Source organism: Schistocerca americana, chromosome X, assembly GCF_021461395.2.
Source record: "Schistocerca americana isolate TAMUIC-IGC-003095 chromosome X, iqSchAmer2.1, whole genome shotgun sequence".
NCBI classification, from domain to species: Eukaryota; Metazoa; Arthropoda; class Insecta; order Orthoptera; family Acrididae; genus Schistocerca; species Schistocerca americana.
The window spans coordinates 270,522,249-270,594,337 of record NC_060130.1 but is presented as its reverse complement, the minus strand read 5'-3'; the positions used below and the strand labels follow the sequence as shown (position 1 = coordinate 270,594,337).

Below are 72,089 nucleotides of genomic sequence, written 5' to 3'. Positions count from 1 at the left end.
TCAAAAAGAAGACCCCGTAGTAGATGGGATAAACGTTATGGAAAAGGAAGCAAGAAGGAAGAGCAAATGTTGGTTTATTTGCCCTCAACATTGAGAATACTGCAAACATTTAGTCAGTTTCATGAGCGGGAGTTTCTTCCCAGTTACCAAGATAATCTTAGCCGACCGTTGTGGCCGAGCGGTTCTAGGCACTTCAGTTCGGAACCGCGCTCTGCCACGGTCGCAGGTTCGAATCCTGCCTCGGGCATGGAGGTGTATGATGTCCTTAGTTTAGTTAGGTTTAAGTGGTTCTAAGTCTAGGGGACTGATGACCTCAAATGTCAAGTCCCATAGTGCTCAGAGCCATTTGAACCAAGATAATCTTAGATAATCGCCTGTAGATACGTGAGAGATGAACAGAAGAAACAAAAGACATTCAAACGCCCTTGGAAGTCGCTTCAAAGACTCCAATGACGCAACTAATAAGGTGTAGGATCTCTGTCAACTAATACTTCATCGGTAAGCACGCGACGCATGCGCTACCTAGTATTTTCCAAATCACCGCGCATAAAAACGGGACTCTTCCGGGGCTCATATCTCGGTTTCTGTTGGGGATAAAGAGGCAGAGTCAAGTGTTTTGGGTAGTCATTTGGCTTATCCTGCAGTACAGTACCAATATTTCGATATCACACATTTCCTCCAGCTTAGGTAACTGGATCAAATCGGATTGCTCCTTTTGCATTATATGTGATCTATGGTGCACCTTAAGAGACTTGTGGAGCCACGTTATTTCATGCGCGATTCCTTCCAAAACAACAAAGAAAGGATTTTTAACCATTTTTTTTCAAACCGAAACGGAGCTGCGGATTCCAAGACGACTATGTACAGTAAATCGCTGAGATTTCTAAAATATATTTTCTAAGATCCCGATCTTGAACAACCTTGAAAATTTTCATGGTATCTTTACCGTCTCCGTGACACTGAGGTTCAAAGTTACCACACTTCTACACGCAAAATATGCACCTAAAACCTGGTATGAGGAGAAATGTAAATAATAAATAACCGCAGAAAACTGCTCAAACTTTAACGGTATATTCTCCAGGCGTTTATCTAGAAGCATCATCTTTACGTTTCAAAAATCTTTATTAACTCATGACCGGTTCCTTGGAAAATCTCAAAAAAGCGTTTTTTGCCATTTTTACGCACCAAAACCGTGCCGTGAATTTCAGGACGACTGTGTACAGCAAACTGCTGGAATTCGTACGATATATTCCTTAAGTTCCCGATCGAAAAAAACCTTGAAAATTTTATTGATATCTTTCTCGTTTCCAATATACAGAGGTTCAAAGTTACCTTACGTTAACACGTAAAATACGCACGTAAATCCGGTATGACACCAAAATGTAACTTATAAAGTGACGTATCACGGGGAAATATGCTGTTAAGTGTCTCAGTTATCATTGTAAGGGTTCTGGAGGTAGTACTGAAGCACATGCAAAATTTTTGTGCACATAAAATTCGGTTTAAAAGGTGCAAAATTAGTTTTGCGTGTTCTTCAATTTCAAATAAGTAAACTATCAAAATTTTACTGACCCATAAAGTTCTTTTCATATGAGTGACATGCCCTGCTGTGGCACGGAAAAGAAGTGAGCCAGCGGAAAAATGCTCCTGTCGGAGCACAGGAAAGGCTAATACGCTCCTGTTCAAAAGATTTGACTTAAAAGTCGGCTACCAGCTGCTTAAGTCTACCTTCCTCGACAACTTTAAGACTTTTCCCAAAAATTTTCCCATGCGAATGTATTCGCGCTTTTTCTTAAGCTGATAGAGAAGCAAAGAGTAACAGTGGGAAGGAGACGGAAAAGTAATAAATACTGGAAGGTAGTTGACCTGGTTGTGGTATAGAAAGAGTGAAGGAGACAATGACACTGTGAGAGAAAGACAGGAAGACAGTGGCTATGGAACATAATTGACAACGACAGGATAGTGCTAGGAAAAAATTGAAGGAAACACTATCAATGGGAGAGCTATAAAGAGAAAGAGAATGTGTAAGTGGGTGAGAGCCAGTGATAATGAGAGACAGAGTCTATGACACTGACAATGGGGAATCAAAGATAGTGACTGTGGGAAGAGACAGCAGCAGAGGGAAGGAATGGATGAGGTAGTAGCAGTAAGAGAGAGCAAGAGGGAAACAGTGATAGGAGAGGAGACTGTATTAGTAGGACAGAACAAGGGAGACTATGACTATGAGACAGGGGACAGTGACAGTTAGAGAGACAGAAAGCGATAATGACTATGAGTTGGGCTGAATGAGTGAGGGAGAATGTCCAAGTGGGAGTTAATAGATACGGGAGACTTACAAAAATGGTTCAAATGGCTCTGAGCACTATGGGACTCAACATCTTAGGTCATAAGTCTCCTAGAACTACTTAAACCTAACTAACCTAAGGACATCACACACACCCATGCCCGAGGCAGGATTCGAACCTGCGACCGCAGCAGTCCCGCGGTTCCGGACTGCAGCGCCAGAACCGCTAGACCACCGCGGCCGGCGGAGCCTTACAACGATGGACTATTGGGTGTGAGCGAGTTACAGGTAGGGGAGCTTGTGGAGTGAGAGGTGAGCTCCTTGTTAAAAAGAGCGCGAATATGGTCGCAACACAAAACTTTTGGGACAGTTTTTAAAATTACTGAGGAAGGCATAATGAGGCATCTGGTACCCCTCCTTTCAGTCACAGTATAACATGAGCATATTCACGTTTTTCGTGCTGTGATAGGAGTAATGTTCTTCATTTATTCAGAGAGAATTTTACTGAGGATCCGTAGCTGATAATATTTCGGCAAAGTTCACTGCTTCAGTCGCTTTATACATATATTATTCTGCTCACGTAGTATGGTTCGAAGACTGTTTACTTCAAGCACTTGATAATGAGGCTTAGTCCTTGAAACTAGTTGTTAGTAAATAAAAAAGAAGTTGAGTATATCTGTAGACGAGTTATTGCTTGTAATACGTAACGTCTCCGAGGATAGAGCTTGGCACAAGTAGCTCCCGTGAAATCCAACTAACGGGACTCCCGACTTCGGAGACCACTACTACTATGACCTATTAGAACTCATTCAATTCTCTCCGTTGTGTCATTCTTACGGAAGCCCCGTCTATGATAATGACGCAGTATCTGTGTGCTTGCTCACCCTCGAATACCAATGACGTACCAAAGAGAGAGGTCAGTAGGGTATCCGGAGATGTGCAGTCACTTAGTGTAACTTAGTGTCCGCATAGGGGAAAGTGCCGAATATTATATGCCCTCTCTAAAGGACGAATGTAATGTGTAAAAGTAGAGTTATCGCCGAAAATGATGCACATGAAACATGCCCGTCAAGCCCTTGGTCCAGAATAATGAAATAAGCAACCACAAACCAACGTCTTACTATATGAGCGTCCAGCTTAAAGCGATATTAAGCCTGCCATCCTAATTTGATAAGCCCTTATACACTGACTAAAATGACGGGTAATAATTCTGTGACAGATTCGGTCTTTTTAAACTAATACATACGACTGCCCTTTCAGTCTGACCAGCTGCAGTCTTTCTTTAGAAGTACTCGCTGAAACTAAAAAAGACGATTCTGGTTTGACAGACAGACACGTACAAGACAATGTCTACAATACCAGGCTATGATTTGACTTTAGTTTTATTAGCAAATGTAAATAGTCTGGACGGTGCTAAGTGTTCTGTATGCCTGAGGTGAACCAAGCAGACTGTGAAAGCTAGAGTATCACAGCCTTCTGTCCTACAAAAGTCTACGATGAATATATATTTCTTATTGTCTAGGTGACATGTGAGAACCATTCCTCTCGGAGCTGAGCATTTGAATCATGTCACGTCGTGTTCTCATTCATCCAAAGTATTCAATGATATTTGTTGGAAACTGCATTCTTTGTTTCATATTTCAAGATGAGAAAGTACAAAATAATTAGTTCAAAATATTGTAGTAAATATTTACAAGTTATTCGAGGACATTCTGTAAATTATGAAACAGAAATTGTGGGATTTCCGAGGTCATCGTGTTGCACAGTTAATGTTTTAACGCAATTTGCAAAATGTTTGTTTAAATTTACAAACTGTTGCGTTCATAGCAAGTATTGTTGTTACACTACTGGGCATTAAAATTGCTACACCGAGAAGAAATGCAGATGATAAACGGGTATTCATTGGACAAATATATTATACTAGAACTGACATGTGATTACATTTTCACGCTATTTGGGTGCATAGATCCTGAGAAATCAGTACCCAGAACAACCACTTCTGGCCGTAATAACGGCCTTGATACGTCTGGGCATTGAGTCAAACAGAGATTGGATGGCGTGTTCAGGTACAGCTGCCCATACAGCTTCAACACGATACCACAGTTCATCAAGAGTAGTGACTGGCGTATTGTGACGAGCCAGTTGCTCGGCCACCATAGACCAGACGCTTTCAATTGGTGAGCGATCTGGAGAATGTGCTGGCCAGGGCAGCAATCATGGATCGAGACCTGGCTGCACGATCCGTTACAGCCATGCGTATAAGATGCCTGTCATCGCGACTGCTAGTGATACGAGGCCGTTGGCCTCCAGCACGGCGTTCCGTATTACCCTCCTGAACCCACCGATTCCATATTGTGCTAACAGTCATTGGATCTCGTCCAACGCGAGCAGCATTGTCGCCATACGATAACCGCAAACATGTCCGAAAGAACAGATACCATCTTAGTAAAATATATATAGTTAAGACTCACCGGCCACTTGACCATCTTCTTCTTCTGTGCGAATGCACAAACAGTGCCCGAACTCTTACGGGAATCGGCTACGCTCCGCGAGTAATGATTATAATGGACGGGGGCACTACGAATGTAGTGCGGGACAGTACGCTGAGAATGTGGTTTTCGCGGGAGGCGTGCCAGAGATAAATCCCTGCAGTCGCGCTATCCTATGTGTCCTCAGTGGCTCAGATGGATAGAGCGTCTGCCATATAGGCAGGAGATCCCGGGTGCGAGTCCTGGTCGTGGCACACATTTTCATCTGTCCCCGTTGACGTATGTCAACGCCTGTAAGCAGCGAAGGGTGTTTATTTCACTGTAATCTCATTCTAACGAGCTGCTTGGTCACCGATGGTATCTGTTCTTTCGGACATGTCCGAAAGAACAGATACCATCTTAGTAAAATATATATGATTATGTTTTACAGACGCTAAAACGGGCCCTGGTTGACGAAAAACTCAAGGCAATTAAAGTTAACGAATTATTTTAGCCATTCAAAAAGAAGTGAACTGTGAAAATAATGAACTCTTAGCTTATTAAATATTTGTGACATAATGAGAAACGCGTGTTATATAGTGAAGCTGTGTATTACAACACGGTATATCTTTCAACACATGCATATTATTCATGACCAGATGGAAAGTGTCCCTGTGAGAAATTTCCGTTAGATACCTCAGGCAACAGCAGCACCTGTAAATACATAATAACATACGACAAATGGTATTAAGATGCAGTCAGCAGTCTCCACATGCGTTTTGAAGTAACGATCCTGACAAGAAGATGAAACGAAAATGTGAACACACATACGCAGTCGCCAAATTTAGTTTGTTCTAAAAGTATCACCATATGTGAGACCATTTAGTCAAAGTATAATCACAAATTTTTAAAATTACCTACAGTAACACGGTAAAATGGCAATTACATGAATATGATCTCATATGTTCTGAAAGTAGGTATTTTTTATTTTCAGAATATCCCTTTACGTGTTTACTTCAAAGAAAACTATTTAGCGTTGTGCCTCACTGACAAATCAAAGAACACTTATTTAGCTTTGTGTCTCACAGACAAATCAAAGATTTCTTTATTATTTCGTTACACATATCTTGGAAATTTAGCCTATTTTGTAATGTAAAGCAAATTTGTTACTTCAGAAAATAGAAAATGAAGCGCACCTGATCACTGAGTTATGTTTACTTTTCTTACTTTTTTTTGTATCTCATTTCCTTTTTTACATAACGTAACGACGTACCAAAGCTTGTATTATTCCTATACATGAAAATGTTTCCGACTGACGTCTTTTAATTTTTCATAAAGATACAGTTCCACACTCACCCTGCTGTAGAATGGAAGTTTCATTAGAAATATTCATATTGCAATATATCTTTTGTATATTACCTGAAATGTTTAACTGTATGTCCCACTGGAATATACAACTAACGCAGTTTGAGTTATCACCTGTCCGCACAATTGTGAAATTATGCATAATATTTCTCAAATTTCCCGTTCGTGCATATATAGTGTTATCAACAGCGTGCGTTTTGAATACCTTATAAGGTCGTTACATGTGTTTCAGACAAATATTTCGCGCAAGATTCTCCGTTACTCACATTATTCAGAGAAAAGTGATATAGTGGAATCTTCATGCAATGTAACTTATGAAGGTAACTAAAGCATTTCACCACTGAAACTAAAAATTACGTTTTGCGACTGACTGTACTTAATATTATTTTCCGTTGAGATTTAACGATGACGCTTTGAACGAAACGGGGTTAATACTACCTTAGCACACTCTCATGGACTTGTGTGCTTTTGGGAAAACTACGGGAATGTACGAACCATGGCAGCTTATTTCGTATCCCATCTAACTCAACCTGAATGCAGTTCAGATGTTTAACTGCTCATTAATTTTCTTGTTCGACCACTCTTGCCGGCCAAGTGGCCGAGCGATTCTAGGCGCTTCACCCTGGAACCGCGCGACCGCTTCGGTCGCAGGTTCGAATCCTGCCTCGGGCATGGATGTGTGTGATGTCCTTAGGTTGGTTAGGTTTAACTAGTTCTAAGTTCTAGGGGACTGATGACCTCAGAAATTAAGTCCCATAGTGCTCAGAGCCATTTGAACCTTCGACCAGTCTTCAAACACACAAATCCGTAAACTGGTCCTATGATTTACTAATCTGTTTAATTTTGATGTCCTTAATCGTACTATTTCGATTTTCATGCCTAATCTGAAACACTATTATCTTGTTTTTAAAATTCATCTGCACTGTATCTGTACTCCGCAACCCACGTTACGACGCATGGCGGAGGTACCACTGTCACTCCCCCCATTTCCCGTTCAAGTCGCGAATGGTGCGTCGTGAAGTATTGTTGGCAAGCATCTGTATGGGCTCGAATCTCTCCAATTTTGCGTCCATGGTCGTTTCACGAGACACCTGTAGGAGGAAGCAAAATGTTGGTTAGTTCTTCTAGTAACATACGCTATCGGAATTTTAACAGTAAGCCACACCATGACTGTCAACGTCTCCCTTGTAGGGTCTGCTACCAGATTTGAATAAGCAACTCCATGACGTTTCACGCTAAGCAAACGAACCCGCGACGAAACGCGGTGCCCTTCTTTGGATCCTCTAATTTTATGGACTCCTACAAGATAATGGTGTCGTACTGAAGAGCAACACTCCAATATTGGTCTTATTAGCATTTTATAATAACTTCCTTCGTGGGTGGATTACACTTTTCGAGGATTCTTTCAATGAAGTTTAGTCTGGCATCCGCCTTTTCTGCAATTATTTTTCTGTGTTGATTCCGCTCTGAACCTCGCTGTTGCATATTCCCATATATCTGATGAATGTGGCTATTTCCAGTGATCGTTCGGCAACGGTGTAATCGAACAATATGCTAACAGTACACTGCCATGAGCAAAGAGTGTTAGTTGTTTTTCGTTAATCCTTATTCCCCCAGAGTTTTCTCGGGTTGGAGTATCAGAGCTGATGAGAATGGTTTCGGTGATAAAGAACTTTCTCCACTTTCCCTTCTTTCAGTTCTCAATTTTCTGGCATCCTGATATGTCTAATAGAAGCTGTATCATTGTCACATATGTTATGCAGAAATCTTTGATCTAGAAACCTAATCTCGTTTTGTTGTTGTCTTCTGTCTGGAGATTGGTTTAAGGAAGCTCCCCGTGCAGTTCTATCCTATGCCAGCCGCTTCATCTCTCCATAACTACCGCAACCTACGTCTATTTGAACCCGCTTATGGTATTTCAGTCATGGTCTCTCTCTCTACAATTTTTATCAGTCACACTTCCTTCCAATACCAGACTAACAATCCTTCATGCTTCAAGATAAGCCCTATCAGTTTTTTTCGTTTAGTCAAGTTTATCTTCTTTTCTTCAAGTTTTGGCATTAATTTCCTTTTTCTCCAATTCGATTCACTACCCCCTTGTTTTTTATTCGTTCTACACAGCTAATACTAGGCATCCATCTATAGCATCAGATTTCGAAAGCTTCTATTCTTTTCGTTTCTGAACTGATTATCGTCCACGTTTCACTAACATACAAGGCTACAATCAAGGGAGAGACGTTCAGAAAATGTTTTTCGAACATTTAAGTTTATATAAAATTTTAAGAGATTCCTCTTTTCAGAAAGCTTTTCTTGCTATTGCTAGTCTGCATTTTATGTCATCTCTTCCTGCTATCACTTACTTTTCTGCTTAAATAAAAAAAGTCACCTGGTACTTTTAGTGTCTCAATTCCTAATCTAATTCCCTCAGCATCGCCAGATTTAGTTCGGGTACATTCTGTTACCCTTGTTTTCTTTCAACGAGGTTCATCTGATAATCTCTTTTCCAGACATTACCCATTCCTTTTAATTGATTTTTCAAGTCATTTGTCGCCTCCGACAGGTTTCCAGTGACATCGGCAAAAAGCAAAGTATTTATTTCTTCTCCCTAAAATTTAATTCGCTTTCGAAAATTCTCTTTGGTTTCCTTTACAGCTTGCTCATTGTAGAAACTGAATAATATTGAGGATAGGCTACAGACCTGTCCTCCTCCTTTTTCAACTCTAGCGTTTCTCTAGTGTACTTACATTCTTACGACTCCAGTGTGCATTCTGTACAAATTGTAAATAACATTTTGCTCTCTCTATGCTGTCCCTGATACATTCAAAACCTCAAAGAGATAATCCAGTCACGACCGTCAAAAGTTTTCTCTAATCTACAAATGTTATAAACGTAGGTTTAGCTTTCTTCGACCTATCTTCTAAGGTAATTCGTAAGCTCAGTATCGTCGCAAGTGCTCCTATATTTTTTGGAAACTAGACGTTATCACCCTCGTAATCGTGTTCTACCAGTTTTTCCATTGTTCTATAAATAATTAGTATCAGTATTTTGCAGCCATGACGAATAAAACTGGCGGTTTTATGATATTCACACCTGTTAGTACCTATCTTCTTTGGATTTGAAATTATTACTTTCTCCCTGAAGTGTGAAGGTAATTCACGTGGGGCACGTTCCCTACACACCAGGTGGAATGATTTTGTCATGGCTCGCCGTCCCAGGGATCTCAATAACTCTGAGGAAGGGCTAAGTTTCGACATAGGTCTTCCAGTGCTCTATCAAATTCTTCTCGGTTCGCCTACGCCCTTTTCTGTTCTATAACATTATCCTCAAGTTTGTTCCCCTTATATAGATCAGCTATGTATTCCTTCCGCCTTTCACCTTTCCTTTCTTTGCTCAGTACTAGCTTGCCATCTGAGCTCTTGAAACTGATACGCTGCTTTTCTTTTCTCCAAAGGTCTCTCATTTTCCTGTTGGCGGCATCTATCTTCCCCTAGTTATTCATTGAGGTGACAAAAGTGATGGGATAGCGATATGCACATATTGAGATGGCGGTAGCATGAAGTAGAGAAGGGAATGCTTTGCGAAGTTGTCATTTATACTTGGGTGACTCATGTGAAAAGGTTTAGGACAAGATTATGGTCGCGCGATGGGAAGTAACAGACACTGAACGCGGGACTGTAGTTGGAGCTATACAGACAGGACATCCCATTTCGGAAATCGGTAGTGAATTCAATATTCCGAGATCCACAATGCCAAGAGTGTGCCGAGAATATCAGATTTCTGGTATTACCTCTCACCAAGGACAATGCACATGTCGGGCATGAATCCCATCGATCATTTGTGGGGCATAATCGAGAGATCAGTTCGTGCACAGAATCCTGCACAGGCAACACTTCCGCAGTTATGCACGGCTGCAGGGGCAGCATGGCTCAATATTTCTACAGGAGACGCCCAATGACTTGTTGAGTCCATGTCAGGTCGAGAACAAATTACGAGAATTAACTTTAAAAAAATTACATATACTCATATTTACACCAATGATGAACGATAGCCGGCCGTTGTGGTTGTGCGGTTCTAGGCACTTCAATCTGGAACCGCGCTGCTGCTACGGTCGCAGGTTGGATTCCTGCTTCGGGCATGGATGTGTGTGATGTCCTTAGGTTAGTTAGGTTTAAGTAGTTATAAGTCTAGGGAGCTGATAAACTCAGATGTTAAGTCTCGTAGTGCTTAGAACCAGTTGATGCACGATAATTACATATAATTGACAACAAAGGAATATGTAGGTTTATGAACAAATTTCTGTAAAATAATTATAATCTTCCTAGTGTTATGTACGTTAAAACGTGGACATTATATATATGTGCTTTACAACAACTTCTCGAAAATAATGTGCTTCTAAAATAGTGAATCTATTTTATGAGCATCATATGCAGCCATAGGAGAAATGACGTACAGGACATGATATAGATTAAAGAATCATTCATAAAGTAAGTTATAATGTCCTTACGTCAAACTCACAAGTGTCACTAATATATCCAATGTATAACGCTTCCGTTTTAGATACTTAAAAGTGGCCTAAGGCCGACGTGAAACAAAGAGAATGACAGCTGAAGACACCGCGAGATCGTTCAAAAATGGTTCAAATGGCTCTGAGCACTATGGGACTCAACTACTGAGGTCATTAGTCCTCTAGAACTTAGAACTAGTTAAACCTAACTAACCTAAGGACATCACAAACATCCATGCCCGAGGCGATATCGTTCGAAAAATTCATCGTAGCTGCAGACCCTATAGTACTGAAAATTATATAACGTTTCAGATCGTTTTGTGCTAAATCTGTTGAGGACGACATCAGTCATCGAAATATTTTGCAGAAAAACTGAACTGACAGCCTGAATGGGCATTTGCAAATACATCTCGTAAAAGTCAGCACACCTTAAAATACCCACCGATCAAGATGATACGGTGATTAAGACGTTGCATTCGCATTTGGGAGGATGGTGGTTCAATTATTCGTTCGGCCATACAGATTTTTGTTTTTGTTTCCTCAAATACAGGAAGACAGATACTGGGATGGTTTCTTTCAAAAAAACACGGCAAGTTTCCTATCCTATCCTTACCCAGTTAAAGCTTGTGTTCTAAGGACACCGTCGTCGACTGGGCGGTAAACTCTAATCTTCCTCGCTCCCTTCCTTCCTTCCTTCCAATGACCTCATCGTCTACGAGACATTAATCCCTAACTTCTCTTCCAAATTCATTTTTTTTACCGTTGAAGTTAAATATGATGTAAGGCCACATTTAAAACCTTACAAACAAGTCCAAGCCGTTAGCCGAATCCACGACCTCAAATTTACGGGACAGTGACTCTGCGAAATGCAGGAAGGCCTGCAGATCATCATTGCTAGGTGCAAAGACTGACCGCTAGGACTAATGTAATTCGGTACGAGTAAATACAAGGAAAGTTCTGATGTTTTTTATGAAGTATCGGTGACAGAACAGGAGTCGCACAGAACTGTCAGATACATAGGCATGTCCTAGCCGAGTGACTTAATGTGGAATGAAAAGACTAACCTAGCTGTAAGAAAAGCAGATGACCATAATTAGGTACACTGATAGAATCCTAAGTAAGTACAGTTCATTTACAAAAAAAGGCGTTTACAAAACTCTTGCTGAACCAATGACTCAATGCAGTTGCTATTCTGAAACCAATAATCGATTAATCGGGAAGAGAGAGAGAGAGAGAGAGAGAGAGAAGATCCACAGAAAAGTTGTGTGACTGGCTGTTGGGTTACGTTTTCAGTTCAGTTTGCTAACGGAATGCTTGGAATAAAGTGTATCGACAGCCGTTCTTCCTGCATACCATGTAAACGAAGAAAAGTGCAACTTTTTCACAATTTAAAAGGTGTCGGAACGAGTCTCGAATCCAATCCAGACCATTGCCTTTTGAGGGTAATGCTCATGGTCACTCTGACATCCAGGCACGACTCATAACTCATTGTTCCAGTATCTTTCTCCTGCTCTTCACACTGGCAGCGGGGGGGGGGGGGGGGGGGGGGCTACTGTTACGTGCTTTGTGGTGGACTAACGGACTAACATTCTACATCTACATCTACATTGATACTCCGCAAGCCACCCAACGGTGTGTGGCGGAGGGCACTTTACGTGCCACTGTCAGTACCTCCCTTTCCTGTTCCAGTCGCGTATGGTTCGCGGGAAGAACGACTGTCTGAAAGCCTCCGTGCGCGCTCTAATCTCTCTAATTTTACATTCGTGATCTCCTCGGGAGGTATAAGTAGGGGGAAGCAATATATTCGATACCTCACCCAGAAACGCACCCTCTCGAAACCTGGACAGCAAGCTACACCGCGATGCAGAGCGCCTCTCTTGCAGAGTCTGCCACTTGAGTTTATTAAACATCTCCGTAACTCTATCACGGTTACCAAATAACCCGGTGACGAAACGCGCCGCTCTTCTTTGGATCTTTTCTATCTCCTCCGTCAACCCGACCTGGTACGGATCCCACACTGATGAGCAATACTCAAGTATAGGTCGAACGAGTGTTTTGTAAGCCACCTCCTTTGTTGATGGACTACATTTTCTAAGCACTCTCCCAATGAATCTCAACCTGGTACCCGCCTTACCAACAATTAATTTTATATGATCATTCCACTTCAAATCGTTCCGTACGCATACTCCCAGATATTTTACAGAAGTAACTGCTACCAGTGTTTGTTCCGCTATCATATAATCATACAATAAAGGATCCTTCTTTCTATGTATTCGCAATACATTACATTTGTCTATGTTAAGGGTCAGTTGCCACTCCCTGCACCAAGTGCCTATCCGCTGCAGATCTTCCTGTATTTCGCTACAATTTTCTAATGCAGCAACTTCTCTGTATACTACAGCATCATCCGCGAAAAGCCGCATGGAACTTCCGACACTATCTACTAAGTCATTTATATATATTGCGAAAAGCAATGGTCCCATAACACTCCCCTGTGGCACGCCAGAGGTTACTTTAACGTCTGTAGACGTCTCTCCATTGATAACAACATGCTGTGTTCTGTTTGCTAAAAACTCTTCAATCCAGCCACACAGCTGGTCTGATATTCCGTAGGCTCTTACTTTGTTTATCAGGCGACAGTGCGGAACTGTATCGAACGCCTTCCGGAAGTCAAGAAAAATAGCATCTACCTGGGAGCCTGTATCTAATATTTTCTGGGTCTCATGAACAAATAAGGCGAGTTCCTGGGAGAATGGATATCATGGAGAACCATTGGATATTAGTTATTTCCTGAATTAATATTTCATTGTGTAGTTGAGTATAAGTTGTTGTGAAGCTTCCAGAAAGGCTAAAGCTGTGTAAGATACTGGGGCATGGATCACAACCCTCGTCCTTCGTGGGTATACTGCGGAGGAGCATATGAATATTTGCGAATTTGGGAGAGAGATACTGGCAAAATGAACTTTTAGGCGGGTCTTAAGGCCTGGCTGTGTACCGCACTCAGAGAACTTCCTACGAATGACAAGGGTTCAAGGTTCGAATTCGGATAAGGTACACAATTTTCATCTGATAGTAAGTTTCGTCTGGTATAATGACGTATTATGACTTTCTGCTTTTCTGGAGGAAAACAGTGTTTTCTCAGTGAATCAGCACAGATTGAAGAAAAACCGCTAGTTGAAACAATACATGCTTGATTCATACGCGAAACCCTGCAAACAGTATATGTAGGTGAACGGGTAAATCGCATCTCCCTGTTTTTCCGAAAGGCCTTCCACACTGGATCATATCATCGAATACAAACCAAGGCAAGATCGTACTGAGTATTTTCGAAAAAATGTGTCTAAGTGTAGGAATATTTGGCTGACAGAACCCAATATGTTACTGGACGGCAAGTGTTGCGCAGAAACAGAAGTAACATCGTGTGTGTAACGAGAAAGAGAGTTATAGAACCTTAAATATTTTCAATATACGTAAACAGTTTATCCGACTAGATCGGCGGTACTATAAAATTCTAGGATGGCGATGCTGCTGTGTACATGAAAATATTTTCGTTGGACGATCATAAGAAATTACAGAAATATTTGGATAAAACTTCCAATTACTCAAATGGATGACGACTCTCCTTAAATGTGGACAAGTGTAAGATAATGCCTACAACAAAGAGAAACAACCCAATAGCATCTGGTTACAAGATTAGTGGTGAACATTTTCAGCACGCCACGTTCTACGAAGAGCGTTCAGTAGATAATGCAACACAATTTTTTTCTGAAAGTAGATTGGTTTTATTCAGGATTCAAATACACCATATTATTCCTCACTCTTTTGGCTAAAAAACCATATTTTTCAATATACTCTCCGTACATTGCGATGGCCTTACACCACGTTACTGGAAGGGCCTGTATGCCCGCATGATACCTCTCTACTCGACGTCGAAGTCAACGCTTGTTGCGTCAATAACCTCCCCATCATCCATGTACTGCTTCCAGCTGACTGCATCCATCATTGGGCCACACAGATGGAAGTCGGAAGCTGCGAGATCCACGCTGTAGGGTTGATGAAGAAGAAGAGTCCAATGAATTTCTGTGAGCTGCTCTTGGGTGCGCAGACTTGTGTAAGGGCTTGCGTTGTCATGGAGAAAGAGAAGTTCGTTTGCAATTTTGTGGCGACGAACTCGCTGAATTTGCTGAGGATAGCACAACACATCACAGACTTGAACGTTGCACGATGAGGGTGGATATCAAACAGAATAAACCCTTCAGAGTCGCCAAGACATTACTGGCTAAGGGTGCGGCTTTGAATTTTTTCTTTAGAAGAGAGGTGATGTTGGCCACACTCTGAATTGCTGTTTTGTTTCTGATTCGAAGTGATGTTTCATCGCCTGTGAGAATGTTCGACAAAAAATTGCCAAGAAAGCCTCTTAAAGCTTAAGCAATTACACACAGATGGTGCTCCGTTGCTCCTTATGGCCTTCTCTTAGGCGGTGAGGAACCCTCGGGCACACACCTTACAGTACCCTAACTGGTGGACGAGTGTGTCAACACTACCAACAGAGATGTCCAGTTGAGCAGCGAGGTGTTTAATAGTGATCCATCGATCACCACGAATGAAAGTGTCCGCACGTTCCCACACTGCAGGAGTCACAACTGTGTGCGGCCGGCCAGCACGCTCGGGATCGGAAAGTTTTGCACGACCTCGTTACGATAATGATAGACCCCGCGCCCTACGACTCACCATGCTTTCATTCACTGACAGGTCTCAGTAAATTCCGCAAGTGCCTATGAATATCTGAGGTGCTCTGGTTTTCCGCCAAAAGAAACTCAGTCACAGCTCTCTGCTTGGAACGTACCTCCGCTACAAATTCAATTTTGAAGGCTACATAGACCGCCGCTACCAATCGGATCTTCATTAAACTGTAAGGGCTGAAGCGAGAAAATCCCAAGATGTCCCACAACAAATTCCGCACTTTTCAACCGAAAATGGCCGAAAGAAAAATGAGCTGCATTACTCATTGTACGCCCCTCGTACAAGTAATTAGTGGTAATACTAAGGAGTGATATGAATTGGGTAGATCACGTAAGACCAGTATTAGGCAAGGCGGATGGAAAACGTACATTTGGTTGAAGGCATCTGGGAAAATGCAGTGCAGTGTAGTTGGAATTTTTTGTACAGTGGTAGCGGGGAGTGCCAAGAACAACGTACTAGAAACCCTGACTGGTGAGTAGTAAGAATCGGGGTGGGTGTGCATTTGAAGGTATCTTTCGTGCGTGGTTCTTGAATAACTCGAAAACTGTGGCCTGCATCGAAGACTTACCCCAGTGAAAAATTTAACTATATTAAATTACATACAAAAATAGCCTACCAATTTTTTTCTGCTGGACTAATAGTTTGTGCATCGGGAGCGAGAGAATGTGAAATTTTCACGCGTGGTTTTTGAACGCCACCAACAGGATTGCCACGAAAGTAAAATACGAGAGATCGGGGAACTAACAGAGGCATATAGACAGTACCTCACTCAATACATAAACAGAATAAGAAAGAAAACCTCCCAACCCCCCCCCCCCTCCGGCTTACCAGCTGGCTCTGTTCAGTGTGGCTTGCGGAGGATATATGTACACTACTGGCCATTAAAACTGCTACGCCAAGAAGAAATGAAGATGATAAACGGGTATTCATTGGACAAATATATTATACTAGAACTGACATGTGATTACATTTTCACGTAATTTGGGTGCATAGATCCTGAAAAATCAGTACCCAGAACAACCACCTTTGGCCCTAATAACGGCCTTGATACGCTTGGGCATTGAGTCAGACAGAGCATGGATGGCGTGTACAGGTACAGCTGCCCATGCAGCTTCAACACGATACCACAGTTCATCAAGAGTAGTGACTGGCGTATTGTGACAAGCCAGTTGCCCGGCCACCATTGACCAGACGTTTTCAGTTGGCGAGAGATCTGGAGAATGTGCTGGCCAAGGCAGCAGTCGAACATTTTCTGTATCCAGAAAGGCCCGTACAGGACCTCCAACATGTGGTCGTGCATTATCAAGCTGAAATGCAAGGTTTCGCAGGGATCGAATGAAGGATAGAACCACGGGTCGTAACACATCTGAAATGTAACGTCGACTGTTCAAAGTGCCGTCAATGCGAACAAGAGGTGACCGAGACGTGTAACCAATGGAACCCCTGATACGCCAGTATGGCGATGACGAATACACGCTTTCGATGTGCGATCACCGCGATGTCGCCAGACAAAGATGCGACCATCATGATGCTGTAAACAGAAGCTGGATTCATCCGAAAAAATGACGTTTTGCCATTCGTGCACCCAGGATCGTCGTCGAGTACACCATCGCAGGCGCTCCTGCCTGTGATGCAGCGTCTAGGGTAACTGCAGTCATGGTTTCCGAGCTGATAGTCCATGCTGCTGCAAACATCGTCGAACTGTTAGTGCAGTTGGTTGTTGTCTTGCAAACGTCCCTGTCTGTTGACTCAGGGATCGAGACGTGTCTGCACGATCAGTTACAGCCATGCGGATAAGATGCCTGTCATCTCGACTGGTAGTGATACGAGGCCGTTGGGATCCAGCACGGCGTTCCGTATTACCCTCCTGAACCCACCGATTCCATATTCTGCTAAATGTCATTGGATCTCGTCCAACGCGAGCAGCAATGTCGCGATACGATAAACCGCAATCGCAATAGGCTACAATCCGACCATTATCAAAGTCGAAAACGTGATGGTACGCATTTCTCCTCCTTACACGAGGCATCACAACAACGTTTCACCAGGCAACGCCGGTCAACTGCTGTTTGTGTATGAGAAATCGGTTGGAAACTTTCCTCACGTCAGCACGTTGTAGTTGTCGCCACCGGCGCCAACCTTGTGTGAATGCTCTGAAAAGCTAATCATTTGCATATCACAGCATCTTCTTCCTGTCGGTCTGTCTGTCCTGTCTGTAGCACGTCATCTTCGTGGTGTAGCAATTTTAATGCCCAGTAGTGTATAAGCAAAATGAAATAGGGTCTAATGATGAGACGTACGGTCCGTGACCGGGAAGGGAGAAAAATGATATTGGTGCATTGCGTAATCGTGCTCCCCGCCCATCTCACCTCCACCCCTCGAACACCGTATGACGATCTGCGCAGTCTAGATATAGATGTAGGTGAGCACCCGCAATGGGCGACAGTGGAGAATGAAGGAAATTTGCGGATTAAGTGGAAGTCAGAAAGTTGTGCAGTGCAGTGACGTGTGGCGCAGAGGAAGAATTTGAGCGCGTTTTGCGATGCAGTTGGCACGGCGGCGGTGACCGTTGACCCAGCGGCGCGGCGCGGCTCCCACGGTCCGCGCGCTCAGTATTCGGCGCGCCTTCCGCGCGCTGCAGCCCTGCACATACTAACGCCGCGCACCAACACTACGCCCCCAAACTCACAGCTCGCGCTCCCGCTTCCAGGTCTCCGCCTTCCTCAGCCCCCCACTACTATTCAAACAGAACGCACGCATCTCCGCGCACGTAATGCGTCCGTCTATATCCTGGAACGTGCATTGTAGCCCTGCAACGGAACTCGTCGTTCTGAGTCTAGCGGCTGAGAGGCGTTTCTTCTTATACGTACCTGTCAGTCCAGTACACTAACGACGAAATAGTAGGAAAACTGCATCGTACTTCTTAATACACTACTGGCCATTAAAATTGCTACACCACGAAGATGTGCTACAGACGCGAAATTTAACCGACAGGAAGAAAATACTGTGATATGCAAATGATTAGCTTTTCAGAGCATTCACACAAGGTTGGCGCCGGTGGCGACACCTACAACGTGCTGACATGAGGAAAGTTTCCAGCCGATTTCTCATACACAAACAGCAGTTGACCGGCGTTGCCTGGTGAAACGTTGTTGTGATGCCTCGTGTAAGGATGAGAAATGTGTACCATCGCGTTTCGAACTTTGATGAAGGTTGGATTGTAGCGTATCGTGATTGCGGTTTATCGTATCGCGACATTGCTGCTCGAGTTTGTCGAGATCCAATGACTGTTAGCATAATATGGAATCGGTGGGTTCAGGAGGGTAATACGGAACGCCGTGCTGGATCCCAACGGCCTCGTATCACTAGCAGTCGAGATGACAGGCATCTTATCCGCATGGCTCTAACGGATCGTGCAGCCACGTCTCGATCCTGGAGTCAACAGATGGGGACGTTTGCAAGACAACAACCATCTGCACGAACAGTTCGACGACGTTTGCAGCAGCATGGACTATCAGCTCGGAGACCATGGCTGCGGTTACCCTTGACGCTGCATCACTGACAGGAGCGCCAGCGATGTTGTACTCAACGACGAACCTGGGTGCACGAATGGTAAAACCTCATTTTTTCGAGTGAATCCAGGTTCTGTTTACAACATCATGATGGTCGCATCCGTGTTTGGCGACATCGCGGTGAACCCACATTGGAAGCGTGTTTTCGTCATCGCCATACTGGCGTATCACCCTGCGTGATGGTATGGGGTGCCATTGGTTACACGTCTCGGTCACCTCTTGTTCGCATTGACGGCACTTTGAACAGTGGATGTTACATTTCAGATGTGTTACGACCCGTGGCTCTACCCTTCATTCGATCCCTGCGAAACCCTACATTTCAGCAGGATAATGCACGACCACATGTTGCAGGTCCTGTCCGGGCCTTTCTGAATACAGACAGTGTTCGACTGCTGCCCTGTCCAGCACATTCTCCAGATCTCTCACCAACTGAACGCGTCTGGTCAATGGTGGCCGAGCAACTGGCCCGTCACAATACGCCAATCACTACTCGTGATGAACTGTGGTATCGTGTTGAAGCTGGATGGGCAGCTGTACCTGCACACGCCGTCCAAGCTCTGTTTGACTCAATGCCCAGGCGTATCAAGGCCGCTATTACGGCCACAGGTGGTTGTTCTGGGTTATGATTTCTCGGCATCTATGCACCCAAATTGCGTGAAAATGTTATCACCTGTCTGTTCTAGTATAATACATTTGTCCAATAAATACCCGTTTATCATCTGCATGTCTTCTTGGTGTAGCAATTTTAATGGCTAGTAGTGTGATATAAACAAATCCATACCATATTTATTCTCCAATACCTGGCCTCGGCTCTCAGTAAATATGTTCTTCCTCGACTGGAACATACGCAACGTGCGAGTGCAGGTTGTCACACATGGACGACGACATATGGAAGTCTGAGTCTGCCCGTAATCCGTGCTCGGATGGCCGGAGTGGTTAAGTCAACCAGTCGCGTAAGTCGGGAAATGGTTCGAGTCCCGATCTGACCAAAATTTTCACTGTCGTCGTTCCAATAAACGGCTGAAAGTGTTTCATATTCGCAACTGTGAACACGTTTCCTGTATTCCAAGTATACAACTCTGTGGGCGTGTGTAACTTTTCCTTTCTTCTCCTTGTAAGTGCAGTCTCGGAACAATGATACACAGAAGAATAAGTCTGTGAATCCTCTAAAGAAATTAATGCAAAATGCACAATAATTTTTTTATATTATCTGCCGCCGTCGTTCAAAATTCACATGTAATTGGTGTGATTCCATTTCTACACAATGCTGCTCTTCAAAATATTCTGCATGATAAATCGTTCAAGTGCGCCTCCGTTGAACATGTTGAACTTACTCCATAATCCTCCTTCAGCAAAGACATAAGTGTACTGTTGATTCCTCTTCTTCACAGGCGCCTCCGTTGAACATGTTGAACATATTCCATAATTTCCATTCAGCCAAGACATAGGTGTACTGTTGAATCTTCTTCTTCACAGTCCTCGTATGCCTCATTTGTGTCATAAAATCGTTGTACCCGATGACTCTTTATAATTTAACAGAAAGTTTTAAAGAATTAGATTTAAAATTCTTCGGAATAGATGTTTTTACTATTTAAGAACTACTGAAGTAAAAATATCCTTAGGAGACGACCATTGATTACGTGAGCTCAAAATGGAGGGGAGGGATCTGGCAAAATCGTACCAAATCTCATATAAGGAGAGGGTAGTGGATGAAAATCTCACATAAATTTTCCAGTTAACGTAATATACATGTCTATAATTGATAACATTTTGTTTTACATAATTAATCCCAAGTACAGACAATATTGAAGTGCCCATCAGTCTTTATGGCCTCCCTGAACTGAACAGAAAGCTTTACATGTGTGCATACCCCGGATTACACCATCTGAAACAAGTGCCACACAAGTGTTCTCCACCGCAGCGGTTCAAATCAATGCAACGCGCATGATGCTGACGTTATAGTATTCGACATGAATTGATGTCAAACTTTTACAATGCTTATGTTAAGTGGCAAGTATACAAGTCGGAAACTATGTGCGAGCAAGAAGTTAATCGTTTGTGGAAGGAAGCTAAGCTGAAGTTCACCGGCACGAATTCTTTTAGTGATCATAAAAATCAAGAGATTGAAAAGTCACGTAATCATATTGTTGAAAGGGACGTATAATCTGCAATGTAAGTGAAGGATCAGTGACATTTAATCGTGGAAACCTTTCATCCGTCTCTCCCTCTTCTGTCTGTCTGATTGTCTGTCCGTCTAAATACCACTGAGTGTTGGCATGTTTAAAATACGGTGTTTATAATCACGTGTTAAAACGCTGTTTAATATGCTTTATAAATAAATGATGGTTTTATTAAAGTGTTTTAATCGACGTTTAAAATATTTTTTAAAGTCATTTTTCGTATTTTTCCCATACTACGGATTAAACTTTGCATGGGGGGAGAGGGGCGGGGGATCCGACACATCGGACCAAACCTCACCAAGGGGAGAGGAGGCTCCAAATTTTAATGAAAACCCCTCACGTCCCCTTGCTTGCAAAACACAGTCGAGAATTTTTACCTTAAATGCCTTCCCCTCCTACTACATCCATTCCTCCCCACCCCACTCCTGCCTATAGAGGTAACTTTTGTATATTTGCCATCTTTTGGTCAAATCTTTAACAAGGTGAAGACAAGGCTCCCCAGGAATTACACAATGGATTTTTGCCGAATTTTCATAGCCATACTGAGAGTGTTAAGCGGACTAATGGAGTATCAAACTGACCAGCATCTGGTCTAGTTTTGCAAAAAGGTTCAATTGCTTGAAAGAAATCGGGGGTAATTAAGAACAACTTACTTAGTAATTTGAGGGAAAATTGAAATATCTCACGAACAGCTGCTGCTAGCTCTGTAAATTAAATGTCTTAAAGCTATTGTGTATTAAATGTTATTTTGGTGAATAAATTGCGGAATTCTTTATTTGTTGAAAAAATGAAATAAATTTCTATCTCTTGAGCTACGTACTCTTATTAATAATACGAGTAGAATACCGATCTATATTTCAATATTTTATATTTCATACTTTCTGAACAAACCTTGAAAATAAAAAAATTAAAAAAAGATCAAATGTTTTATGAAATGATTCTTCTAAAAGTAAGAAATAAAATAGATTATGGGAAACGTCTGATTTGTCTCATTTGTTGTATATGATTTCGAGATGTTTCAAAGGCGTGTTATATATTTCTCTAATCTATTTTAATTCTTATTTTTACACAAGTTATTTCACAATCTAGTTTATCTTTTTTTTTCGAGTATTTATATTGTCTCATTTGTAGGTACGAAGGTGGTCCCTTACAGCTGAAATTGGTAATCAACTATATTTCATCACAACTTGAACGAGAAACCTGAATACTGTGGCGAGGGGGACCACACAGGAGCCCAATTTCCTGCACACCTGATTTGATGCCAGGAAGTTTATTTTGAATCGTTTTCTGAATTTTGTGCTGTATCTTTTTGTAAAGGCTTCTTTAAGATTCAGGAGAATCTCATGGGTCCCGGAAGTTATTGGAAAATGTGCTTTTCACTCTTCAAAGCACTCACTGTAACTGCGTATCTGACTGTGGTTTCTTATCCTTAAGTCGTAGAAAAGTGCGACGTCATTGCATGAACTACATTTGTGTTTCCGGATCAAGAACAGACCCCCAAATTTCTTATTCAATCACTACATCGAATAAAAATTTCTATGTTTTGAACGCTCATAGCGACTCGCTGCAAACATCCGCACATTTTCCCTTCAAGTCTGGTGTCTACTTCCGGGGTACGCATTTCACACAGTTTATGATACACCAACCTTTACACCGTCTTATGTGTACTATTGTGACCACAGGTAAGCTGATTAGCAACCGCACAGTGGGGCATTCAAATGGTTCAAATGGCTTTGAGCACTATGGGACTTAACATCTAAGGTCATCAGTCCCCTAGAACTCAGAACTACTTAAACCTAACTAACCTAAGAACATCACACACATCCATGTCCGAGGCAGGATTCGAACCTGCGACCGTAGCGGTCGCACAGTTCCAGACTGTCGCGCCTAGAACCGCTCGGCCACACCGGCCGGCACTGAAAGAAGGAAGGAGCATTAACATTAGAGGCAGAACACAAACTCTATCGGTACAAGAATGAGAATGAAATCGACAATGTCTATTTGGAAGGAAACACAGATTTATAGAACTTTACCTTAATAAATTCAGGGACACCGAGAAAATTCTTAATATCTGTGGCATACATTTCCGTAACGATCCATATTAGTTATCAAAGAAGCAATGGCCACTTTGCAACGCTTTCCGTACATCTTTTGTGTATCAGTGTCAAATTAATAGTGACGTATGGACGTTACATGTGCCATAAGGCTACAGAAAATGCTTCATCTTTCCTTACAAACGATGATTTTACAGGCATTTTCATAGCCTCTTTGTGGTCACATTAATCAACAGTTTTACACGTTCGTGGCTTTCAGGTGTCTCCTGGTTCACCACGACCAGGAAGTGTGTATTAAATATATCAACTTGGAATAATTTTCTGAAAGAAACGATGTCGCAGGAAAGTGCTTCGAAGCAAAAAGGTAGTAGATCTGCCACCAGTATATTTAGGTTTAGTAATTTTATTGTTGTACATGTAGTAGCTCAGATAAGCAAGACGCTAAATAATTTGCACCGTCTTGCCATCGGTAAACTGTGATATCGTTGAAAATTTGTACCATTCCCTTTCCGTTTTGCGACTTTACTGGTTGCCAACAAGCCATTAACCTGATTTAAAGTATATGCAGCGAATTTGTAATGCATTTAACAGGGAAAAGAAACAAAAAAAAAGAATATTAGCGTAGAGCTGCTATTGAGTTCATTGTGATCATACTGAAATGGACAGGAACGCTAAAGAAAACTGATGAAAGTCTTGTTAAAAAATCATTGCAATTCACATCTAGTTGTGGCGTCAACGCCAGACACCACACTTGCTAGGTGGTACCTTTAAATCGGCCGCGGTCCATTAGTACATGTCGGACCCGCGTGTCGCCACTGTCAGTGATCGCAGACCGAGCGCCACCACACGGCAGGTCTCGAGAGACTTACCAGCACTCGCCCCAGTTGTACGGACGACTTAGCTAGCGATGCAACACTGACGAAGCCTCGTTTATTTGCAGAGAAGATAGTTAGAATAGCCTTCAGCTAAGTCAATGGCTATGACCTAGCAAGGCGCGATAGCAATTGATAGTTATCGTATGAAGCATGTCTCATCAAGAACGATGTATACAAATGATGGATTAAAGTTAAGTATTGCAGCTACGTACTTTTCTTTATAGCATTCATTACGTATCCTGTTTCAGACCTCACGCCATCCTGCGTGAGCTTATAGCGTGCATTTCGGCCTTCCGTAGCTATATAACACTAGTTACTTAAGAAAAATCATGGAAAACCAAAATCAGGGTGTCTGACCTAGACTGAGACGCCACCTCTCCTGAACACGAGCCCATAGTCGTAATAATACGACACTTCCCCTGGTTTACACAGAACAGCATACTAATGGGAATGAAGAGCAAAACCATTGGGATTCTATAAAACTCTAGTTTCTTATTTACCTCGATAGCACTATAGGAACAAGGTCTTGATTTTCCCATTTCCTTAACGTCTGACTTCTATAATTCGCTGTATTTGTGCTGAAAGATTGTGACAACTATATGTTAAGCTTAGTAAGGTACCACAACCATTAGCACCATTTTTATCTCGTAAGTTCGATGCTATGTGCGTAAGTAACCACATCCCCACATAAAAATCGTTTATCGTTCCTCCAAATGATGGTAGGTAGTCTCCTTAACTGAGCATTTTATTCTGGTGTTTACCATACCAGAAAACCTTATTTCACCATTATTCAAACAGGCTGCTTTTATTAAAGAACTGCATAACTTTCTTTATAATATGCTACTGAAAAGTTGATCCCAGCATAACATTGGATAAAGATGTTCAGTCTGAATTCGCGGACAGAGCAGCACTGCAACTAACTGTGAAGCACATCGAGAATGTGAACCACGCATGTGGAATCGTAGAATTGTTCCAACAATCTTTTCCCGAAATCTCCACTCCCTATCTGTATGACAAGCTGAGAAAGTTCATTTCAGTATTGTCGTTATTAGAGGCTACACTGTCTAGCTTACGATAGACCACTAATTTTGAAGAATTAGTTTTCCTAAATCCTAATTTTGAGTACAGAACTCGTATTTCACCTAATATTTATCATTCAGTATGGGAGTCAGTTCAATCAAGGGAATTCCTGAAGATAGAGAGTATTTACGTGAAATCTATTTCTCGCTGCCTAGACGAAATACGTTAGTGTCATTTACGACTTTACTTGTCTTACACTTGCTTCCGAAATGCCAGTGCCAGTCTACTCCTGCACTTCTCACCACGTAGTCTGAATTTCTGTTAAGTGCTGACTGTGCGCTAACGGGCAGATTTCCAGGGTGATCTGGCATAACCCCTTTCATAAAGTTATTAAGGTAACTTTTCAAAATATCGTACACAACAAATGAATAGGGCTAGACATTCAATTTTACAGAATACAAGATCATTCATTCTACATCTTTTTCTTGAGACATGTAACTGAGGTACTTTATTAGAAACTGTTGATTCCTTGATTCTCAGATTATAATCACAATTCAGAAATCTCCGTGCGATAGTTTCAACTGTTTGAAATGCATATGAAACTGCAATTCATCAGTAAGGTCTCTTCTACGTGAAGGTTAATTTGAAGAACGTTGTGCTGTATTAGCATTTATCTATTGGAGGCGATATGTTTTTTCCTTCCTCCAACCTTTGAAATGGCTTACACACCCAGTTACAGGGGGTCTTATAGTGTAAGGACAACTCAGAAAATTGATAAATTTGTCATTAAGAAATTATTTCCAGTAAGAAACAAGCGTAAATAACGGGTCAGCTGATGAATGAACCCCGGACCTTTGGTTTCGATGTCTGACACTTAACCGATTAAGCAGTCGAAGAGCGTAGCTGTAGGAATACATTTGGAGCATCTTTTTAAAGTGTAGTACAAAGCGCTACTTTCAGACAGGAGTCTCAGCCTTCATTCTTATCGAGTAGGTTTAGTCCTACAATTGCCGGCCACTGTGGTCGAGTGGTTCTAGGCGCTTCAGTCGGGACCCGCGCGGCTGCTACGGTTGCAGGTTCGAATCCTGCCTCGGATATGGATGTGTTGTGATGTCCTTACGTTAGTTAGGTTTAGGTAGTTTTGAATCTATGGGACTGATGACCTCAGATGTTAAGTCCCATAGTGCTTATAGCCATCTGAATCACTTAGTCCTACAATTCTGCAAATTTCGTATTGAAGAAGGAAATAAGTATGACAAGCAATGGTTGAAATAAGTTCTCGTAGGCAGAATGGTAAGAACGCTGCGGTCTGACGGAAAAACGATAATTATTGCGTGTAGCTCTTTTCACGGACACACTACTGTTCTGACACGACTCGCATTCTGTCAACGAGAACTTACTGGGCTCCATATTTATGTATATTTGTATGTGATTCAAATTATCCCAAGACGGGTTAAGAAACGTCGTGCAAACACAGCAATGCCAACACACAGGTAATGCAGGTTACGTCCGCAGACTGAATAAAACAGACAGACCAGAATGAACTGTTTTGTGGAGTTGGCTGGATTCCAGCATTTCCAAAAACGGCCGTGCAAATCCTCTGTGAGGAGTGTATAGGAAGCTTGTAGGTTTCTTTAAAATACCCATTTTAATTATTTCTGATTTTTGGGGGACTGGAAATTTGGTGGATGGTCTACAGCTCATTAATTAACTCGCTGAACGTACAGTATGGGGGTAAAGATCTTCGGGTGCTGAAGACTTTGTTCTAGCAAGTCGGTAGTCTTTCTAGCACCAGCCTCGCCGAGGGAATACGCATCTATTGCTAGCAACATAACTGTTCGAACCAATGAAAAATATAAATACATAAAACTGCAACCAGTCAGTTTTTGAATAGTTTATTATTCCATGAACCGGTTTTCGTACCTTTTCAGGTTTATCTTCGGATGGTTTTCTGGAAGTTGTACAGCGCATGCTGGATGCTGGCAAAGTTTCACTTTCACAGTGTAAATGTATAAGATTGTGTAAAAGTGTGTGAAGTGATGTACCAACTGGCCATCAAAATGGAAGCATACAGGTGGACACTAACGGAAAAAGAGCCAGCCATACAGTCGCAAGCCAGCACCCAGCTTTATGCTAAAAATAGTGATGTAACTTCCAGAAAACCATCTGAAGATGAACCTGAAAAGGTTCGAAAACGGTTTATGGAATAATAAACTTGACAAAAAAGTGACTGGTTGCAGTTTTATGTATTTATATTCAATTAACAGTCACGAGTTCTAAAATATCCGTAATGGATGAGCTTAATCCAATGAAAAATATGGTTCCGCGACCAGTAAGGGACAGGAAACTACCTGTCGAATTGAGAAGAGCTAGCTGTTGACTCTAATGAGGAATATAGTTATACCAGAGACCGTAGAACAATGTAAAGTCGTTCTGTGGTGATAAATTAGTGTACCATGTATGCCAAAGGTGGAAGAGCGCGAACAGGAGAGTTTCCAATGAACAGTCAGGTCAGTGCTTATAGTAAATGATTATTATGAGTAAACTGCAATGTTATCTTGTTTAAAGCGAAGAGGGTGAAGTATTCTTCTTGCATTTCGTGCAATTCTCAACTTACAGGGTTACGAATTTATTTTGAACACTTTCTTTCAGTCTAACACCGAAGAAATGTTCGGAAAAGCTCTCGCTTATCACCTTGACAAATCACTGGTCACAGTACGTGTTATAATAGTTCAAATGGCTCTGAGCACTATGGGACTTAACTTCTGAGGTCATCAGCCCCATAGAACTTAGAACTACTTAAACCTAACTAACCTAATGACATCACACACATCCATGCCCGAGGCAGGATTCGAACCTGCGGCCGTAGCGGTCGCGCGGTTCCAGACTGTAGCGCCTCTAGCCGCTCGGCCACCTCGGCCGGCACAGTACGTGTTAGAAGTTCACTAACTTCACTAGTAAAAATTACTTAATAACTGACACCCTGATATACGAGAATTGGGGTTGCGTGAATATTTACGTTATATTAGATATGCCGGCATCGCATCAGGCCACAAAAGCCCACAACAAAGTCTACCATCTTCGAAGATATCCTTCGATACAGTTCCCCACAGTCGTTTAATGAACGAAGTAAGAGTATATGGACTATCAGACCAATTTGGTGATTGGATTGAAGAGTTCCTAGATAACAGAACGCAGCAAGTCATTCTCAATGGAGAGAAATCTTCCGAAGTAAGAGTGATTTCAGGTGTGCCGCAGGGGAATGTCGTAGGACCGTTGCTATTCACAATATACACTCCTGGAAATTGAAATAAGAACACCGTGAATTCATTGTCCCAGGAAGGGGAAACTTTATTGACACATTCCTGGGGTCAGATACATCACATGATCACACTGACAGAACCACAGGCACATAGACACAGACAACAGAGCATGCACAATGTCGGCACTAGTACAGTGTATATCCACCTTTCGCAGCAATGCAGGCTGCTATTCTCCCATGGAGACTATCGTAGAGATGCTGGATGTAGTCCTGTGGAACGGCTTGCCATGCCATTTCCACCTGGCGCCTCAGTTGGACCAGCGTTCGTGCTGGACGTGCAGACCGCGTGAGACGACGCTTCATCCAGTCCCAAACATGCTCAATGGGGGACAGATGCGGAGATCTTGCTGGCCAGGGTAGTTGACTTACACCTTCTAGAGCACGTTGGGTGGCACGGGATACATGCGGACGTGCATTGTCCTGTTGGAACAGCAAGTTCCCTTGCCGGTCTAGGAATGGTAGAACGATGGGTTCGATGACGGTTTGGATGTACCGTGCACTATTCAGTGTCCCCTCGACGATCACCAGTGGTGTACGGCCAGTGTAGGAGATCGCTCCCCACACCATGATGCCGGGTGTTGGCCCTGTGTGCCTCGGTCGTATGCAGTCCCGATTGTGGCGCTCACCTGCACGGCGCCAAACACGCATACGACCATCATTGGCACCAAGGGAGAAGCGACTCTCATCGCTGAAGACGACACGTCTCCATTCGTCCCTCCATTCACGCCTGTCGCGACACCACTGGAGGCGGGCTGCACGATGTTGGGGCGTGAGCGGAAGACGGCCTAACGGTGTGCGGGACCGTAGCCCAGCTTCATGGAGACGGTTGCGAATGGTCCTCGCCGATACCCCAGGAGCAACAGTGTCCCTAATTTGCTGGGAAGTGGCGGTGCGGTCCCCTACGGCACTGCGTAGGATCCAACGGTCTTGGCGTGCATCCGTGCGTCGCTGCGGTCCGGTCCCAGGTCGACGGGCACGTGCACCTTCCGCCGACCACTGGCGACAACATCGATGTACTGTGGAGACCTCACGCCCCACGTGTTTAGCAATTCGGCGGTACGTCCACCCGGCCTCCCGCATGCCCACTATACGCCCTCGCTCAAAGTCCGTCAACTGCACATACGGTTCACGTCCACGCTGTCGCGGCATGCTACCAGTGTTAAAGACTGCGATGGAGCTCCGTATGCCACGGCAAACTGGCTGACACTGACGGCGGCGGTGCACAAATGCTGCGCAGCTAGCGCCATTCGACGGCCAACACCGCGGTTCCTGGTGTGTCCGCTGTGCCGTGCGTGTGATCATTGCTTGTACAGCCCTCTCGCAGTGTCCGGAGCAAGTATGGTGGGTCTGACACACCGGTGTCAATGTGTTCTTTTTTCCATTTCCAGGAGTGTACATAAATGACCTTGTGGATAACATCGGAAGTTCACTGAGGATTTTTGCGGATGATGCTGTGGAATATCGAGAGGTTGTAACAATGGAAAATTGTACTGAAATGCAGCAGGATCTGCAGCGAATTTTTATTTTTTTTAATTTTTTTAATGGCTCTGAGCTCTATGGGACTTAACATCTGTGGTCATAAATCCCCTAGAGCTTAGAACTACTTAAACCTAACTAACCTAAGGACATCACACACATCCATGCCCGAGGCAGGATTCGAACCTGCGACCGTAGCAGTCCCGCGGTGCCGCACTGAGCGCCTCAACCGCTAGACCACCGCGGCCGGCTGCAGCGAATTGACGCATGGTGCAGGGAATGGCAATTGAATCTCAATGTAGACAAGTGTAATGTGCTGCGAATACATAGAAAGAAAGATCCCTTATCATTTAGCTACAATATAGCAAATTAGCAACTGGAAGCAGTTAATTCCATAAATTATCTGGGAGTACGCATTAGGAGTGATTTAAAATGGAATGATCATATAAAGGTGATCGTCGGTAAAGCAGATGCCAGAGTGAGATTCATTGGAAGAATCCTAAGGAAAGGTAATCCGAAAACAAAGAAAGTAGGTTACAGTACGCTTGTTCGCCCACTGCTTGAATACTGCTCAGCAGTGTGGGATCCGTACAAGATAGGGTTGATAGAAGACATAGAGAAGATCCAACGGAGAGCAGCGAGCTTCGTTAGAGGATCATTTACTAATCGCGAAAGCGTTACGGAGATGATAGATAAACTCCAGTGGAAGACTCTGCAGGAGAGACGCTCAGTAGATCGGTACGGGCTTTTGTTGAAGTTTCGAGAACATACCTTCACCGAGGAGTGAAGCAGTATATTGCTCCCTCCTACGTATCTTTCGCGAAGAGACCATGAGGATAAAATCAGAGAGATTAGAGCCACACAGAGGTATACCGACAATCTTTCTTTCGACGAACAAATGGTTCAAATGGCTCTGAGCACTATGGGGCTCAACTGCTGAGGTCGTAAGTCCCCTAGATCTTAGAACTACTTAAACCTAACTAACCTAAGGACAACACACACATCCATGCCCGAGGCAGGATTCGAACCTGCGACCGTAGCGGTCGCACGGTTCCAGACTGTAGCGCACAGAACCGCTCGGCCACCAGCGGCCGGCTTTCGACGAACAATACGAGACTGGAATAGAAGGGAGAACCGATAGAGGCACTCTAAGAACTCTCCGCCACACACCGTTAGGTGGCTTGCGGAGTACGAATGTAGATGTAGAAAGCGTGGATTGCCATTTTCACAAAATCTTGATCTAGCTGACCACAAGTTCTTCCCGCGCACCGTTGGAAACTGTAGCAGTATAACCACCATAAAGCGGCTTCCAAGTGGACATGTAGATCTATAAATGTAAAGCATGGAAACGATTAATCAGGCTTCAAAAATTACTCAAGAACAAACTTTGGCTTCCGGTTCAGGTGTGTGTTCGCATTCTTTTAATCAAATACCGTACGTCGACGCCCACTTCGGACAAAAGTCAGTGGTAAATTAGGTTGTTTTGGAGCTAGTCAGCATTGAAGCTCTATCCGGTTTGAGTTTCCCGTAATCCTCAAAAGTTCCCAACAGAGGTTAGTTCGGGTCTTCAGGAGAATGCTGCGAAGGAGATAAATATGGTCGGCAATGAGAGCGAGGCGTTATCAGCGTGCTCCGTGGCCAGCGCCCGCAGCTCGTGGTTGTGCGGTTGCGTTCTCGCTTTCTACACCCGAGTTCCCGGGTTCGATTCCCGACGGGGTCAGGGATTTTTTCTGCCTCGTGATGGCTGGGTGTTGTGTGATGTCCTTAGGTTAGTTAGGTTTAAGTAGTTCTAAGTTCTAGGGGACTGATGACCATAGATGTTAAGTCTCATAGTGCTCAGAGCCGTGGCCAGCCGGGAAGACGTGAGGTGGCCTAACGGAACGCGCTGCTTGCTGGGCGTCGCACGTAGCCTCCGTGTCACGTCCATCCCCATTCCTCGTCCACACGACTACAGTTGGAACAATAAGTTGCTGAGCAAGAGACGCCGTGTCCTGCCTTGTCGTTCCCTACCAAACTTGGGACCGCTTTTATTTCGTCTACGGCTAACTATATTCGACGCGTTGATGTATTGATTTATCGATGTATTATATCTCTAAGTACGATTTGACATTTTATTTAACTTTTATTTCATGATTTGAACATACTCCATCAGTATTTTTCAAAACAAAACAGAATCGAATGCAAAGAAACTGAAAGAACTTAATAAATGAAAGCGAAACAAATAGCTCATTTTTCTCACAAAGTTTACTCAGCAGATTAATAAGTTGATTCGGTTTCTCGAGACTACCGAAAAGTGATCGACGCTGTGTCACGCTACGCAGAACGTTACTGATGTACTAGACGGAAGTGTCGACAGAAACGATAGTAACATCGAGAGAGACCCAAGGAAATGAGAAACCAGTCAATGTTCTGAATATCCTTATGCGATTTGCCAGATTACAATCAGTAAGGAAATGCCGAAGTGCTACTATTGTTCTGGGCAAATACCACTGTCGTAAAAAATTTCTGAAATAACATTTTACGGTTTCGGCAGTAATTTTTGTTTATTTCCATTATTGGTCAATTGGTATTTTAGTGGTTTCTGCTCGTCCACGTCAAATATCTCTTAAAATGAGGTAATAGCCGAAATTTGCCACTATTGAAAACAAATACTGATTACAGGCGAAGGTGGAAAAAATTGTCTCTTCTGACTTAATCTGTATCTGCATTTGGCGTGATCAGTGGCATATCTCCTTTAATGTAATTCATCGTAAGATAATGCTCAAACGAATGTTGAGTAACCCGACAGTTTCCGATACGAAGATGACTGGTAAAATAAAAAAAAAGGTCATCGTATCATTTGCTTATGAAACGATATGAAATCGAATGAACACGTCGTTTGTAGAATGATAAATAAAAAACTTGCAGTTTGTTGAAACGGTTTATTTCCCGACCCAGTCAGAAATAATTTGAAAGAGAAATTTCCGGTTTTGGCCGTAACTGGCCATCTTCAGATTATAACGTGGTAGCAATAGTTTACTCCCAAGCACTTTCAGAAAAATCACATTAACTAAGCGGTTGGAAGTAAACTATTGCTTCCTTCTTATGATCTGAAGATGATCGGTGTCGACCGAAACGGGTAAATCCTTATTGACATTATTTGTGACCGTGACAGAAAATAAACCATTTTTAAAAAGTATTTCAACACTCATTGACGTTGCTACCAAAACCGAAATGTCATTCTTAACAACAGACTTACGGCTGTTTGGAGTAATCTGCGAAAGTGATGTTCAGCTTCTAAGGAAACTACGTACAAGATGCTATTGCAAACCATTCTAGAATCCTGATCCAATATTTAGATCTGTTGTCGAGTAGACCGGATAATAGTGGAGGGGGAATTCCTAAAATCGGAACCGTCGGTAGACTCTGCGTGACAAAAAATGTGAAGGACCCAGAGGATATGATCAGATATCAGTGTAACTTTGTACAAAGTTTAGAGAATCATTATTTATGAAAAAGGTAGGAATGTATGATAGCAACGTATGCATCACTCGCTAATAATAACGCGCATAGTTACACATTACCAAAGATACACTATTTGGTCAGAAGTATCCGTACACCTATTAAAAATGGTTCAAATGGCTCTGAGCACAATGGGACTTAACATCTGTGGTCATCAGTCCCCTAGAACTTAGAACTACTTAAACTTAACTAACCTAAGGACATCACACACATCCATGCCCGAGGCAGGATTCGAACCTGCGACCGTAGTAGTTGCACGGTTCCGGACTGAGCACCTAGAACCACGAGACCACCGCGGCCGGCATACACCTATTATTGTACGTTAATAAGGGCTATCTCCACCATTCGGCTTCCTGACAGCTTCAGCTCTGCTGGGGACACTTTCAGCGAGGTGTCTGAAAGTCTGTGGAAGAATGGCAGCCCATTCCTCCTCGAGAGTCGAAACCAGAAAAGGTAGTGATGTTGGACGCTGGGGTTTGGAGAGAAGTCGACTTTATAACCTATTTCAAAGGTGTTATATTGAACTGAGAGTTCAAATTCTGGCCAGGAATGTCCAATTCCGGAATGTTACTACCGACAAATCATAGCCTGATTGATGCTGCATTGTCATGCTGATACAAACAATCATTGTCTCCGAACATTTCATATCCTAACAAATATATCGTTTTCTTAAGTGCATAAGGGGACCACACGATATCCAAGGAAAAATCAACAACACCACATCTTTCGTATTTGATTGTTGGCACTACACATGATTTCAGGTTAAGTTCTCCAAGCTTTCTCCAAACCCAAATCTTTCCAACAAATTGCCACAGGTTATAGTGTGATTCGTCATTCTAAATCACTCGTTTACATTCACCCATTATCCAGTTGTGTAACCACCTCAAGCGTCGCTTAATGCTAACTACAGAAATACACTATTGGCCATTAAAATTGCTACTCCACGAAGATGACGTGCTGCAGACGTGGAATTTAACCGACAGGAAGAAGATGCTGTGATATGCAAATGATTAGCTTTTCAGAGCATTCACACAAGGTTGGCGCCGGTGGCGGCACGTACAACGTGCTGACATGAGGAAAGTTTCCAACCGATTTCTCACACACAAACAGCAGTTGACCGGCGTTGCCTGGTGAAACGTTGTTGTGATGCCTCTTGTAAGGAGGAGAAATGCGCACCATCACGTTTCCGACGTTGATAAAGCTCGGATTGTTAGCTATCACGATTGCGGTTCATCGTATCGCGACATTGCTGCCCGCGTTGGTCGAGATCCAATGACCGTTAGCAGAATATGGAATCAGTGGGTTCAGGAGGGTAATACGGAACGCAGTGCTGGATCCCAACGGCCTCGTATCATTAGCAGTCGAGATGACAAGCATCTTATCCGCATGGCTGTAACGGATCGTGCAGCCACGTCTTTATCCCTGGGTCAACAGATGGGGACGTTTGCAAGACAACAACCATCTGCACTAACAGTTCGACGACGTTTGCAGCAGCATGGACTATCAGCTCGGAGACCATGGCTGCGGTTACCCTTGACGCTGCATCGCAGACAGGAGCGCCTGCGATGGTGTACTCAACGACGAACCTGGGTGCACGAATGGCAAAACGTCATTTTTTCGGATGAATCCAGCTTCTGCTTACAGCATCATGATGGTCGCATCCCTGTTTGGCGACATCGCGGTGAACGCACACTGGGAGCGTGTATTCGTCATCGCCATACTGGCGTATCACCCTGCGTGATGGTATGGGGTGCCATTGGTTACACGTCTCGGTCACCTCTTGTTCGCATTGACGGCACTTTGAACAGTGGACGTTAAATTTCAGATGTGTTACGACCCTTGGCTCTACCCTTCACTTGATCCCTGCGAAACCCTACATTTCAGCAGGATAATGCACGACCACATGTTGCCGGTCCTGTACGGGCCTTTCTGGATACAGAAATTGTTCGACTGCTGCCCTGGCCAGCACATTCTCCAGATCTCTCGCCAATTGAAAACGTCTAGTCAATTGTGGCCGAGCAACTGGTTCGTCAGAATACGCCAGTCACTACTCTTGATGAACTGTGGTATCGTGTTGAAAGCTGCATTGGCAGCTGTACCTGTACACGCCATCCGAGCTCTGTTTGACTCAATGCCCGGGCGTATCAAGGCCGTTATTACGGCCAGAGGTGGTTGATTTGGGTACTAATTTCTCAGGGTCTATGCACCCAAATTGCGTGAAAATGTAATCACATGCCAGTTCTAGTATAATATATTTGTCCAATGAATACCCGTTTATCATCTGCATTTCTTCTTGGTGTAGCAATTTTAATGGCCAGTAGTGTAGATGGCTTATTGGGAGATGCTCGACCATTGTGTCTCATTCCCTGTTACTCCTCATACACAGTCATTGTGCTATCTGGAACGCTAATATTAACTCACGAGTGATTCCTTCTGCTCATTTCATGCTATTTTTTTTTCCAGCCGGACTCTGTAGTGGTCGACTGTCCCTGTCAGTTCTTACATGAGGTCTGCCTGGTCTTGGTTTATCTATGGTTGTTTCTACGGGATTCCACTTCATATTCACATGGCCAACAGTCGACTTCGTCAGATTTAGTAAGGTTGAAATATCCCTGATGGATCTGATGTCAGGTGCCACACAATGACTAATCCACACTCGAAGCCACTGATCTCCCCTGAACGACCCATTGTGCAGTTACTGTTCCCTACTGAAAAAAACTATATTCGCCGCCTACTTTTCTGCTAATGAGTTCGCCTTTCGTGACTTCTAGCGATCAGTTCCGCACTACATATGGGTGCTCGGATACTTTTGATCAGATATTGTACTTCCAACAATCCACACGCGAATGCAACGAGAAGAAACAGTAATACGCTGTGCAGTCTACGGATAGACTACAGTTATATCATTTGCCATGTGCTTTACAGTGATTATCATTGTGTGAATGTCGACATCACGCACTCTTTTTGAAGAATACCGCTTCTCCCAGCTCCTTCTCGTATCTTCTCCAAAATGTTAGACGTTGTATGTTTTTAAGCTTAAATTTATACAGTGACAGTAGTTATGCTGGATGCTACAATAAATGTTGTTGAGATAACGCTAGAATTTATTTTTAATCAAATGTAATTTATGTTAGCCATACAAATTTCATGTATTATATTAAGGCGGTATGTCACATAAATGCACTTTTATGAATACGATATTCCAACAGTGCATTGTGTCATTTACGTAACGAGTTCTGTGGAGCAATGGACCAGGAACTAAAACCGTCTACTGGAGGAGTGGGGTTCAAATCCCCCGTTAGTCATATCACATTTGGTGTTTCCATTGTTTCCCTGTATCTAGGAGGGTGCATGCTAAGGTGTCTGACCACACATTTTATGGTGTTTACTCGCATCCGAGAATCCTTCGAGATTCATGTGTACCTGTCTATGAACTACTCAGTATCCTGACATTTGGGAGAAAGCTTTTTTCCGCAACAGTCGTTTGATAATACCAATGTAGAAACGCAAGCGCAGCACTGAGTCCCACGTATGAGGATAAGTTACGTATCCTGACATTTGTAAAATTCGGAAACACTCGTTTGGTAATACCAGTTACATATACTGGTCGAAATGTAAGTCCAGCAGTCTCGATATTGTACTCATATTTCAAATCCCATACTCAAGTTATTACTTGTGAAAATATATCGTCATACCCACTTCAGTGTTTCGCTTTCTTAGAACTTGTCTCATTTACTCTAGCAAAGGAAGGGAATTTGAGAGGAATTCATGTCATCATTTTGCTGGAATTGCCTCCGTAACTGGCCCTTGTTTCCCCATTAATCTTAATAGGCTGTAATGTACATCACATTAGCCACTTTCGCTTACGTCTCGAAACAGTTCTGTGCGGAAGTAGGCTTAAATACCAAAAATGAGGAACCACGTAGTTTATTCAGCAAAATAGGGCGCCCAGCTCAAGAATATTTGGCAGCGAAACTTGGGTAATTACTACGTCATCTTCGACGGGGCGTCCCAATGTTCGGCCATCAAGTGTCCAGCTGAAAAGACAGTTGGAAGGAATAGAGGCTTATTGCGCATATTTGTTCGGTCAAATGCACCATCAAGTCGCTAACAAAAATCGTGTCATAGAACCATTTGTCTGCACTGAAACATACTTGTAGACGCGAAGCACCGAAAACTCACGAAGATAGTATGAATTGTATCCAAAATGTGGACAGCTTGCGCGATAGCGTTCTGGATGGGCAAAAATGATAGGGGTGAGCTTATGGGTAAGGTTTAAACGGTTAGTAAATCCTACTCGGGAGAAGTACGTAGCTACCGGGTAAATGGATTAAAGACGGAAAAGGACGAATAGTTTACTTCTAAAAGGTGAAAGCTGCGTGTGACTTCTCAGACTCAGTGTTTGCATTTAACGGTTGTTCATCTGAGACTTCAACCAGACTTGCTACTGCTTTTTGTAGACTGCTCTCATTTATTTACAAAAACAAAGGTCTTGTTATGCTAACCCATACAGAAAATTCGTGTGAAAATTTGAACGTAATTTATGAATGAAGACACAAATGTTAGCTGGCGCTATAGAAGGGAGTCTGCGAAATACCAAAGTAGCTGCAATCGTTTAGTGTAAAACTTACTAACTCCGCTATGTGTAAGAGCTAGGTACACAAGGCACAGAAAAAAAGAAAAGAAAACAGTACGTTCTCTTTGAATAAGTATAGAACTGTTGTACAATCAATCCTTTCACACCAAATTACCGCGTGTCCCTGTCTTGAAACTCCAATTTATTCAACAGGAACGCGTGTTTCCTGTAAAATTTTAGGCAGTTTAACCATACTCAGCTTATGAGTAAAGTTTAAACGAATCGAAATCACGCTCTGGAGAAGTACGTAGCAACCGAGTAAATGGATCACATACGGAAAAATCACACCGTGGTTTAATAATAAAATTGGAAAAATTCTGAAGAAGCAAAGTCTGTTGCACTCTCGGTTCAAAAGAGAACATGCAAATGACGACAGGCAAAGTTGGTAGAGGTGCGTCTATAAAAAGATCGATGAGTGAAGCATTAAGCAACTACAACCATCATACCTTATCAAAAGATTTTGCGGAGAACCCGAAAAAATTCTGGTCCAACGTAAAATCGCTAAGCGTGTCTAAGGCTTCTGTCAAGTCACTAGTCGACCAGTCTTGTGTGGCAATAGAAAATAGCAAAAGGAAAACTGAAGTTTTAAATTTTACGTTTAAGATATTGTTCACACAGGAGGGTCATACGAACACACTATTGTTTGACCGTCGCACAGAGTCCTGTATGGAGAACGTAGTGCTGAGACACAGCTGAAGGAATTGTAAACAAATAAGTCACCAGGTCCGGATGGAATCACAGTTTGGTTTTACAGAGAGTACTTCACGAAATTGTCTCCTTACTTAGCTTGTATAGAATCTCTTGCCTAACGCCAAGGCCCAAGCGAGTGGAAAAAGCGCAAGTGACTTCTGTGTGCAAGAACGGTAAAAGGACGGACCCTCAAAATTAAGACCAATATCCTTAACATCGGTTTGCTCCAGAATTCTTGAACAAATGGTTCAAATGGCTCTGAGCACTATGCGACTTAACTTCTGAGGTCATCAGTCGCCTAGAGCTTAGAACTAATTAAACCTAACTAACCTAAGGACATCACACACATCCATGTCCGAGGCAGGATTCGAACCTGTGACCGTAGAATTCTTGAACATATTCTCAATTCGAATGTAATAAATTTCATTGAGATGTAAAAGTTTAGGACCACGAACCAGCGCGGTTTAAGAAAGCATCGCTCGTGCGGAACTCAGCTTGCCCTTTTCTCAAATGATACACTGCGAATTACTAATGAAAGGCAACAGGCAGATTCCATATTTCTAGATTTGCGAAACCATTTGACAAGGTGCCCCACTGTAGACTGTCAACGTAGGTGCCAGCATGTGGAATAGGTTCCAAGCTATATGAGTGGCTCGAAGAATTCTTAAGTAGCCGGCCGGAGTGGCCGTGCGGTTCTAGGCGCTACAGTCTGGAACCGAGCGACCGCTACGGTCGCAGGTTCTAATCCTGCCTCGGGCATGGATGTGTGTGATGTCCTTAGGTTAGTTAGGTTTAATTAGTTCTAAGTTCTAGGCGACTGATGACCTCAGAAGTTACGTCGCATAGTGCTCAGAGCCAATTCTTAAGTAACAGAAGCCAGTACGGTGTCTCGACGGCAGGAGTTCAGAAGAAATAAGGGTATCGTCAGGAGTGCCCCGGGGAAGTGTGATAGGATCACTGTTATTTTCCATGTACATAAATAATATGGCGGACAGCGTTAGCAGCAATCAGCGGTTATTTGCTGATGATGTAGTGGTGTATGGGATGGTGTCGTCGTTTAGTGACTGTACGAGGATACAATATGACTTAAACCAAATTTCCAAATGGTGTGATGAATGTCAGCTGGCTATAAATGTAGAGAAGCGTAAGTTAATGGAGATGACTAGGAAAACAATCCCGTCCTGTTCGAATGCAGTGTTAATAGTTTGCTGCTTGACACAGTCACGTCAGTTAATTATCTTGGTGTAAAGTTGCAAAGCGATATGGAAAGGAAGGGGCACGCAAGGATGGTGGTAGGAAGGCGAACGGTCAATTTCGATTTATTGGGATAATTTTAAGAAGTTTGGTTCACCTGCAATGGAGACCTCGCATTATTCACTAGTGCTACCCATTCATGAGTAGTGCTCCAGTGATTCGGGAGCCCCGTCAAATCGGATTGAAGGAAGGCATTGAAGCAGTTCAGAGGCAGGCTGCTAGATTTGTTACCGGTAGGTTCGCTCAATACGAAAGTATTATAGACATGCTTCGGAAACTCAAATACGAATTCCTGGGTGGAAGGTGGCGTTCTTCTTGAGGAACACTATTGAGAAAATTTAGAGAACCGTTATATGAAGCTGATGGCAGAACTATTCTACTGCCGTCAACAAACATTTGAGTAACGACCACGGAGATAAGAGAAATTATGGCTCGTACGGAAGTATATAGACAGTCGTTTTTCCCTCACTCTCTTTAGTAGTGAAATAGGAAAGAAACTGGCTGACAGTAGTAAAAGGCACTATCTGGCACGCACCATGCAGTGGCTTTTGGAGTGTGTAGGTGAAGCAGATTTACCTGGGGGGGGGGGGAGGGGGGAGGGAGAAGTACACTCCTGGAAATTGAAATAAGAACACCGTGAATTCATTGTCCCAGGAAGGGGAAACTTTATTGACACATTCCTGGGGTCAGATACATCACATGACCACACTGACAGAACCACAGGCACATAGACACAGGCAACAGAGCATGCACAATGTCGGCACTAGTACAGTGTATATCCACCTTTCGCAGCAATGCAGGCTGCTATTCTCCCATGGAGACTATCGTAGAGATGCTGGATGTAGTCCTGTGGAACGGCTTGCCATGCCATTTCCACCTGGCGCCTCAGTTGGACCAGCGTTCGTGCTGGACGTGCAGACCGCGTGAGACGACGCTTCATCCAATCCCAAACATGCTCAATGGGGGACAGATGCGGAGATCTTGCTGGCCAGGGTAGTTGACTTACACCTTCTAGAGCACGTTGGGTGGCACGGGATACATGCGGACGTGCATTGTCCTGTTGGAACAGCAAGTTCCCTTGCCGGTCTAGGAATGGTAGAACGATGGGTTCGATGACGGTTTGGATGTACCGTGCACTATTCAGTGTCCCCTCGACGATCACCAGTGGTGTACGGCCAGTGTAGGAGATCGCTCCCCACACCATGATGCCGGGTGTTGGCCCTGTGTGCCTCGGTCGTATGCAGTCCCGATTGTGGCGCTCACCTGCACGGCGCCAAACACGCATACGACCATCATTGGCACCAAGGGAGAAGCGACTCTCATCGCTGAAGACGACACGTCTCCATTCGTCCCTCCATTCACGCCTGTCGCGACACCACTGGAGGCGGGCTGCACGATGTTGGGGCGTGAGCGGAAGACGGCCTAACGGTGTGCGGGACCGTAGCCCAGCTTCATGGAGACGGTTGCGAATGGTCCTCGCCGATACCCCAGGAGCAACAGTGTCCCTAATTTGCTGGGAAGTGGCGGTGCGGTCCCCTACGGCACTGCGTAGGATCCAACGGTCTTGGCGTGCATCCGTGCGTCGCTGCGGTCCGGTCCCAGGTCGACGGGCACGTGCACCTTCCGCCGACCACTGGCGACAACATCGATGTACTGTGGAGACCTCACGCCCCACGTGTTGAGCAATTCGGCGGTACGTCCACCCGGCCTCCCGCATGCCCACTATAGGCCCTCGCTCAAAGTCCGTCAACTGCACATACGGTTCACCTCCACGCTGTCGCGGCATGCTACCAGTGTTAAAGATTGCGATGGAGCTCCGTATGCCACGGCAAACTGGCTGACACTGACGGCGGCGGTGCACAAATGCTGCGCAGCTAGCGCCATTCGACGGCCAACACCGCGGTTCCTGGTGTGTCCGCTGTGCCGTGCGTGTGATCATTGCTTGTACAGCCCTCTCGCAGTGTCCGGAGCAAGTATGGTGGGTCTGACACACCGGTGTCAATGTGTTCTTTTTTCCGTTTCCAGGAGTGTATCTTCATGTGTAGCGTTGCCCAAACAAAGCTGACAAAATTCGTGAGCGAAAAGGTGGTGTAATGTTTACCTGAAGTTCTAAGTCACGTTCAGAGTGTTACAGACGAATAAACGGATGCAGATAATGACACAGCACGTCCCTCAATCTACTGTCGGTGAGAGACACGGAAATGCCTCCGTCATCAGCCTGAACGGTGGTCTGTTGGGAAGCAGAACGCATCGTGTCCTGAGCACATGAAAATATAACTCACCACTGGGAGACAAAACGCTCATATCGTGTAATACCACTTCAAGCCTTGGTAGTGGTATCAATTCGGCATGGAAGAGAGTCCACAAGTACCCATCAAGTATGTGATATCGCATCCATTGTCCCAAATAGTTCTGGGCATTTTCTATCGGATGATTTGGCAAACCTCTCGTAATACGATAACGTCCATGAGTGAGACTTAATGTAAGAAACGCGAAAAATATGAAACGTTGATGTGAAACTCCATACTTATTGTTAGTTCTACGACAGAGGGGAATGTAGGAGGAGAGAGGAAAGAAGCTTGTGCTACGCTAAGCTAACGAGACAACTGGAGTTTTCTAAACTTTTATGCTTGTTGTATTTGAAGTTCAGAACTCAACTATCAGTTTACCAACGTAGATCGATGCAACTCTCAAAAGGTCTCGAGAAAGAGGATTTTTAGGTTTTCCAAGCATCTTTAATTTGTTTAATCTAGGATGATTTTTCGATGAGACACGTGCCTGTTCGGTAGATAGCTTGGATACTATTTGGGTGGCTCGGGTTTTATTCCCAGCTGATACGATTTTTTAAACAAAGGTGCCTGTTAAGTGTAATATATATAAAGATGGAAAAATCGATGGCGCTCGAGACTGGTAATACTTGGATGCCTGGATCGAGTCCTTTTCGTCATTTTTTTTGTTTTCTCCTTTCAGTTCGGATAGCTATGTTATTTAAACATAAAATTCATCAAATACATGATAATGAACACAAATAGAATTCTAATTTTTTTATGAAAAATGCACATCTTCTTATTTCTAATGACATATTACACAAAAAATTCAAGTTTTCACTGCAAATATTAATTATTGGTATTTTATAAAATATTTATAATAAAGATTGTTTCGAATTTAATATTCTTACAAATTACTTTTTTATCTTTATGTATTTTACACTTCGCAGAAATGCTCGTAGAACAAGCACCTTCGTTTGAAAATTTTCATCGGCTGTGAGTCAATCCCAGGCTACCCGAAGGAGGGAGGGGGAGTGAGATTCTAACACAGCGCCACGTGGCCATCGAAAAATCATCCTAGATTTGGCAAATTAAAGATGTTCGTAAAACTGAAAATTCGATTTTTTTCGAGAATTTTTGAAAACTCCATTGATCGGCTTTGGTAGATTGATATTTGATTTCTGGAATTCACGTACCATAAATATAAATTTAAAAAAAACCGTTTCTCGTGTGACGTTCTTGTAAACTAAAACAATGAAATAGCAGGTGTAGTGTGTATTAGTCTAGGCGGCTTAATGTAATAATTTAGTTCATTAATGAAATTTCACATGATGTAAGCCAATGAGAATGATATACGTACAAAAAATCGAATTGCGAAAGAGCTACTTTAACAGGAGGGAGTTCACAAAAAATCTAAAACAGCAGAAAATATTTGTTGTAGAACGGAACATAAAAAAAAGGAAACGACCTGTTTCTCGTTTATCATTGCATTCAGCGGCGAAGAAATATAAAAATGGAGCAACGTAAAACCCGAGAGGCACTTTGTGAATGTGAGTGCTTACGTAAGGTGAGAAGCCAGCCATGAATGATTGAACTCAGCAGCTGCTGGTTGGCGCACGAGCCGAGCAGCGGCAGTGCAACAGGTTGCGCCGCCCATCAGCACGTCACGCGAACCCAGCCGCCTTTCCCCTGTTAAACACACTGCCATTTACAGCTCTTTATTTTCACAACACTGCTCATTAAAGTAATCTATTTTTCACGTGCTCCCTCAACAACGACATGCTACCACTTTTCGTCCTCACGCCACTTCTCGTTGAAATTACTCATTCGTACCATTCGAGAGTCATGTTAAAGTAATTGATTATTTATCCCAGGCACAAAATGGTTCAAATGGCTCTGAGCGCTATGGGACATCTGAGGTCATCAGTCCCCTAGAACTTAGAACTACTTAAACCTAACTAACCTAAGGACATCAAATGGTTCAAATGGCTCTGAGCACTATGGGATTTAACATCTGTGGTCATCAGTCCCCTAGAACTTAGAACTACTGAAACCTAACTAACCTAAGGACATCACACACATCCATGCCCGAGGCAGGATTCGAACCTGCGACCGTAGCAGTCGCGCGGTTCCGGACTGAGCGCCTAGAACCGCTAGACCACCGCGGCCGGCCTAACCTAAGGACATCACACACGTCCATGCCCGAGGCAGGATTCGAACCTGCGACCGTCGCAGTCGCGCTGTTCCGGACTGAAGCGCCTAGAACCGCTCGGCCACCGCTACCGGCTATATCCCAGTCACATTTGCAAGACTTTTAGTGAACGCTATCAGTTTCAGGTTTTCGGGGCGATCTTCATATCTATAATGAGGAAAACCGACGCAACCCACTGTTTAACTCAAATACACAAGTATTTTAAATATATTACATTATGCCTATGCAGATTGGTTACGATACAATAAGAATTCTTTGAAGTGAGTAGTTGCGTCTTCGGTGGAATATTGGACGTTAGAGTGACCGGAAATCTTGCTATGTAGAAATGAAATCCTCCGGTGTCAGTCACGTGACATTTTTCAGCGTTATTTTTGACACACTATTTGGAATCAAAACAGACTCCTGTTAGTACAACGAGATACGAATCCCATACATTCAACTTGTATTACAGACAGGAACAGTCTCTTTTACACATGAACTGCAGTTTCCCACAGCTCTATTAATAATTCTTAGCCTGTCGCTTATTTTAACCAATGGCCGACTCCCGTTGTGACTCACTAATCGCGTATTCTAAGGGAATTACATATTTACGTTTCATAGACTGCCTCACTTTAAGCTTTTCTACACTTAGAACCCGGTGAAAATCTGCACACTAGGCTGAAATCTCGCTAATTCTTGTCTGCATATTTGTTCGTATGTCTTTCTCAGATAAAATGTTCTCATGCGTCACCTTGCCATTTGCGAAAACACAAATTAAAGGAATTGACAAACGCCGTTTCATTAATATGTCCCACTTTTATTGAATTTAAAATGGGTTTTCACGAGCTTGCTCGGCGGTTACATATGAATAATAGTTTTTAAGACAAATTGACTAAAATAATTGTAAAATTCGCAACAAGCAGAGAACTGTAAATTTCTGTTAGTTTGTATCATTCTCATGGTTGACAAATCCAAATATATATGTCTCGGAAACCATTGAGAAATGGAAATATGTTTATACCCTGAAGACGCGCTGTTTTGTGGCCTGGATATATTTGAAGAAATTCGTGAATAAAAGGTATAAATGATGTTTCCCCGTCAGGAAGTTCCACATAGGCACACTATATCAGTTTATTTCTTTATTTAATGACCGAGTGAGGCGGAGCAGTAGTTAAGGTACTAGACGCGCACCCTGAAGAGCCTGTGCTCAAACCCTGTATGGCCATTCGTACTTCGGTTTTCCGTGATTCCCCAAAATAGATTAAGGTAAAAGGTTATGTTGGAAACAGTATAAGCATGTTTGTGCTCCAGGTCAGATGACCTCATCGTCGACGGGTTTTACCCTAACTTTCATTTTTCCATAGAAATCTTCGGAAAAAGAGGATTATCTTATGTGGATAAGTATTGAGGTAAGCATTTGTGGAGGTCTTCTCGAGCATCCATTGTTAATTTCAAATAATTTAGAAAACTACGAAAGCAGGATTTGCAGATGAGAATTTTACTTTCTCTCGTCCATAACGTTCTTGTGTTCCGGTCCGAAAGTGATCCATATATCGCTCCACTATGCACCGAGGTAAGCTCCCCGCAGAAGGTACCACTCGCACATTCAAGCCCACGGAACAGATAAGTGAGTTAACACTGAGACCTAGCTCTGGAGTTTAATTACACAGTCACTGTAAGCTACAAGTCTTACCTTGTACAAAGTCAGCCGTGTACCTCAGTGTTTACTAGCATTATAATGCATGACATCTTATTGGTTACAGACCTGCTTGCGGCTTACGTTCTTGTACTGTATTCTGTCGAGTGGTTGCATCTTGTGCTCCTCGACTCGCGCTTAAGCCGGTTTTGGACGTTCCATATTTATCGCTATGGAAGTGCCAGCTCTAGTTTGTTGTCACAATTCTTGATTATCTGGCTGTGTCTTTTACTGGTTTTAACTGTGGAGAAAAAAAATGATCCTGACGGAGACGTAATAACATAAGAGTTCACTGTTACTACCACACTGCCACGTACCTTAATACTTGTTGAAGCTCAGAGGGGACGAACTGCTTTGGTTGTCTTGATGGAAACACAGGAAGTGTGTGAGTTGTTGGCCACTCCAGCACAAATTAAAATAGCGCCGTCGTCACTGCTCATAAGTAACGAAGGGTTCAGTCACTGACGTATCGTAGATGATCAGCTAGGCTTCCGAGAAGTTCTTCAAAATATTTCCGAAAATCTGAGAGGTACTGAAGAGGCTACGAGGAGGAAATGAATGAATGCTGGAACAGATGTCAATATACGCCATCCAGCAACGTCATAAATATGGAAGCCAACGCCTAGTGGTATACTACCTGAAATGCACCGTTGTCTTTTCCGCTGGACGTCACGGCAATCAGACGAAATTGAATGCCTGAGAAATTTATTCTCCATTAATGCACAGGAAAGTAAATGTGGGCTAAAAGGAAACATAAATTACCTACTGCTTTACACGCACCAAGTGAGCACTGTTACCGAATTACAGTAAACGACCGAAGCTCTCAGCATCGCTTAATGCCTATCTCCCTAGTATCATCGACGGAGACACTCGCTTGGAGATGCTTGGCGTGGTACGAATACTTTCGCATGCTCCATATGTCCTATAGACTAACTTCTCGCCTTAGTCCATGCTTGAAACATTACCAGGAGAAAAAGTGGTCTTACGTCAGCTGATCGAAGAAGTAATACCCATATTTTCCGACGCTGGATGAGGTTTTTGGACACAGGTTTCCAATTTGTCCCTCCTGACATCATCTATAATACCACTCAGTCTTCTGCGAAAATTTTGTAACTTCCTTGCCATATCAATCAGTATTCTCGTATCAACATCACATGATGATTTGCGAGATTTAAAAAAGCGACAAATTTGAATTTATGTTCCCCGAACAGAATAATGACAAAGTTTCTAGAAGTAACATGCAAATGGTTGCATTAGCGTAAGTGAAATTCGTGACTCATCAGTACATATTTGCCAAGCTTGGCGGCTTGTACGCATGAATGGAGTCTTACGAAGAGCGTCCTACCTCAAACAGGATATGACAACCATACCCTTCAACTTACGTAAGAATATTACATTGTACTGCTTTTTTAAACACGAGATAGTTACAATCTTACTTTGTACGCAAATTCGGTGTTGTGACATAGATGCTAGTCGGCACGTGTCGGTCTGATAAGCTTTATATAACTAGCTGGACAGAGCTCAAGACCTTATAGCCGCCGCGATAACGGCCTTTTACAGCAATAAGAATATATTTTACGTTAGCTGGAAGGTCCCAGTCGAACAAAAATCTTCTTTGTTGCACCGTACAAATGATCGTGGTTCTTTTATTCCGTATGTAACAGCCAAGCTTCCGCAGTTGCAGAATGCGGTCCCATTTATCTCTACCGTCCTTGACTAGGACTGTACACGGAGAGCAGTATTTCATCACGTCGACAGACTGCAACTGTATTCACGACTATTTGAAATGTATTTCCGGACGTTCGTGCTAAATTATCTGCTCTTATGTGCTCGTATACTATTTCAGGCTAGAATCGTTACAACTTCGTAACAAATTCGATTAATACCTTCATCTGTGGAATGAGAGAAATTCGAGTTGACTTTCTCAGTTCCTAAGAATAGCTATAACGTAAGAGAATTTCTACCTAATTTTTTTTTCTACGACGACGTCCTGAAAAGTAATTCTTCGGAATTTTTAATGTGAAAACTCTTAAAACTTTTAAACTAAAACGGACGTTACTAACATTCTACATCTTTATGATTCATATCTATATATTTGCAGCCTTTTGCCGCTAGAGGGGTCTGAATTTTAGCGTGTAACATGGCAATGAGTAAGGTAACTATGTCGGAACGTGAGAAACAGTGTGCTGTAATCTAGTTTCAAATTCGCAGAGTTCGTCCACACATGGAGCACCCCTTACTTCAGCATGAGAATGCCAGACCACACACGAGCGCTGAGACATCTGCAACAATCCGACGCCTTGGGTTTGCTGTCATCCGTCATCCTCATCCCGACTTCATGCCATCTGTTACCAAAACTTCAAGAATACCTTAGACGACTTTACTTTGATAGTGATGAGGCGGTGCAAGCAGAGGTGAGGCTGTGGCGCCGTCAAAAAAGTCAGACAATCTACAGTGATTGGTCTCTCGTTGGGAGAAATACATCCATGCTCATAAATTAAGGGTAACTGCAGAACGTGGGGCCACACAACGTGGCACTACACAAAACTGGCGCTAATAGCATAGGCACATAGGGAACACACACAATCTGTAAGTCCACGGTATTGGTGATAAGTTGAGAAAACCGTCCCGAAACACATGTGCTACAAAACGCCACTGTTTCCTGCGCATGTACCCCGACATCAGTATAGGATATGATTACCATCCACACGTGCACAGGCCGCACAACAGGTTGGCATACTCTGGATCAGGTGGTCGAGCAGCTGCTGGGGTATAGCCTCCCATTCTTGCACCAGTCCCTGTCCGAGCTCTTGAAGTGTCGTAGGAGTTTGAAGACGTGCAGCGATACATCGACCGAGAGCATCGAAGATGTGCTCGATGGGGTTTAGGTCTGGAGAACAGGCAGACCACTCCATTCTCCTGATATCTTCTGTTTCAAGGTACTCCTCCACAATGACAGCTCGGTGGGGCCGTGTGTTATCATCCATCAGGGGGAAAGTGGGACCCACTGCATCCCTGAAAAGGTGGACATACTGATGGAAAATGTGTGGTGTCACCGCCAGACACCACTCTTGCTAGGTGGTAGCCTTTAAATCGGCCGCGGTCCGTTAGTATACGTCGGACCCGCGTGTCGCTACTATCAGTGATTGTAGACCGAGCGCCGCCACACGGCAGGTCTGGAGAGACTTCCTAGCACTCGCCCACTTGTACAACCGACTTTGCTAGCAATGGTTCACTGACAAAATACGCTCTCATTTGCCGAGACGATAGTTAGCATAGCCTTCAGCTACGTCATTTGCTACGACCTAGCAAGGCGCCATTACCAGTTACTATTATACTGAGTCATGTACAGTCAAGAGCGACTCTCATCACTTATGGATTAAAGTTAAGTATTCCACCAGCTACGTCCGTTTTTCTAAAGTCTAAATTCCTTGTCCTGTTCCAGACCTCACGCCAGCCTGCGTGAGCTAAAACGCGTGCCTTTCGGCTTCCTCTCATACCCGGTGTTGGCTCTCCTGCCAACCCACAACAAAAATACACCTGACCTGTTACAGTTCCTCTGTCAAAGACATGCAAGGGTGTACGTGCTGCAATCATAATCCCACCCCACACCATCAAACTAAGACCTCCATACAGGTCCCCTTCAAGGACATTAAGGCGTTGGTATCTGGTTCCTGGTTCACGCCAGATGAAAACCCAGCGAGAATCACTGTTCAGACTATATCTGGAGTCGTCCGTGCACATAACCTGGGACCACTGTTCCAATGACCATGTACTGTGTTCTTGACACCTGGCTTTACGGGCTCCCCTGTGGCCAGAGGTCAATGGAATGCTCCTTGCAGGTCTCAGGGCGAATAAACCACGTCTGTTCAGTCGTCTGTAGACTGTGTGTCTGGGGACAACTGTTCCAGTGGCTGCGATAAGTTCCCGAGCAAGGCTACCTGCAGTACTCCGTGGCCGTCTGCGGGCACTGATGGTGAGATATCGGTCTTATTGTGATGTTGTACACTGTGGACGTCCCGTACTGTAGCGCCTGGACACGTTTCCTGTCTTCTGGAATCGTTGCCATAGTCTTGAGAACACCCTTTGTGGCACACGCAGAGCCCATGCTACGACCTGCTGTGTTTGACCAGCCTCCAGTTGCCCTGGTATTCTACCCCTCGTAACGCCATCAGTATGTGTTCTTTGAGCTATTTTCAACACACAGTCACCATTAGCACGTCTGAAAACGTCTGCACACTTACTCGCTGTTAGCCGGCCGAAGTGGCCGCGCGGTTCTGGCGCTGCAGTCTGGAACCGCGAGACCGCTACGGTCGCAGGTTCGAATCCTGCCTCGGGCATGGATGTGTGTGATGTCCTTAGGTTAGTTAGGTTTAACTAGTTCTAAGTTCTAGGGGACTAATGACCTCAGAAGTTGAGTCCCATAGTGCTCAGAGCCATTTGAACTTACTCGCTGCATCGTACTCTGACATGCACCAACACACCTCTGCGTATGTGGACTGCTGCCAGCGCCACCGTGCGACGATCGCAGGTAAAATGCACGGCATGGTCATACCCCGAGTTGATTTAACCCCGCAAACCGCGCACCAGAGCGTTGTTTCACCATTTATAAGCATTATCCTAAATTTATGAGCATGAGTGTATGTTCGTCGCCATGGTAAATATGTTGAGAAATAAGTATGTGGATATCAAGAATAAAGGTGTAGAGTATTAATAATGTTTCTAGGCATTACTTTTTAACATGCCCTCGTATTTATGGATTATTTTATCCTTATCAGATCGGTGCCTTCAGTTCCGTTTTTAAATCGGAACAGAAACTACTCACATAAAATTTCACAAAGGCAGTCTTCCATTCGATTCGTTTTTTTAATATTCTTGTGGCTCAGTTAAGTCTGCATAGTCATTGTAGCAACTATTAAGGCAGTTGTTACAGTTTTCTAACATGCTAAAGGAAGACACGGTGTTTCAGTACAGGGGTTTTCACATAAGAGCCTTAGCACAGAGAAAACATTCGAGTACATATTCTCGTCACTGAGACATAAGAAACAGAAAATGGCCACACGCATGTAGTAATGATGATACTCTGTACACTTTTGACTCAATACATCAGACGAGACCGTTCACTCCGGCCAAAGGATAAGGAATCACTGCAGAAGTCGTGCAGTTTCCGTTATGCACAGCTCACCATTAAAACTGCAGCACCAGGAAGGATAGAAAACTATGAATTTTTTCTTACTGTATGAGTACAGTACAGCGGGAAGAATAAACGATTAAATCTGTAGGTGATTTAGTGGTGTAGAGGGTGTGAATTTTGATACACAGAGCTCCCACCAAAGGGTCTAACATAGTGATAACGCGGTGAATGGATCTTGCATGACAAATACAGATACCTCACTTTATGTTGCTTCAGCTCTGTGCCAGCGTTCATCAACCCTACGGTGAGAAGTGGCTTTCCAGTCTCCGGCTGCCCATGACCAAATATTTTCATTGGATGAGAGATCCGGAGAACGTGTTGGCTCGGGGGACAGTCTAACAACCTCTGTAGCTAAGTAGTCAAAACCAGCACGATAAACATGCGGTCTTGAGTTATCACACCTCCGGCCTTATTACGCAGGAAATGTGGCGACTGCCAGCCAGCTTGCGAACCAGAAGTGAGCGTGTCGTCTACTCCACGGAACCGCATGTCACCACTCCTGGAGCTGGGTTCATGTGGTGATAACGAATGCAGGATGGCAAAGTTCGGTTCCCGGGGCATCCACACATTGATACATCCATCGTGATGCAGTACTCTGAAGAGCGACAAGTCTGGAAAGGCAACGTCGTGGAACTCGTGTGTCCAATGTTATTGGTGGGCGCACAACTGTCGGTGTCCCTCTCTTGCTACTGCATCGAGGGAAGTCGCAACAGTGACAGCCGTGCTGACAGTCCGTGGTACCGCAGGCGTCGTCGGACTGTCCGTGTTACAAACGAGCCCATTTTCTGACTGAAAGGCACGTTACATGTCGATACGACCCTGCTCGTGCTCTCTCCTCAGAGACGGTAGTCGCCTGGAGCTGTACATATCCTGCATGGCGTTGAGTTTGGCCTTCCTGAACTCATCGATTCCTTATTCGCGACCGTGCGAGGTGGCGCAGTGGTCAGCACACTGGACTCGCATTCGGGAGGACGACGGTTCAATCCAGTCTCCAACCATCCTGATTTAGGTTTTCCGTGATTTCCCTAAATCGTTTCAGACAAATGCCGGGATGGTTCCTTTTAAAGGGCACGGCCGATTTCCTTCCCAATCCTTCCCTAACCCGAGCTTGGGCTCCTTCTCTAATGACCTCGTTGTCGACGGGACGTTAAACACTAACCAGCTACCCAACCTTATTCGCGTGACAATCGTGGTACCCCGACCAATGCGAGAAGCAACATCGGGGAACTACAAACAGCAGTCTCCATAAACAGCGATTCTGACTTTTCTCCTTCTTATACGAGGCATAATACGAAGTTTTGACTAATAGTCAACATTCAGATACGAAAATGGTTCAAATGGCTCTGAGCACTATGGGACTCAACTGCTGCGGTCATTAGTCCCCTAGAACTTAGAACTAGTTAAACCTAACTAACCTAAGGACATCACAAACATCCATGCCCGAGGCAGGATTCGAACCTGCGACCGTAGCGGTCGTGCGGTTCCAGACTGCAGCGCCTTTAACCGCACGGCCACTTCGGCCGGCTTCAGATACGATTTCTGAATGAGAAACTCATTGCGTAATCTTTTCTTATATACAGAACGTAGATGGCTTTAGTCTCACCTTGTGCAGTTGTGCTGAAATACTAATCGTTTCATATCTGCGCATGTAGTACACCCCATGTCAGCTTGACGTTTGTTTGATACCGTCTTCAAATGTTCAAATATGTATGAAATCTTATGGGACTTAACTGCTAAGGTCATCAGTCCCTAAGCTTACACACTACTTAACCTAAATTATCCTAAGGACAAGCACACACACCCATGCCCGATGGAGGAGTCGAACCTCCGACGGGACCAGGCGCACAGTACATGACTGCAGCGCCCGAGACTGCTCGGCTAATCCCGCGCGGCGATACCGTCTTCACGGTGTTGAAGTTGCAATGGGCAACAATGAGACGGTTGCAGAATTAATGATTACGAAAGGACAAGGAGCAGTTAAGTTAAGTAGAAAGATTACATTTTCGGTAAACCAGATAAAGAGACAGTAGTAGCTCATCTCCAGGAAGAACTCGAGACCCTTAGATCTGGGCATGAGGCATGTGAAGCAAATGTGGCTGAAGTTTAATAGAATATTTTTGTATTGTTTGGCGTGCAGCATGAAAAACGTCGTAAAATTACATTTCGATCTGAATCTTCCAAGTTAGCTTCTAATAGTTTTGCTATATTCGTACAATAGGCCTATTTCGGCGGTGTTGTCTTTGCCAAGTTCACGTCTACCTGGGCAAGGCGTACATATTGCATCACTGAGAACTTGCTGCCAAATTACTACGTGATTTGAAACTTCCTGCCGGACCGAGACTCGAACTCGGGACCTTTGCCTTTCGCGGGCAAGTGCTCTACCAACTGAGCTACCCAAGCACGACTCACGCCCCGTCCTCACAGCTTTACTTCTGCCAGTACCTCGCCTCCTACCTTCCAAACTTTACAGAAGCTCTCCTGCGAACCTTGCAGAACTAACACTCCTGAAAGAAAGGATATTGCGGAGACATGGCTTAGCCACAGCCTGGGGGATGTTTCCAGAATGAGATTTTCACTCTGCAGCGGAGTGTGCCTGATATGAAACTTCCTGGTAGATTAAAACTGTGTGCCGGACCGAGACTCGAACTCGGGACCTTTGCCTTTCGCGGGCAAGTGCTCAACCAACTGAGCTACCCAAGCACGACTCACGCCCCGTCCTCACAGCTTTACTTCTGCCAGTACCTCGTCTCCTACCTTCCAAACTTTACAGAAGCTCTCCTGAGAACTACGTGACTTCATTTTACCATAATAAAAACAGCGACAGTTGAAAAAAGGGTTCATCAGTAATACAATATCTACGTTCCATTCAGCTAAAAGTGTACTTGAAAATGGCGATACCGCCTAAACCGGCTTATTGTACGAAACATAATAAACCTATAGCTTGGAAGATTCAGTTCAGTAGAATAGTTGACTAAGTGCTGGATACAGATTTACTTAGTAGAATAGTTCGTGATGGGATGGAGGGACCGTCTTTGGTCTACAGCCTCTCAAATGAAACTTTTAAGAAACTACCACTAGAGTACAAAATGAGTAAAACGAAGCATAGGACTGCAGAGAGGGACAGCGTTTGACTGTCAAAAGTGCAATACGTAAAGCCTTTGAGGACTACCGTAGTAAAATGTTATCGAAATATCTCTCATAGAACCCAAAGAAATTTTGGTCAAACATCAAATGTTAGCACCTGAAGAAGGCAACGAGTTACGTGGCCGAAATATTGTGCCAGAGCGACACAAACATGCGGCAGTAAACCCGATTGTTCCACATGTCAAGATCTCGCCGGGAAAGCCTGAAGAGTTACATCAAATGTTATCATTGGCACGAAATTTAGTGTCCAGACAATCAAGGACCAGACAGAAACGGAAACTGAGGGTAGCAAATTAAAGTAGTAAAGTGCTGAACTCGGTTTTCATGTGTTTCTTTGTAAACGAAAATCCCGGATTACTGCCGCAGTACCGTTATCAATGCAAAAATGGGTTATACGGATATTAGCGTCAGATGTGTTGAGGAACAGTTGAACTCACTGAAATTGAAGAAAACACCATCAAATGGTTGCTTACAAGTAATATTCTATACATAAATTTATACAGACAGTTACATATCGTAGGTTCCTTGGAAAAAAATTAATATACTGTGCCTCGTAATGCGAAAAAAAACATAGATCACGTCCTCCTACGAATAGTGTAGCGGAAGTGCTCCACAGAATTCCCGTCCAGTATCTTTGACAGTCTTATAGTGTGGAATGTTAGAAAAACTTCTGATCTCAAAAGTAATAAGATAGGTCCTACATCCAAAGGTACCAGCTAGTAACGGTCATGCGAAACCAGCTTGCACTTTTCGTTAATGATGTTTTGAAAGCTTTGGAACAAGGTAATCAAGTGAAGACAGTATTTCTTAACTCCTGAAAAGCTTTTGATGCAGTACGACACCAACAGTTATTAAGAGAAGTACATTCATATAGAACATCGAACCAAATTTTTGATTGGATTGAGGATTTCTTGATCGAGAGGGCGCAGAGAGCTATGTTAGATGGAGAAACATCGACAGATTTAGAAGTAACGTCAGGCGTGCCCCAGGAAAGTGTGTTGGGACTCTTGCTGTTCATGGTACTAACGACCTGGCTGACAATATTAATTACAGCAGATTTTTGCAGATATTAATAATGAATAACTGTCTGAAAAAAGCTACACTAATATTCAGTCAGACCTTGATAAGTTAACAAAATGCTGAAATATGGTGAACTTGCTCTCAATGATCGAAATGTAGAAGTTCACACTTCACAAAATGAAAAATACGGATTTCTACCATTAAACTATCAACATCTCCAAGCTGGAATCATTCAAATCATACAATCACCTGGTTGTAATAAATCTGCAGTGATATGAAAGTGAAAGATCGCTTAGGCTCATTCGTAGGTAAAACAGGAAGTTGACTTCGATTCATTTCTAGGGTACTTGAAACGTGCAGTCAGTCTGCAAAGGAGATTACTTAAAAAATACTCGTGCAACACATCCTAGAATATTGCTCAAGTATGTGGAATCCATAGCAACCAAGAATGGATATTTTATTTACATAGATAAGGGCTGCACGCAGGGTCGGAGGCTTGTGAGACCCACTCGAGAATGTCACAGAGGTGCTGCTGAAAAACTTTATCTAGCACACATTTGAAGATGATGCCAATTACCCTGCAAAAGCACATTTAAAATATTTTAAGAATCATTGAGAAATCTCGAAATATACCACAAACCCCAAAGCATCGCTCGCCTGGGGACCACGAAGATAGGATTACATTAATTAAACAAAGCACAGAGGCGTTTATGCAATCACTGTTCCCGCGCGTCAAACGCGAATACACCGTAAAGAAACCCTAATGCTTTGTACAGTGAGAGTTTCTCTCTACTATACACTTCCCAATTGTTTGTAGAGTGTGGATGTATATGTAGATGTATTCTGGTGCAGAACTAGGTGGCTTTGTAATTATGGCACTGAACTAGTTTCCGTTCTAAGATGCAAACCTACGTTTTTCTGCCATCCTTAAACCCTTTTATGAACTGCGTGAATTTTATTTATCATACTGCATGACCGATTTCCATTTCCATTCTTTTCCATTTCTAACTTGTGCTCTGTCAACGCCGTTATACCATTACCTTCGTTCTTTTCATCTCACTTTTCGTTAAGCAGTTTCGAATCTCCAACTGGTGATGCCAGTTTAGATCCGTGATAGACGTAACACCTAACTGCCAGATCCACGAATTCAACACCAGCGTTAACCATCGTGTCAGAGTCACGTAACACTTGGATGTTGCTAAGGAACGCCGTTTTATTCGCCTTCTGTTGTCATCCGTGATCAAGCTAAACCAAGATATATCCCTGAAAAGTTGGGCATGGTTACTTGCTTGCTGCAAACCCACCCCTGTGAAGTTCTTAATGTGGTCTATGCACCACAATGGTGTGCGCCCTCTACGTCTTTTCCTTCTTTGATTATTCTTTCCATTGCCTCTTGCCTTCTGGCAGTGTGACCAAGATATTTCAACTGATTTTTGTTGATAGGAGTCGACAGTCTTGTACTGATGCCGAGCTGCCACAGGATCGATTCATTAGTTCGATGAACTGTCCATGGTTTTAGAAGTAATCCGCCTGCATAATTCTAAAAATAATCTCCTGGTTCTGACCAGCACAACTCATTCCTATGTGTCTTCCGTTTATATAATGTTTGGCACGTTGTCAGTAGCGATATTACTTCGAAAAAGGGCTCTTTAGAGACGGATCTCAAGCACAGAATTTACAAGGTTAGGAAAGAGAATCGGTCGTATCCCTTTTCAAAGTTATGGGAAACTACTTGAAATCCGAATTTCGATGCCCGGTTGGGGATTTGAATCCCGCTCCATATCATTTTGCACATGCGCATCTTTTGACAAATAAATAATTTGGGTTCCCATGATTTATTTATGGTTGAAACAGTCATTCTTTGTCTTAATGACTTCTTTTCTTTTTCACCTGCAATTCATTGTTATTGATTTGAAATTTGTGTCTATTTCGAAGAGAAGTAATACTTGTGAAAGAGATATCCATATCATATTGTACGACGTCCTCAAATTTCTGTAAGTTTGTATGAGACAAAGACAATCGAAACTTTCTCCCTGGGGCACTTGGCAGATTATGCACTTATTCATATAAGAAAACAACTGTAAAACGGAACTATATTCTGTCTTTTGATTAAGTTGACGAATTTTTCTCTTATTCCAATATTTTTAATGCTGTAGGACCAAAGGAGCTTAGCATTTAGTTGTCTCGCTAGTCTGTATAATCAATTACTCGGGTGTGTTTCTACTATGGTCATGTGCACATCATTGATTGGTATGTAAGTGGTTAGAGTTGCAATCCTCTGTCACAGATGTGACAGGTAGAGCGGTCACCATACTACATTGGTGGTCCGTATTTAGTGGTGAACCAGACTAGGTAGGGAATAAATGGAACATGATAATTTTAAAAGACAATGAGATGCTGCGTACTTACTTGAGACACCGTTATTAGCAACTGGCAGAGTTTGGTAGTGGTCTCATTGTGGCTCTCCATTTGTCAGGCTGTTTGCATCGTGTAATATCAAGATTTGTGGGACATTCGGATGTGACAGTGGTGCGATGTTGGTCTCCTTGGGAACTCGTCGCCAGGGTTACAGACGACTATGTCAGTGGTATATTTATAGCCATTCTGTAGCAGTTGGCATATGAATGCATTATTAAAGTATGCGATACCAATGATATATTAATTCAAAATAGATCTTACCTGAACTTGAAAATTTTAAATGTTCATTTCTGTTGCCAAATGATGGGGGCATTCACATTATCAATGACCTTGAATACATAGAGCCATTAAGACGCGGGAAATTTAAAAAAATAAAGATGGCGGATGGCGGCAAATTTAAAAACGTAAAGACGGTTGGTAGCAGGAAATTTAAAAATGAAAAATGGTGATGTCGGGAAATTATGTTAGAAGTCATTAAAAATGAAATAGCCAATCATAGTATTTAAAAGAGCAAGATGGGGGAGGGGGAAATATTTTTTAGCATACATTACAATGAAACAATCAAGTACAATGTAGCATTTTTCAAATACATTAAAATGTAACGAAACAAAGATGGCGCTGGCAGAAACTTTTTAGCATGCATTAAAAATGAGACAGCCAGTCAGAGCGCTTCAAAATGCAAGAAGACGCTGGTGGGAAATATTTTGTATCTAATCACAGTGATTATGTATATTAGCCGTTCAAGGTTCAAGATGTTCTGTTTTTTCTATGTATAAAAGTATGCGGACACCCCCAAAAACATCGCTATTCATATTAGGTGCACTGTGCTGCCACCTACTGCCAGGTACTCCACATCAGTGACCTCAGTAGTCATTAGACATCGTGAGAGAGCAGAGTGGGGCGCTCCGTGGAACTGACGGACTTCGAACATGTTCAGATGACTGGGTGCCACTTGTGTCATACGTCTGTACGCGAGATTTCCACACTCTTAAACATCCCTAGGTCCATTGATTCCGATGTGACAGCGAACTGGAAACGTGAAGGGACGCGTACAGCACAAAAGCGTATAAGCCGACCTCGTCTGTTGACTGACAGAGACGTCCCACAGTTGAAGAGGGTCGTCATGTGTAATATGCAGACATCTAACCAGACCATCACACAGGATTGCCAGACTGCATCAGGATCCACTGCAAGTACTATCACAGTTAGGCGGGAAGTCACAAAACTTGGATATCATGGTCGAGCGACTGCTTATAAGCCACACATCACGCCTCGCTTGGTGTAAAGAAGTGTAAACATTGGACGATTGAACAATGGAGAAACGTTGTGTGGAGTGACGAATCACGGTGCACAATGTGGCGATACGATGGCAGTGTGTGGGTATGGATAATACCCGATGAACGTCATCTGCCGGCGTGTGTAGTGCCAACAGTAAAATTCGGAAGCGGTGGTGTTATGGTGTGGTCGCGTTTTTCATGGAGGGTGCTTGCACCACTTCTTGTTTTGCGCGGCACTACCACAGCACAGGCCTGCACTGATGTTTTAAGCACTTTCTTGCTTCCCACTGTTGAAGAGAAATTCGGGGATGGCGATTGCATCTTTCAACACGATCGAGCACCTGTTCATAGTGCACGGCCTGTGGCGGAGTGGTTACACGACAATAACATCCCTGTAATGGACTGGCCTGGGTAGAGTCCTGACCTGAATCTTATAGAAAAACTTTGAGATGTTTTGGAGCGCCGAATTCTGCCAGGCCTCACCGACACATATCGATACCTCTCCTCAGTACAGCACTCCGTGAAGAATGGGCTGCCCTTCCCCAAGAAACTTTCCAGCACCTGATTGAACGTATGCCTGCGAGAGTAGAAGGTGTCATCCAGGCTAAGAGTGGGCCAACACCAAATTGAATTCCAGCATTACCGATGGTGGGCACCACGAACCTGTAAGTCATTTTCAGCCAGGGGGTCCGGGTACTTTTGATCACATAGCAAATACCGGAGAGCCTCGTACACCTGCACGCAAAAGTGCCCCCACACGACGTGGCATGGACTCGACTAATGTCTGAAGTAGTGCTGGAGGGAACTGACACTATGAATCCTATAGCGCTGTCCATAAATCCGTAAGAGTACGGGCATGGAGATTTCTTTTGAACAGCACGTTTCAAGGCATCCCACCTATGCTCAATAACAGATTTTGGTGACCAGCGAAAGTGTTTAATCTCAGGTGATTGTTCCTGGAGCCACTCTGTAGCTGTTCTGGACGTGTGAAGTGTCGCATTGTCCTGCTGGAATTGCCCAAGTCCATCGGAATGCACAATGGACATGAATGGATGCAGGTGATCAGACAGGATGCTTACGTACGTGTCGCATGTCAGAGTCGTATCTAGACATATCAGGGGTCCCACATCTATTCAACTGCACAGGCCCCACACTATTACAGAGTCCCCACCAGTTTGAACAGTCCCCTGCTGACATGCATTGTAAATGAATTCATGAGGTTGTCTCCACACCCGTACACGTCCATCCGCTCGATACAATTTGAAACGAGACTCGTCCGACCAGGCAACATGTTGCTAGTCATCAACAGTCCAATGTCGGTGTTGACGGTTCCAGGCGAGGAGCAAAGCTTTGTGTCGTGCAGTCATCAAGGGTACGCGAGTGGGCCTTCGGCTCCAGAAGCCCATATCGATGATGTTTCGTTGAATGGTTCACACGCTGACACTTGTTGATGACCGACCACTGAAATCTGCAGCAACCTGAGGAAGGGCTGCACTTCTGGCACGTTGAAAGATACTCTTCGGTCGTCGTTGGTCCAGTTCTTGCAGGATCTTTTTCCGGACGAAGCGATGCCGGAGATTTGAAGTTTTACCGGATTTCTGATATTCACGGTCCATTCGTGAAATGGTCGTACAGGAAAATCCCCACTTCATCGCTACCTCGAAGATGCTGTGTCCCATGGCTCGTCCGGCGATTATAATACCACGTTCAAACTCTCTTAAATCTTGATAACCTGCCATTGTAGCAGAAGTAACCTATCTAACAACTGCGCCAGAAACTTGTTGCTTATACAGGCGTTGCCGACCACAGCGCCGTATTCTACCTGTTTACATATCCCTGTTTTTCAGTACACATGCCTATACCAGTTTCTTCGGCGCTTCAGTATATATATAGTCATTTTCAGAAAAAAAACAGAATACCTTGAACGACTAGAGATAAGACCTTCATATTCAGAGGACATGTACATTAGTATGTTCTGCAGAAATGATTATCATCTGAACCACGTCGGACCACTAGTTCAAACTCAAAATCGATCTCGCGGCGCAACACCACCTATGGGAAAACGAGCCTGCGGCTCTCGTTGTCGCTATAAACCGAAGATAATGGATCAGTGTGACTTGAGCAGATGTGCAGGATGCCTCGCAGATGTATACGCGAGCGGTATTGTCAAATCAGTGAGTTTGAAAGACAGCGTATTATCGGCGTCCGAACCGTACCGTCAAATCAGTGAATTTGAAAGAGGGCATATTATCGGCATGAAAGAATGTGATGCATCCATCTGGGGAACCGCAGCTCATGTGGAACGAAGTGTTTCGGCAGTGCAACGGGTGTATCCAGGATGGTTCACAGAAGGCCGAGCTAGGCCAGGTCCCACTGCCTAGACCACCCCCGCGAAGATCGACACCTCATCCGAATGTCACTGCAGGACAGATCTCTTTACTCCTCAGCTCTGGCGCAGCTATGTAACAGTGTAACACATCGTTCACTATCAGGGTTGACAGTCCGTCACCGTTTATCATGGCATAGATGACGGGCACTTCAGACGAATTATGTTGTGGGCTACTACTGGGTAAAACCTGCGACTCATAGCCATACGCTTTCTGCACAGCACCGCAGACGCCATTTTTCAGCAAGACAATGCACGACCACATGTTGCTACACGAACACGTGCCTTCTTGGTGTCACAGCATGTCAGCCTTTTGTCCTGGTCTGCCAGATCAACAGACTTGTCGTCAATCGACATTGTGTCTGATATGGTGAAATGACAGCTGCAACGCTATGACCCAGTGCCAACCACCATAGATGAACTCTGAAACCAGGTGAATGCAGCATGAATTGCTATAGCATAGGACGCCATTAGCGCCTTATACGCGTCGATGCCATCACGCATGGAACTAGTTGGGTGCATGGTGGACCCTATGCTTGCTAGGCAACAGGACACATGGTGAACTGAGGTGACTGAAGTGCTCATCATTTCTGCAGAACGTACTAATGTACATGTCCTGTGAGTATGAACATCCTATCTCTAGTCGTTCAAAGTGTTAGTTGGTTGATTCGGGGGAGGGGACCAAACAGCGAGGATATCGGTCCCATCGGATCATGGAAGTATGGGGAAGCAAATAGCCACGCCCTTTCGATAGAACCATCCCAGCATTTGTCTGAAAGAATATAGGGAAATCACGGAAAATCTTAAATCAGGATGGCCGGACCCGGGTTTAAACCGTCGTCCTCCCAAATGCGACTCCACTAGCTATCGACTGCGCCACCTCACTCCGTATGAGTGTATATATGTATTGTGAAAACCACGTTGGAAAGTATCCACTGAAATTTTTATCGAAGTGTGCGTAAGTAGGCACATGCGCTTGCCCACACACAAACACACGCACACACACACACACACACACACACACACACACACACACACACAAGCATCTTCTCCTGAAATGCCACACCATTCAAAAGTATTTTTCCAACAAATTACTTAAAGAGCGTAATTTGTGGTATTACAACATACTTTACGGTGTATATATGAAGGGCTTATTTCAATAGTGGTAAAAGTCTATTTTTGTTCATTCTGAGATAAAGAGTACTAAAGTTAAATGAGCGCTGAAAAAGTATATATATTTGAATATTTCTGGTATCTCAATTGCAGATTTTTCAGCGTTCATTTAACTTTAGTACTCTGTATCTCAGAATGGACAAAAATAGACTTGTACCACTATTGAAATAAGCCCTTATTATATAGTCCGTAAAGTATGTTGTAATACCACAAATTACGGTCTTTAAGTAATTTAAGTATTCAAGTAATTCAAGTATTCAAGTATATATACTTGAATATTTCTGGTATCTCAACTGCAGATTTTTCAGCGCTCACTTAACTTTAGGACTCTGTATCCCAGAATGAACAAAAGTGGACTTGTACCACTATTGAAATAAGCCCTTAATATGTAGTGTCTATTTTTTTGACATGTCCAAAAGGACAGATACCATTTTGATCTTGCAGCCATTATGAATCAAGGCAGAAATGAATTAAAGACATTAGCTGCCCGTGGGCAATGGTGCGTATTGACTTAAATCAAGTGGGCAAGTTGAAAATTTGTGCCAGACCGGGATTCGAAACAGGGTCTCCTGCTTACTAGGCAGATGCGCTGACCACTATGTCATCCGGACACAATGGTCACCACAACTGCATGAAAACCCCTCAATTCCTCTCGTCAGATCTAAATTCTCAACTTCTACCACACATTACTGATGTAGTGCCCCTGCTCATTAGCCGCATTACTCGCAGCATCTCGCCGGCTCCTGTAAGAGTTCGAACTCGGTGTGCATCTGCACTGAAGGCCATCATCGCCTTAATTATACGAAGGCTGGAACTTAAATAATGGCAACTGTTTATTGACAACCGATACAAAAGAGTTACATGTTTGCACCTGTTACTGTCCTTCAAAGCAGTCACCAGCGTTGTGAATAACCCGTTGCCAGCGAAGTGGAAGGCGTAGTATGCCGTTAGCAGAGACTGCTCTGTTGATGCTGCGAATGAAGCGGTCTACTGCCTGTCGAATCTCTGGAACAGTTCTGAAGCGAATGCCACGTAGCCGAAACTGAAACTCCGCGGAAGTCGAAAGTGCGTCAGAGCCCCAGTATAGTGAAAGTTGTGGTGATTCTCGAGTACGTTCCTCTACGGCAGACCGTCAATGCACAGTATTACCGTTCGTTTTTGGAGCATCAGCTGCGACCAGCTTTGCGAAAGCAGCGGCGACACTTTCTGCGCAACCCACCCATCGTTTTGCACGACAATGCGCGGGCTGTGGCTGCTCTGTTCGGTCGATGGGACTGGGAAGTACTGTACCATCCACCATACTCCGCGGACTTAAGTCCTTGTGACTTTGATTTGATTCCGAAGATGAACGAACCACTTCGTGTTATTCGCTTCAGAACTGTTCCAGTGATTCGACAGGCAGCAGACAGCTCCATTCGCACCACCGACAGAACAGGCTCTGCTAACGGTATACTACGCCTTCCACATCGCTGGCAACGAGCTCTACACAACACTGGTGACTACTTTGAAGGACAGTAACAGGTGCAAACATGTAACTCTTTTGTATTGGTTGTGAATAAATAGTTGCCACTATTTAAGTTCCAACCCATGTTTATATTGTGGTGTTTGCTCTTTGAGACATATATCATGATACACTCGCGCTTGTTAAACGAACCAATGATGAAGACTGCAATTGTTCTTTAGATTTTGTTTGCTTCCTGTGTTTTTCTTAACCTTTAAGGGTCCAGAACGCCGAGCAATAATCAAGAATCAGCCGAACTACTGTTTTGTAAAATTACCCTTTCGTAGGTTAGCTACATTTCCAGAGAATTCTTACAGTGATTCTCAGATTGACACTCGCCTTTGCTACAACTAATTCTACTCTTAATTTTTCTGAACACGTATCCCTAGATTTTTAAGGATTGTAACCTTTCTCAGTATTTCATGATCTGTTGTATAATGGAACCAAAAAAATGGTTCAAATGGCTCTGAGCACTATGCGACTTAACTTCTGAGGTCATCAGTCGCCTAGAACTTAGAACTACTTAAACCTAACTAACCTAAGGACATCACACACATCCATGCCCGAGGCAGGATCCGAACCTGCGACCGTCGCGGTCGCTCGGCTCCAGACTGTACGCCCAGAACCGCACGGCCACTCCGGCCGGCATATAATGGAACACCAATGGGTCATGTCATCAGTTTAAGTGCAATATGTTTAATTCGTATATGATGAAACTGCATTTCTTTACATTGTTCTGGCGTTGTTACATCGCTGTACATGGTGTAAACGATAACTTGTGACAATGTACCATACTGGCGTAGGATATGTCAAGACGACCGAGTGGATGTAACGCACTTGTCGACTATCAAGCTGAGAAACAACCTTAAATTGGTCTATAACAGCCACCTAAGCTACACTCCTGTGCGCCGTTCAATATTTTCAGTATCTTCTCGCCCTCTTAATCCAGCGCCTCAGTCGGTCAGACTTTTTACTTTTTGGTGTCGTTAACATTAGCAATTTAAAGTTTCACACGAGTGTAATGAAATAAAAATATTTTTGTTAAAAACATTAAAAAACTAATTACGTCTATAATTCCATCTAAACTTAACCCTTAAAAACATAACAGTCTCGTAGTAATGAGGGTAAGTTACAACCTGTATGTACAAGAACAAGGTGTTTTAAATATTCGAGTCGGTTTTAGCGAGAAAAAGAAATGAGCTTTAAATGGGTAAGACAAAGCCTGCAGCGTAAGGGGGTGAGATGATACTCAAAATATCGCTCGGCGCGCAGGCACTGTAGCTTAAGTAAGCCAATTCGACGTTGTTTTCCGGCTTGATAGACCGCACGTGTCCTAATCAAATTGTTTGTCTCAGCTTCCCCATACCACTGTGGTACGTTGTAAACAGTTATCTTTCCGCCCTGCGTGCAACAGCAACGGCAACGAACAGTCTCATCGTTAGGCAGTAGATAGTTTATAAATATCGTTCACAGCAAAAGACCTATGGAAGTTCATTGTGCTACGCTCGAAGCTAATTTCACATTTGACAGTTCTATTCAGTTAAGAACGACGTGCCGATTTCCTTATGCTTGCAAGTCTTTAATCAAACCGTAAAGCTGGACTGATATTCCATAATCCAGCGTTTTGTTCACTGGACAACATCGTGGAAATCTGTTGAGTGCCTTTGGGAAATCAAGAATCGCGGTTTCAACTAGGTGGCGCTGGTTACTGTCGTTAGAATTCCATTAACGAAGAGAGCATGCCCAGTTTCACTGAACTGCTTAATGTGAAGCCCTTTTTATTACCAGAAATGAGCTTTTCAATTTTCGCATAATCATATTATCCACACTAAAATCTTATTACATTATTAGCGACAGACTGATGTCATCAGTATAGGACCACAGCAACTAGCATTTAAATGACGATTTTTTTGGAAACGGGTATCATATGGGTTTCTTTAATTGCTAAAAATGCTTTATTTCGTTGGAGAAAAGAACAGTGTCTAATTGCTATATATTCTTCTCGTTCATTGTCCACAGTGTTTTAAGTTCACATCTGAATTCATTTCACAGGACGGTACATGAAAAAAAGATTAGAATTGAACGTCCAATTGATGACGAACCAATTAGAGAGGAAGCACTGGCTCTTCCAAAAGTGCATAAACAAAATATTCCATCAGTTTCATAAATTATTTATCCTATCACGGAGCCCAACATACACATTACAATAGAAAAAATACACTTCTGGAAACAACAGAAACCTGTAAAACTCAAAAGAAGTAATAGAGAGAGTCAAGAACATAGACATACCAGACACAGAAAACCTTATATCATTTGAAGTCACATCAATACACACTTGCATTGCAATAGATGAAACAATCAACAACATCATTCAAGCACTAAAACAAGGAGACGCGCCAGACACACACGTTGGTGAAATAGCATTTATACTCAGGACCACAACAGCACAAAATTACTTCGTGTTCTACAAAGAATTTTTCCCAGCATGAGTGACAGCCAGTGGGATCACCAGTTAGTTGCCTCCTAGACAATATATCCATGAAAAACTTAGAGAACAATATCTTTATATACATAACAAAACTAAAATATACGAGCTTATATACTAGTACTGCTATATTGACGACATATATAATATGCCTGATCGACGACATGCACACATATTTACATCGTCACTCCGCAATCCACCTTACGGTGCGTGGCGCGGGGTACTCCATACCACTACTATTGGTTTCCTTTCCCGTTCCACGCGCAAATAGAATGAGAGAAAAACGACTATCCTTATGCCTCCGTATGAGCCCTAATTTCTGGTATCTTCTCTTCGTGGTCGTTGTGCGCAATGTATGTTGGAGGCAACAGAATCGTTCTGCAGTGTCAAATACCGATTCTCTAAATTTCCTCATAATGTTGCTCGATAAGAACGTCGCCTTCCCTCCAGGGATTTCCATTTCAGTTGCTGAAGCATATCCGTAACGCTTAAGTGTTGTTCAAACCTACCGGTAACATATCTAGCAGCTCGCCTCTGAATTACTTCGACGTCTTCCTTCAATCCGATCTGGTACGGATCCCAAACACACGAGCAGTACTCAACAATAGGTCGCACTAGCGTGCTATACACGTTCTCCTTTACAGATGAAGCACACTTTCAAGAATGAGCACAGATTTTGGTCGTGAACGTGTTATGATTTAGGCAGCCCTCTGTGCCAATTATAAACCCCGCATTGCTTGGCTGAATACTACAACGAACTGTGTCATGTACACTGAGATGCTAGAGACAGAATCGATATGAATGCATGAGAACCTAGGAAACGAAAATCTAATGTTTCAACAAGATAATGCACCACAGTATGCAAAGGCACACTATTTAACACGTTAAAGGAACTTCACAGAAAATACAACACACACATACACTCACACACACACACACACACACACACACACACACACACACAGAGAGAGAGAGAGAGAGAGAGAGAGAGAGAGAGAGAGAGAGAACAAACGAACAAAATTCATATTCGGCGCCAAACTCACTTGAGAAAAAGTGATCGCCGACTGGGATAGGAGACACAATTACAACGCTTACAGAGTGTTTTGGCGAAGTGAGAACTTCTCGTGACAAACAAGATTCTTTAAAATATGTGTAGTGTTTATGTGCGCTTCTCAATAGACCGTGAGAACTCTAAAGTAAAAGGATATGCCAAAGCTAAACCTAAGTAACAGCGAAAATATGCGCGATATGTCTTGGCACAACAAAATTACGTTTAAATATAAAGTGATGTGTTAACTCTTCAATCAAATTCACATTAACATCGTTTAGTTGCAGATTATAGGTTGCAGATGATTATGTACAAATGGTCCTGCATAAGCGCATAATGTAAAATCAAGGTAATTAAAAAAAAAATTGTTCTAAAAGGCCTAATTTTCCTAGATTAGTTACCACTTACATTTCATAGATCTGCATAGAGAAGACCCACTGACGATGGCACAGAGGTGCTGAGAAATGTGTTTGAGTCACATGGAAAACAGTGTTTTGCGTAACAGGCGGACCTTATAACCAATAATTTTAATATACGCGATACGTAAATGTCTCGCTAATTGCCGTACCTCCTCTTAATGGCGTAGGGTTTACCATCCGAAATGCATGGTACAATCAAAATATAGTAAATTGTGACTGATTTCAGTACTTTGTTGTTTCAATTGAAATTCGTAACAGTCACCGCAAAGCCTAACCTAAAATGCTCGCATTTGAAGAAAATCATGAAAATAAAGTTCCAAATCAAAAATGTCTCTAGAAATTTAGAATATGTTTCAGTTGTGCGATATGCATTTGTCGTTTCGGTATGGTAAAATTAAGGCAATTGCCTAGTATAATAACTCGGGGCATTCACGTACAACAATATGTGCTGTTTCCAGTATCATGCCCACGACTTCCATAGAAAGTGATGTCATTTTCTAATTGCAAGGAATCTGCGGCACAGAAATTGAGATGGACACTCCATATGCTGAAATATTTTCTATTCTATTCTAATGTTACTCCAACTGAAATTCTGGCTAAAATACTTCTCATTACGAAAGAGTCATCATAGTAGGAGAGTGATACAGTTTTTGCAGTGGAATGCTTAACTTTGAACCATCGAATCTACTCCACCAATAAAGTTCATTAAGGGATGTATATCGCAGATTTGCCTGGATTTCGGACGTGATGAAAATTTGGATGTAGAAATGATATTTTTCAACACACTGATGAATCCTTTTAACAACAGATGTATTTTCCGTTAGCATTTACAAAGATGTTCACACATAAACTTTTTTCTACCAATATGGTTGACAAAACAGCAACTGTTACAGATTTTGCGTCATTACATTGGCCATACTGCGATTGATTTCAAGTGCTTTGCACCGCTCAATGTATACTCTATCTTAACAATGTACGTTCTTTGGCCTGTTGTCAAAAACAATTACATATACTGATTTCTAATGAAAAGTTAATGATTTACAACAAACTGTTATTACGGTTTTAAAGACAATAAATGATGATTCATGCTGAATACGCTTCTAAATATTGTTGTTTTTTTTTTTTTTACTTTTATGTGAAAATTTTGTTATCAAGTTACAATAACAATACCTATCGTAAAATCTTTAATTACACCTTGATTTCACGTTGGATTTTATTCCTCACTTTCACTGAGGCACAGTAAAAAATGCCAAAACGGAATTTCATGTTAAAGTTCTGTATGATAATTCTGTAGTATCAAAATGACTGAAAGCCAATTGTGTTTACACCAGAATGTTCGAGAATCGTTTGTGAAAATGTTAATTACAACTGATCTAATTGGTGCTTCGTTACTGATGTGGTACATAAAGTGCGCAAGTCACGTTAAATACATCAGATGACTGATAAATGTTCCGAAAGTCTGTTTTTAGGTAAGGTGGAACTTACGAATTTTGCTAATTAATTATTGGTTTAATTACAACATAGATATTTCACCTAACATTTCTATGGGAGTGTAATAATGCAATCACCAAAATGAAATTATAAATTTTCCTGAAATTTACGACAGTATATTAGTTAATTCACAACACCAGCTTTTCTAACTAATCATAACTTTCTGTGAATCATAGTTATGTGGTCTGAAATAGTGTTAATGATGTTGATTCGGTATATAAATGAACCATACAGCTTAATTTGCTGATAGAAACGAGAACCATGCTTTATAACTCTTGTCTATTACATATTGTGGGGTTAATATACAATCTGCTAAGCTTTTAGTGGTATCGAAGCATTTATTATCTACCCTATAATCTGTCTATTACACTATCCAGATATTCGTCCAATATTAAGAACGTGACTGTACAGGCCTGTGGAGTCGTAGCTTCGCATGGAAGGATATCGACGTCAGTGCGTGTGTCTTAAGTCACACCACTGTACAAACAGGTACTCCCTAGTCCGAAGACATCCCTATCACGGATGTTTGACGGATGGTAACGGGTTCCGGCTTCTCTCCAAATCAAAACACGTCTTCTGTCACTTTGCAAGCTAAACCAGGACTCATCCGTGAAGAGAATGGTCTGTCACTGATCTGCATTCCAGTGTACGTGTTGGCGTGCCCGCTACCAACACTCCCTCTCGCGATGATATGTGTGTGGTACACACGTGGTTGCTGGCCTCGCAATACACGGCATCTCCGTGAAGCCTTCTGCGCACAGTACTGTATGATATCACCATTGTGGTGGTTGCAACAGAGGAATGCCGTAGCTGAACTGGGGTCGTGATTCTATTCCATCTTTTCTTTATTTTATTATTCATGCGTTCTTTCACTTAACGAATTATCGTCGTGTTGCAAAGACGAATCGTGCAATACTCAGTACAGAACATGAACTTTGGGAAGTTAGAATTATCAGTTAACTGATTTTCTAGCAGCTATAGGAATATCAGAACGGAAGATAAAACAAAATTTAAGCGTATTTAACAAACAAGACGTTATACACTATCAAAGTGTCGAACGTGCATCTACATCTGAACCTACATGAATACTCTACAATTCACAATTAAGTTCCTGGCAGAGGGTTCATCGAACCACGTTTAAGCTACTTCTCTACCGTTCCACTCTCTAACAGCGCACGTAAAAACGAACACTTACGTCATTCAGTGAGAGCTCTGATATCTCTTATTTTATTGTAATGATCAATTCTCTGTGTGTAAATGGGCGCCAACAAAATATTTTCGTACGCTGAGGAGAAAGTTAGTGATTGAAATTATACGAGAAGGGCCTGCCGCAGCGAAAAACGCCTATGTTTCAATGATTCTCATCTCAATTTGCGTATCATATCCGTGGCATTCTTTCCCTTATTTCGCGATAATACAGAACGAGCTGCCCTTCTTTGAACTTTTTCGATATTCTCAGTCAGTCCTGTCTGATCTGGATCCCACACCGCACAGCAGTACTCCGGAAGAGAGCGGACAAGCATAGTGTAAACAGTCTCTTTATCAGACCTGTCGCATTTTCTAAGGGTTCTACCAATAAATGTCAGCCTTTGGTTTGCTTTCCCCGCAGCATTATCTATGTCATCGTTCCAAATTCAGTTATTCGTAACTGAAATCCCTAAGTATCTGGTTGCAATTGCAATCTTTAGGTTTGTGTGATTTATCGTGTAACTGATATTTAGGGGACTCCTTTTAGTACTCATGTGGATGACTTTTCACTTTTGATTATTTAGAGTCAATTGCCACTTTTTGCGCCACACAGATATCTTGTCTAAATCGTCTTGCAATTCGTTTTGATCATCTTATGACTTTAAAAGACGATAATTGACAACATTATCGGCAAACAATCCGAGAGGGCTGCTCAGATTTTCTCCTAAATCGTTTATGTGGATCAGGAACAACAGAAGGCTTTTAACACTTCCTTGGGGAACGCCAGATATTACTTCTGTTTTAGTCGAGAACTTTCGGTCAGTTCTTACGAGCTGTGACAGGAAATCACGAATCCTGTCACACATCTGCGGCGATCCTCCATATGCATACAATTTAATGAGAAGTCGCATGGGAGGAACGGTGTTAAAAACCTTCTGGAAATCTAAAAATATGGTATCAGTTTGATACCCCCTGTCGACAGTATTCATTTCTTCGTGAGAACAAAGAGCTAGTCGTATTTCACAAGAACGATTTTCATTGACTACACTGTAATGTACATTTGTTGCTTCTTCCGATTATTTTCGTATTTATCAGTAATAGGATAACTACAGCAATGCGTTTGACAAGAATTCGGATGAATCGTCCATACTATACTGTGTTGGTACATTCCACTGCAGTTCTCCGTTCCTGTGTCTTGCCAACGATCCTCTTCATTCCACATCATCGTTTGTCTGCCTTATACACTC

The 72,089-nt window shown here is 43.1% G+C and overlaps 1 non-coding gene across 1 annotated transcript; it reads right to left on the bottom strand.

The window, feature by feature from the left end:
- Positions 1-53,618: 53,618 nt before the first annotated feature.
- Trnas-cga lies at positions 53,619-53,693 on the bottom strand. Its single transcript has one exon. It is a non-coding gene; the product is annotated as a tRNA-Ser (tRNA).
- Positions 53,694-72,089: the final 18,396 nt, after the last annotated feature.